Source organism: Podarcis cretensis (genome assembly GCF_951804945.1).
Source record: "Podarcis cretensis genome assembly, chromosome: 13".
Taxonomy (NCBI): domain Eukaryota; kingdom Metazoa; phylum Chordata; class Lepidosauria; order Squamata; family Lacertidae; genus Podarcis; species Podarcis cretensis.
This window is the reverse complement of record NC_137182.1, coordinates 8743512-8804459: the sequence shown is the minus strand read 5'-3', so window position 1 is coordinate 8804459 and position 60948 is coordinate 8743512. Positions and strand designations below refer to the sequence as shown.

The window sequence follows — 60948 nt, the reverse complement described above, 5'->3', positions numbered from 1 at the left end:
GAAAGAAAGAAAAAGGAAAAAGGAAAAAAAAAAGGAAGATCAGCCAAAACACAGGAAAGCTCATCTAGTGCAGTGTTTCCCAACCTTGGGTCTCCAGCTGTTTTTGGACTACAACTCCCATCATACTTAGCGAGCAAGACCAGTGGTCAGGGATGATGGGAAGTGTAGTCCAAAAACAGCTAGAGACCAAAGGTTGGGAAACACTGATCTAGTGTACGTTTCCTTCAAGGTCACAACAGATCATTATTCTTATCAATTCTCTCTATCTGCATTCCAAGGAATCCCTCATCTTGGTATCAGGGAACATTTCCCTATGCGGTATTTTTTAATACACACACACACATATATAGAAATACATATATTTCCATGTATCTAATCTCACCTTTCTCAGGAGGAGGAAGTTAAGGAAACCTCTATTTTTGTACCACTTATTATCTGGCTTGGAGACCTTGAAGATTCAATTCAGGGTTTAATTTGGTTATTAATTATCCCCCCTTTTTATTATTATTGTTATTTTTGGAAAATCAATAAATTGTCATATATTAAATTGTTAATCAATAAATTGTTAGATATTGAAAATTTTGTTAAAAGAAGAAGATTCAACCCCGCCGGCCGCCTCCTCCCCCCCCCCCCATTTCTCTAGGGATGCCCTTTCCCACTCGCCCCCTTGCCCCACGGCGGCCGCAGCACACCCGCAATATCGCCTTCCGCGCGCGACTCTATCACACAGAAAAGGCGCAGTAGATCTCTTCTCGGGACTGGGGGCGGGGCGGGGAGGGAACCGCCTCCGCCCCTCGGTTTCCTTCCCTCGCCGCTGACCCCGCCTCCTCCGATGACGCCACCGACCCGCCCGGCCAATGAGCGGCCTCCTCCTCCCCCGGCGGCGAGTTTTTGAAGGAGAGGAAAAGTCCCGCGCGGCGGAGGCGGCCCCTCCCCTCCCGGCTGCCCGAACGTCGCCGCCATGCACTCCCTGGTAAGACGGGGGGGGGGGGGCGGTGAGGGGGAAGAGAGAGGGGGAGGGGTGGGAAATGGGGGGCAGGGAGGGGGGTAACATGGGCGCGGCGGGGAGGGGGGCATCTGTCTCCCCCCCCTCAAAAAATCAAGGAAATAATTAGAAATCAATACTCTCGTGAGGCGATTTCGCTCGTGACAGCCTTCAGTTTCGCCTCAGTTTCTTTCTTTTTTTTAAAAAAAAATAATATTTATTAAGTTTTAACAAAAAAGAAAGAAAAGGGGTTACAAAACAGTAAAGGAAAACACAGGGAAATCCAAAATCCAACATAAAAAGAAGAAAGAAAAAATAAGAATCCCTCTTTCTGGTATCTTACCACTCATTAAAACTTATTTTCATGACTTCCTCACACCTCCCTTTTTTGTATTCCATTTTTTGTTAAATAATATTTATTAAGTTTTAACAAAAAAAGAAAGAAAAGGGGTTACAAAACAGTAAAGGAAAACACAGGGAAATCCAAAATCCAACATAAAAAGATGAAAGAAAAAATAAGAATCCCTCTTTCTAGTATCTTACCACTCATTAAAACTTATTTTCATGACTTCCTCACACCTCCCTTTTTTGTATTCCATTTTTTTTTTTGAAATAAGATTTATTAAGTTTTAACAAAAAAAGAAAGAAAAGGGGTTACAAAACAGTAAAGGAAAAACACAGGGAAATCCAAAATCCAACATAAAAAGAAGAAAGAAAAAATAAGAATCCCTCTTTCTAGTATCTTACCACTCATTAAAACTTATTTTCATGACCTCCCTTTTTTGTATTCCATTTTTTTTTTGAAATAATATTTATTAAGTTTTAACAAAAAAGAAAGAAAAGGGGTTACAAAACAGTAAAGGAAAACACAGGGAAATCCAAAATCCAACATAAAAAGAAGAAAGAAAAAATAAGAATCCCTCTTTCTAGTATCTTACCACTCATTAAAACTTATTTTCATGACCTCCCTTTTTCGTATTCCATTTTTTAAAAAAATAATATTTATTAAGTTTTAACAAAAAAGAAAGAAAAGGGGTTACAAAACAGTAAAGAAAAACACAGGGAAATCCAAAATCCAACATAAAAAGAAGAAAGAAAAAATAAGAATCCCTCTTTCTAGTATCTTACCACTCATTAAAACTTATTCCTCACACCTCCCTTTTTTGTATTCCATTTTTTTTGAAATAATATTTATTAAGTTTTAACAAAAAAGAAAGAAAAGGGGTTACAAAACAGTAAAGAAAAACACAGGGAAATCCAAAATCCAACATAAAAAGAAGAAAGAAAAAAATAAGAATCCCTCTTTCTAGTATCTTACCACTCATTAAAACTTATTTTCATGACTTCCTCACACCTCCCTTTTTTGTATTCCATTTTTTTTTTGAAATAATATTTATTAAGTTTTAACAAAAAAAAAAAGAAAAGGGGTTACAAAACAGTAAAGGAAAACACAGGGAAATCCAAAATCCAACATAAACAGAAGAAAGCAAAAATAAGAATCCCTCTTTCTTGTATCTTACCACTCATTAAAACTTATTTTCATGACTTCCTCACATCTCCCTTTTTTGTATTCCTTTTTTTTTTTTTGAAATAATATTTATTAAGTTTTAACAAAAAAGAAAGAAAAGGGGTTACAAAACAGTAAAGGAAAACACAGGGAAATCCAAAATCCAACATAAAAAGAAGAAAGAAAAAAATAAGAATCCCTCTTTCTAGTATCTTACCACTCATTAAAACTTATTTTCATGACTTCCTCACACCTCCCTTTTTTGTATTCCTTTTTTTTTTTGAAATAATATTTATTAAGTTTTAACAAAAAAAGAAAGAAAAGGGGTTACAAAACAGTAAAGGAAAACACAGGGAAATCCAAAATCCAACATAAAAAGAAGAAAGAAAAAATAAGAATCCCTCTTTCTAGTATCTTACCACTCATTAAAACTTATTTTCATGACTTCCTCACACCTCCCTTTTTTGTATTCCATTTTTTTTTTTGAAATAATATTTATTAAGTTTTAACAAAAAAAGAAAAGGGGGTTACAAAACAGTAAAGAAACACACAGGAAAATCCAAAATCCAAAATTAAACATAAAAAGAAGAAAGAAAAAGAGTTTCGCCTCAGTTTCGCCCCTCGTTTCTCCCGTCGTTCGACTGGATTCGAACCGTAAAAGTTCGCTTGACGTAACATGGAGCTAACTAACCTATCGCGGTTTCTTTCTTTTTTGGGGCCTGCCAGTGTTTACTAGGATGTCCTGACTTCACTATGGATATCTATCACCCCTACCCCCCTTTTTCTTTTATTATTATTATTATTATTATTATTATTATTATTAAACTGTGGGTCGTCTCGTTCGCATTTTGGGCAGAATGATTCCGGCTCCAACGTTTTCTTTCTGCGACCTGAGCAGATTTAGTTGCAGGAAACTTGGAAGGGAAGCCGCTCTTTGAAAAAGGAACAAACATGGATTTTGGTCGTGTTTACATTTTTAAAAACAGCCACCAATATGGACAGGTGGCATAAAATAGCAAGTGTCCCTGAGATGGTTCATATATATATATATATATATATATGTGTGTGTGTGTGTGTGTGTGTGTGTGTGTGTAATGAACATTTTGTCAATAATTGTATAACAAAAAGGTTTAGTAGTGGTAGTAACATCATAGACATTTAGTATCAGTTTCGTGGTGTCATTATTTAGTAAATTTGTACTAGATCTAGTACTAAATGCAAGGTGCATCTGGAAAAAGCTCTGTGTTCGTTTACTGTCTCATCTGATTTTTCTCCTGAAATATTTACATCGGAGATGTAACAACCCACCTCATCCGCATAGAGGATGATGCCCACTTCCGAGAGTTTGTATTCTTTTGACTACATGGTGTTGCCTCATCCTGAAGTTCCAGTCGCATAATATATAATAAAATGGATAGCAGACATCCAAACCTGGTTCTGCTTGCCAGATTAAATGTCTTAGAAGATTTACCATCAATTGAAAGTATACCAGCTGAGTAAGATTACAGTGGTACCTCGGGTTAAGTACTTAATTCGTTCTGGAGGTCCGTTCTTAACCTGAAGCACCACTTTAGCTAATGGGGCCTCCTGCGGTCGCACCGCCGGAGCACGATTTCTGTTCTCATCCTGAAGCAAAGTTCTTAACCTGAAGCACTATTTCTGGGTTAGCGGAGTCTGTAACCTGAAGCATATGTAACCTGAAGCGTATGTAACCCGAGGTACCACTGTATAATGTATGCTAAAACATCTTTCTGCCGGAGGCAGAGCAGGAAATAAAAAGCTCGTCCCTGAGACAATATATTTAGTACCCTAGGTGAGTCAAGTTATTTTGGCACCTGACGGAGAACATCCTACAAGTGCCTCCCTTCTCCCGTGAAGTGAAAATACAACAATAATTAAAGAAATACAGTAACAACTTGCTGCCTTTTCATGACACTCTAGCTGCCAGAGGCAGCTGCCTAACGGCAAGTCCTATCACTCTTCAAATACAGGACAGCTTTTTCAAACTGTTCATTACTGAATGTATAATTTTACTTCTTCTGTTGAAGCTGGCTCTTCCTTCACTATGATTCTCCAAACTTCTGCTGTTTGTGTGCAGCCTTGAGTTGCCTTGATTATGTTTTGTATAGCTTCGTGGCATATGATTACTGCAATAAATATTGTCATTTTCAAGAAGCATATTCATAAGAATTATTTCTTTTTTGTCATCAGAATCACTTAAAAGATAACTACAGAGCAAGATACTGCAGCAAACAACGGTAATTAACTTTTGTTTATTAAACTTCTATTATTCTGAAGCAATCAAAAATGTGGATAGCTTTCAATATTTAAGTGTGTCTCATATGTCAGTATTTCATATCAGCCAGGATCAAAAGAACTGTGCTACTAATTCCACACACCTAAGAAATTTGATGATTGAGCTTGTGTTTCTTGAACATATCCCTACTCCTAATGAATAGTAAACCACTTTTCAAATAGAGTTCAATCATTGCATATCCCATCATGAAATCAAATCACTGTTGTTTGACTGCTTTGTATAATGCAGCATTATCAATATGCTGAGAAGGCAATATCTGCAGGTTGGAATAATTTTTGAAGTCACTCATATCATTTGTCTTTCCCTCCTGCCAGTGCAAATAAAGTTCCTGATATACAGCAAGGAGAAAATGTATTGAAATATATACAAGACTGCTTTACATGTAAGTTACCTGTTTTGTGAATCGTTTACAATGCAGTATGCAATATGTGAACTGTTCTGAAAAAAATAGTTTGATCATGATTCCACAAATTGTGGATTGGGATTGGTAGTGAACCATTCTTTTCGTGTCAGCTATAAAGTTCAATCCCACTACAATAAAGCTTGCCACAGTTTCTGAACCTATCAGATTCTGTAGTCAGAACCACGGGCCAAATCCACAAATTCTTCACATCTTGTTTGTACCAGAACGTATAAATGCGCTGTGTTTTAAAAGCTGTTTTTAAAGGGCTGTTTTAAAGGGCTACAGTAGTTTAAATTCCTGCCCATGTGCCACAAAAGTGAAAAAGAATTCCACATTTCCAAGAACAATAAGATTTATGGTGCCTTAAAGATTGCAGGATGTAGGCAATCTCATAGGCAACTCACTTGGTTCGTTAAAAAATAAATAAATCTTAAATGCTAAATTAAATACAGGTAGTGAACGTTTTGAGTGGGGTTTGTGTTCCTGATCCCCACATGTGTCAGCAGAGTGCATGTAAGCCCACTACGCCCCTATTACACCCCTTTCTGGCCACTTCCAGCGTTGGCACGATGCACACATCAATTGGATGTGCCTGAAACGGCTGTTGCCTGTATAACCAAAGGCAAAAGAGGATGTGCTTGTAGTGGTGTAGGAAGACATGAATTGGGAGCCTCTCTGAGCTTTCTAGATCAGTTTCTCTCTGATACTTGTTAAGGTTCTACTACTATTGTTCAGATGTCACAGTAAGCTATGTGTGATGGGATGATGAGCTGCTTGTGCATAAAGCTTAGTTCCTCAGAGTTTGCTCAACTTAGCAAGGCTCTGTTTTTAGCAGAGCCCTTAAGCATGGCTCCCTCAGTCGCTGGCAGAATCCGACAGTGGGCGTTTACGGAATCTACTCCAGCATAAAAACTCCTTGACGGAAACGCGTCGTCTAGATTCTCGGCGCGACAGTTTCCGGCGAGGAGTGGGTGTACCTATGGGAGGACCTGAGACTTCTCCGCTGTTATCGCTGGAAGACTCCCTGAGCTATTCCTTCGTCTCTCTCTCTCCCTGATCTCCCACTCTCCCCCTGCTGCTGCCTTCCGCCGCTGCTGAGTCTCTCCTGACTTCTGAGAGCTCCTCCACCGCCTGTCTTTCCGATGGCAGTTCCCTGACACTATGGCTTAGAGAAACATGAATAAGTGTGTTCTCATGGACTCATGCTTCCTTCTCCCTCTTTCAGCATGGCCAGAAAAATAAATTTGGAAGCTCTTGCTTTTAATTACCCATGATTTATCATGTCATCAACTAATTCATGGTCTGTAAAAAGCTGCTCCCTGCTGCTGTGCTAAGAGCCCAGTCCTAGGGAGAATGAGATGTACCCAAACCCATTAAATCGGGGGGCTTGCTGAGCTCTGTGTAGAATTGTCCCACAAGCTTCATGCCACACAGTCGTATTCCTCTTGAGGAATCTTACTCGTTATATTTTCCACTCCTGGCAGGTTGGCAAACACAATTTTGAATCCCTCAAAAATGGCATTTTGACTTAGGATATTTGTGCCCTTTCTAGCTAAAAGAACCAACGAGCGGGTACTACTAGATTTTTCTACTTAACCATTCCCCCCCCCCCAAATCTCTTTAGCTTGTGCAGAGGAAAATACAGTATGCTCCCCAAGCATATCATGTTGCTCATCCCCTTGCTCAGACTTCAGTCAAACTCTATCTCATGGGAGAAAGGTAAGCTGTTTCTCTGTTTAATATGGTTTTTTTGTGAATGTCCATGTATCCATGTATCCATGTATGTTATGTCACTTAACATATCCAGTCACGTTTGGTCAGCTGAAGTTGATTCGATTGAAAAAGTGACACTTCTGTTATGCTGCTGGTTTAAAATTCTCTTTTTCTTTGTTAACCCGTGTTATTCTGACATGGACATGGTGTTATTGGTGGTTTATTTTATAACATTACCCCCTTAAGCCCATATAAGCTAATCTAAGAGCCCATATGAGCTAATCTGAGGGAAAAGTGATCTGCAGACCAGAGCCACGGCTGCCTTGAAAAGAAAATCCTAGCTGCTGTTCTGCTCTGTTGGATTTGTAACATCTTTAATGGTTGCTAATAGACAGAAGCTAAATTCAGACAAAACTGTGGGTGAACCGTTGACCGAGTGTTGGTATCATGATATTGGTTTCACAGTTTTTGACCTGGCAGTATGTTGCGACTTATGATATATGTGTGTGCGCTATGCCTGACACAAAAAAGATAAGAAATGTGGCAATAGATGACTCTTTTAGAGTTCCACAACTCAGAAGGTGCTCTTGCTAGTGATCTCTACTACCTCCGTAACTTACCACGTTGGTTAGACTCATGAAAAATTGGGACAGCTCCATGACTACTGCAGGAGCCATGAGCTCCTTGAGCTGTTCACAACAGTGTAGCCTCAACATGGATGTTCACACTGTGTGTGTTTTCTCCTGTATTAAGATTGATATTGTATAAGATAGCCAGCATAGGCAGCTCAATTCTCAGAAACAACATTTTATTTGTGAAGCTTGTTTTTATTGTGTTTATTAACAGTGTATTTTTCTATTATGTTGCCCTTTTGATTGTCAGGAAGAACAGATAGAGCCAGAACCAAATAAGATTAGCTATGTGCAGAATGTATTTAATACCAACATCTTACCATCAGAAGAAGAAAATGACAGGATTTCAGGTGGGCAGCATGATTTTTCAACTGGTAGTCATTTGGGTGAGGATATTAAAACATCGGTCTTTTGTACGTTAATGCTACCAAAATGTACTGAAGTACAAAAAAATTGAAATTAAACATAGATCATTTCCAGATAATTTGAAAAGTGAACGTAGCAGTTCCGATCTCCACTTTGTTTCCATTCCCCATGTAAGAAGTGAGGGAAGTGGAAGAGAGGTGAGTTTTATTATAAAAAAATGTAGGGGTAGCACATTTCAGTCCAAAATTTCTGGGGGCAAGGAGGTGGGAGGGGAGCTAAAGAACAGAACTAAATGGAAATGGAGCACATAGAAACCACATGAAATTTTGCTTTTCAAAATGGCATGGGGGCGGGAGGTGGAGGACAGATTGAACAGAATAGCCCACTTGAGTACAAATGTTCAGGTCTGAAGTTCCAGTTCACACTAAATACCTTATTCCATATGTGTGTGTAATTTTGGAAATCCTTCAGCCGTTCATTATAGAGCTTACATAGGGGCCATGTGTGAACTGAGTTACTCCATAACTACAAAATAGCCTTTCTTTGGGGTTTCACCTGAAGTCTGAGCATCTATATGAGAAGGTCCAACCTTTCCTGTATAAACCTGGAATCTGTCTGAGGTGATGATCGGGGGGGGGGGGGGGGGCTGCCACATTTGGAGGTTAGGTGGCTCGCTGCAAGAGACAGGTCTTCTCTGCTGCTTCTTTTTCGGTTTCTATTGATGTTGGCCTATCTGTTTCTAGTCTGAGATTTGTTTTGATATTTCATCTTTGCACTATCTTAAAAATGAAAGATAACATGCCCTCAAGCCATGTAGATAGAAAATCTTTATTGAAATATTCCAAACTTAATTGGAAAACAACACAAAATGCAGTGGTACCTTGGTTCTCAAATGGCTTAGTTGTCAAACAAAATAGCTCCCGAACGCCGCAAACCCGGAAGTAAGTGTTCCGGTTTGTGAACGTTTTTCGACGCAGCTTCTGCTTGAGTGCAGGAAGCTCCTGCAGCCAATTGGAAGCCGCGCCTTGGTTTGCAAACGGTTTCAGGAGTTGAATGGGCTCCGGGAAGGGATGAAGTTCAAGAACCAAGCTACCACTGTAGCTACTTTGATTACTTGAGGCATATTTTCCTGAAAAGGAAAAAAAAATGTAACCTGTTCTCAGATGTGGCCAGCTAGGTGCAGCGCCTTTCACCCCAGTGAAACTTCACTTGATCTAAACAGTAACTCCCTAGTTGCTCCCCCATTGCCTATTTGGCTATTCAAAGTTCCCGCCAACTCTGGCATCCTCTTTCTCATAGTGCAGAGACTTTATACCACCCACCACTCAAAAGATGACAGAGCTCATCTGTCAACAGCATCACCTTCTCTCTTCAGGGCATGCAGAAGCCTCAGTGATGTTTTGAAATAAGATGAGCCTGCCCTTCTGAAGCACACCCCCTCAAAAGGTGGTGGAAAGGTGGGAATAATCAGTGGTATACTTTTGGTTAAGTGAGACCATTTTAATCATCATTGCAGCTTTAGCTTTTAAATGTTTCAATATACACTTTTCTCTTGGAGGAGAGCAGGAGAATACAAATCCATTTTAAAAAAAAATGTAGTTACAACGAACATCCTTTAAAAATCAATAATGAAAAATGTCTGGGCAGGCAATGTTTGGCTGATAATAAAAAAAAGGTAAAGGTACCCCTGCCCGTACGGGCCAGTCTTGACAGACTCTAGGGTTGTGCGCTCATCTCACTCTATAGGCCGGGAGCCAGCGCTGCCCGCAGACACTTCCGGGTCACGTGGCCAGCGTGACAAGCTGCATCTGGCGAGCCAGCGCAGCACACGGAACGCCGTTTACCTTCCCGCTGGTAAGCGGTCCCTATTTATCTACTTGCACCCGGGGGTGCTTTCGAACTGCTAGGTTGGCAGGTGCTGGGACCGAACGACGGGAGCGCACCCCGCCGCGGGGATTCGAACCACCGACCATGCGATCAGCAAGTCCTAGGCACTGAGGTTTTACCCACAGCGCCACCCACGTCCCTTGGCTGATAATAGTGTGGAATAAAAATAGTTCTTAGGTCAGAAATAGTAACAGTTATCACTATTCTGTTTATTTGGTTTGTTCCACCGTTAAAACAGATGTGGCAACGTTAAAAGGTGCTGAAACACCAAGCAGTGAGCATGTGGATTCCATAGATGAGGATGTCCCGGTGATGTTCGGAATACCTGCTTTCCTGAATGAGGACAAAGAGAAATCTCATACGGAAATGTAAGCTCTGATGAAAGTGAAATATTGTGCAGCAATATTTATGTTCCCACTTAACATCACACTGATGAGTAAACAAATGGCCAACTTCTATAGTAATTGAAGGCATACATGTTTGGACTGGCTTGGAAGAAGGACTTGGTTTTGTCTGAAATGGTGCACTGGGTTTCAGAGGTTGTTTCAGAGTATTGAGATAAACCTGGAAAACCAAAATATCAGCGTGGCTTAATTCACCCCCCAAATTTGGTTGCATTTTTATTTTTATTTATTGGATTTATATCTTACCTTTCCTCCCAAAGGAGCCCAAGGTGGCATGAAGAGGCACCTGATAAAGATTTACAGAGCAGCACAGATGCTAGAGAATCTGAGGAGCATCATGCAAGGAAAGAAACAAAGGAGCTTTCAGCATGTTTTGCTATCTCTTCCTGTCAAAAGAAAATACCAGAGCCTGTAGCATCATTAGACGCCATGACAAGATCTTCTAAAGAACGGTGAGATAAGTTTTGTACTGGAAGCATAATATCACTGTATTTTAGTTTTGTGTAAGGTGTTTGAGCATTTGTAATTTGAAACATAGGCACCGAATTATGTTGGCATCCGTCTGTCTCTGGAAACAATGGAGTGTGCCTCTGGGGGTGAAGTTAAATCACTGAGTTAACAGGAGTGAAGTGATGTCCCTGGGGCACAAGCCTGGACATTGTGTATGCTGCCCAAACAACAAGACCTGCCCCTCCGGCCTCATTTATTTATTTATTGATGGAATCCCTTATATGGGATTTTGTATATAAATTTTCCCTCGGCTCTTTTTGCTGGCCCATGTAGGACCAGCATGGATAGTTGGCCCCGGTAAATATTTGACGTTTTCTGTCCTTATGGCTTTGATCTATGGGTACCACTAAAGCAAGGCTGCATTTTAAGATGCATTTTAAACTGTATTCTAACTTATATTTTAATCAACTGGGGTTTTTTGTGGTTTTTTTTGTTTGTTTTTTAAATGTTTTTACTGTATTTATATGGCCACCCTGAGCCTGGTCTTGGCCGGGGAGGGCGTGGTATGAATACAGTAAAAAATTATTATTATTATGCCAAGGAGTAAGACATGAAATGGGCTTTCTGGGAAATCTATAAGCTGTAAGTCTTAACCAGTCAGAAAGCAGATGGAAGGAAGGAGGAAGTGGGAGAGAGGGAAAAATGAATGTTTTGAAATCCCGACGCAAGAGTTCTCATGGCCGGCAATTTCCTTCCCTTATTGGGGATATATATATATATATATATATATATATATATGCAGAAACTTTTTAAAACTTGAAGCAGATCAGAAGCCAGGGTACCTGATTTGTGGACCTAAACCTTTTGAAGTTTACTTAGAATAATACAACATGAAATGGTTACTGATTTGGGTGTATTCTCAAAACAGAAGCATCTCTGAGAATAACATTTGGGGTATGTGGGGTTGTTTTGCTTTCTTTCTTGCTGTTGCTGATATGTAAGCAATCAAGCACCTACCTTTCCTTCCCAGAAATACAGCCAGTATAGAGCCAGAAGACGAGTGCGAGTTTGTTATAGAGGAATCATTTGGATTGAGTTCTACATCCTGGATTTCAACATCCCCAAGGAACAAAAAGCAACAGAAAGTCAACTTAATATCTGCATCGTCTGAAGGGAAAAAAAGAGCTAAGCAGCAGAGTGTCAGAAGACAAAATAAAAGGGCATCAGAGAATCTTGTTACACCAGCACCAATAAAGCAAAGCAAACCGAAGTTAATTAACGCTGCTGAAAGAACTGTTAACGGAATGCAGAATGTTTCAAGGACTAATGAAAGAATCACTGTGGAAGGCGACCGCTCGCCGCTAACTGTAAATACCATCCAACAAGTAAGAAAGCAAACACTTTCCAAAGGTGAGACATCTGTCGGTATATGCGATGAGGATTGCCAAGTGTCTGCAAGTGGAAGCCACGCAGGGGACCTTCTTTTCTTACAGGAGCAGGACCACGATTTTTCATTGCAGCCACAGGCCATCGTAAGTACAACCCAGAAGTCATCCCAGTGTAAGCGATCTATGAAGCAGAGCTGCTCAAAAGTTAAGCCTTTGGTGGTATCGCGTGATGAAGGCTGCCAAGATTCCTCAAGTCCTGTAGAGGTGCACTCGGAACGGATTCATTCTTCAGGCCACGATGTTTTGAAAGCCCCATCATCTGCGATAAGTACAGGTGAGCAATTACCTTGCAGTAAAAAACCTATGAAACAAATACATTCAAAAAGGAAGCCATCGGTAGAAATTCACGAAGATTTTAGGCAAGAATGCACACCTGCAGCTGTGTCCCCACAGAGGCGTCAAAAGTCTATAGACGCTGAGGTTCCTGCTCCTGTTCGGGGGCGGAAATTATCAAAGCGCAAGCAGTCCATTACACATACAGACCTAAGGTTGTCACGCAGCAAATCAGCTAAGAGGCGAAAGCCTAAAAGAACGCTGTCTCAAAAAGACTTGGAAACCCCAATGAGTATTGTTAAAAGACCTAGAAGGAAAAATAAGGTGCTGGTTTCGAGTGATAGCTCTGAAAGCGAGCATGGAGGAGAAGAACAGTGTGGTGAAGAGGGTGAAGCCACTGGAGGAAGTAAGAGGGTGCCGGTTTCAGAGCAGATATCAGAAAACGAGAGTTCTGAAGGGGGTGGAAGCCCCTGTGAACCAATAAGCAAACCAAGGAAGACTTTGCCACGGGAATTAAGACCGACTTCCTTAGCAAGTGCTCAAGAAAGTGGAATTGTCTTCTACCAAGAGGATTATTCTGAACAGTATGTGTCAGAAAAAATATTAAATACTTCTATGGAACGAAAAAACAGCAATACACATTCCTTGCAGTAAGTGCTTTAATCCATTTATGTTGCATGTTACTTTGACTCCAGGGGTGTATAAATATTAAATCAATACAATGGGCCCTTCACTTAGGCGTAATTTACTAATCAATCATGACCTTAGGTGCATGGCCCAAAAATGAATAAAATAAGTAAATTGGGGGGGGGGGGGGTGAGGGTGGTGGAACCTGCCACAGAAAGAGCTTTTAAGTCCTTTGCCTCACTTACCCGGGTTCTGGGATGCTCGCAGAGCCTTCGTGCCTCCTTCCTAGAGGCCAGTAAAAAAAGTGTTACCTTTCTTACCTGGCTTTGGGAAGGTGGCGCAAGGGCTCTGGGAGTGAATCTGGTAAGCAAGGTGGAGGGCAAGGCCAGCTTCAGACAAGTGAGGGTGGTCACGTAGGGTTTTTTTTGGAGGGGGGACGGTCCTGGCTTTATTCAGTTTTGCCTTTGCTCATAGAACCCACTATATGTTCTTGCTGCAGTTGATGGCGTGTAGTACATGGGTTGTGTTTCTTCCTTTGCTCCTAACCTAGAATTTTATAACCATATCCAAATCAGAGTTTCAGTCCTGTAGTTCATCCTTGATGCCTTAGGCCATGTTTAAGGTTATGGAAAGCAATAGAATTGAACCTAGGGGAAAGTTAAATACAAGTCCACTCTAATACTCTTGATAAGTTAACCATTTCTCGTTGCCTGTCACCTTTTTTTCTATGAAACGCTTCTTTTTTCTACATACAATTTCTTTTAGTATGGTACTTTTAATTTGCATGGATAAATTGTTTTGATTTTTTTGCTCTCTAAGGTTTTTATCATTGTTCTTTTATTTTAAGTGGCCCTGTTTCTAAAATTAAAACTTCTTCAAAACATCATATTGCTGTTAACAGGGAGGATTCAGCATCAGGTATGGCTTATTAATTGGTCTGGTATGCTCTTTGAGTTCCTTTTACTGTATATCTATGTATGTAATTGTAAAGAGACACATACATGTATGTATTCTGTGCCAGTAAATGGCGCTTGCGTCCTTCAAGCAATAACTGCTTGTTCCTTGATGAAGCAGTCACAGGCCTAATCCTGAAGAGGCAATTGAACTACCACAGCCCTAACATTGTGTTTCATGTTTGGCTTCGCTTGCTTTGTGCTGGCCTTCACTGTGAGGTAAATGTTAGCCTCTCCTCTGAGCATTCAGTACAAAGTTTTCCAACTTCCAGTGTTTTCTTGCAGTCAGTGTGACTTGGGCTAAATGTATGCCAAGTCCCAGCTTTTGGGGAGGTTGTGGAAGAACTTTTAATCATGACACCCTCTTTAAAACCGTCTATTTTCCGATAATCTGGACCTCTTGGACTAAACATGTGCCAAATATCAAGGCTATAACACACTGAAAAGTACTCACATAGTTTTGGTGCCCCTTTGAATGAGTCGGTCATTGAAACCCAGGGCATCATGTAGAGCAAGTGGGGCTGATCAGGTCCTCTTCAAATGTTATACAAAAATTCCTGTCATTACTGTCTGGGACCAATGGGAGCCGTAACTCAAGGACATATGGAGAGCACCACACTGACTACCCGCATGTAGAAAAATATGTAAATCAGTGGTTAGCATTGATTTGTCAATCAGTGGTTAGCCAACATGTGGTTAGCACACTGGTTAAAGATGGACCAGAAGATCAGGTAGATCCACAATTGGTTGGAAAATGAGTCAAACTGCGCTCACCAATGGTTCCTACAGGGCTCTGTTCTGAGCCTGCTACTCTTTAATATTTTCATCAGTAATAAAAGGGTAGAAATTCTACTCCAGTGGATGGCTCAAAGCTGGGAGGTAAAACTGACTGATTTTACTGTGTTCTGTTGTGGGTTTGATTATGATTTTATTGTTCTATGGTTCTTTCAGTTAATTTGTGTTACCCCTCTGCTGATTGGAGGGAGGGGTGGGATATTAAAAATACTTACTCATTTGTATTTTACTATTTAGATGAATCTGAAGACTTGGAAGAGGAGGAAGGTGTAACTTATTTAAATGCACTGAAGCGCAAAATGAGTAAGATTTCTTTCTTTTAAATGAAGACTGCATCAAATGAACTCTGATCTCTCTGTCTGCAAGATGGCATGTTAAGAAGGCATATTGCCAGTCTTAGAACTGGGGAGATATATATATAGAGAGAGAGAGAGAGAGAGCATGCATGCATTTATTCTGAATTGGTGCCAGTGATGGCTGCTGTGGCAGTTCACTTAGTCAAACAGCATGAGGACACTGTCCTAGTGTCCTGTGTCTCACACAGAGGGCTGGGACCCACCAGTGGGCCTTAGACTGCCTTCAGGTTGCCTCATGCCGCCTCACTTTCCTTGGTTGGGCCAACGCCAGTACCAGCATCTCACTGCATGCTGACTAAAGGTCGTCAGGAGACAGAAATGGTGAGAGGTGTCAGTTCTCTGCAGGCAAAGGGCCAGAGAAGATGTTTCCACCTGCCACCTACTTCTAGATGGCTCTGCTCTTTTAAAGTTAGGCCCACCTAATCACCGTTAAGGAACACATGAGAGGACAGTGCAAATACTGATTGAACTCTGTAAAAATTGGTTAATACAATATGGGGTGGGAGGAACTCTCCCCACAATTGTGTAGTGGCTGTAGTTTTCGACCTTTGAGTGTGCAGATATCATTTAAACTGCTGGTTCATAAAGTCTGCTAGCTGACCTTGACTCTCACAGCCTCTCTAGCCTATTGCAAAGTTTAAAGTGGGACTGGAGGCAGATATACTGATCCAAATTCCATGGGTGGGGGGGGGAGGGAGGAAGAAAAACAAATAATAATTTTCTAACACTGCATTAAACTGCATCTATTATTTTAAGCTGCAGGATTATAAAGTGTGTGGCAGGTCCAAACATTATTTTCATCCTTGTATGTGTGTTTTTGTTCCGCTTCTGGTTTTTACCCAACCTAAATCTGCTTCTCATTACCTGTCTTGTTCATTAGTATTGCCTTCCAACACGCCCAATATTCGCCGGACCAAAAGAATGCGTCTTAAACCATTGGAGTACTGGCGAGGAGAACGTGTGAAATACAAGATGAGACCTTCAGGTGTGAGGTTCTATACAAAGCTCATATATGTTAACTGGTTGTGGCAAATGCAATGCAGCCCTATGTGGTTGTTGGGGAATGCTTTAAAAGTAAAAGTCAGCTCAGTGTAAAAAATAAATATATATTTTGTCATGCATGGCATTGTAATTTTTTTTTATCTCATTTCTATAGCTCTATATATTAGTGGTTTCCCTTGTGTCAGGAAGGGTGGTGGAGAATGTTTTAGCTCTGCCCCCTCTGTTACCTCACCATGCCCATTCTTGTTGCCATGCACATATTGGAAGGCAGACTTATCTGCAGCAGGGAGCCTGCAGGGCTCATGTAGTTTCTCTGTGTTATTTAGGACCCTGGTGATAGAGGCTTTTTAAATGGTGTGGTAGCCTGCAGGTGGCACTGTGATCTAAACCACTGAGCCTTTTGGACTTGCAGATCAGAAGGTCGGCAGTTCGAATCCACGCAACGGGATTCCAGCTCCTGCCAACCTAGCAATTTGAAAGCATACCAGTGCGAGTAGATAAATAGGTACCGCTGTGGTGGGAAGGTAAACTCTGTGTCCGTGTGCTGTAGCACTCGTCACGGTGTCCCGTTGCATCAGAAGCGGTTTAGTCATGCTTGCCACATGACCCCCTCAGCCTGAAAGCGAGATGAGCGCTGCACCCCATAGTCAAATCTGACTGGGCTTAACTGCCCAGAGGTCCTTTGCCTTTTAGCCTGCAGGACCACATCAGGCTCCCCGCTGCAGATACTTGCCTTCCAACATTTGGAAGGTGGCAGGGGCACCACTTTTTTTATTTCCCCTTTATTGAGTGTTCCTCTCATGTTGCTTGCAATTGAAAACCATGTGGACTTTGAGTGCTTTGTAGCATTCTTCAGCATGTATACCAGTGCTCTTTAAATACCATATTTTTCGCTCTATAAGACGCACTTCCCCCTCCTAAAAAGTAAGGGGAAACGTGTGTGTGCGTCTTATGAAACGAATGCAGGCTCCATGGCTTCAGCGAAAGCTTCGCGTTGCTTTCACTGAAGCTAGGAGAGCAAGAGGGGTCGGCTTCAGGGATGGCTGCCCGAAGCCTCTGGAGCACAGTGGGAGCTCCCGCACTGACCCCTCTTGCTCTCCTGGCTTCGCTTTGCTGGAGAGGCGCTGCACAGCTTTCCCTCTCTGTGCAGTGCCCCTTTAGCGAAGCAGGAGGAGAAATGGAAGGGGCTCCATTTCTCCTGCCGCTTCGCTGAAGGGGCGCTGCGCAGAGAGAGGGAATATTTTTTTTCTTGTTCGTCCCCTCTAAAACTAGGTGCGTCTTATGGTCGGGTGCGTCCTATAGAGCGAAAAATATGGTATGTTGAACTCTGGCCACTTTTGCACTTGCTCTATTGCCCTGACCCTCCCAATATATTGGGAGATATCTCTTGAGCAGGCATATACACAAAATGCCGCTACAGCTTTCATTTCTGCACAAGAATAAAGTCTCAAGCTGTTTCTTCTCAGCTTGGTAAAGAGAGAGTTAACAGCAGGCATGCAGCTCTCACTCTTTAGATAAGCCAGAATTTATGAACATATTTTTAACCCACAAGCATAATTTCAAGATCTCATTTTATTCCAAAGAAAGTATATAGCTTAATTAGCAATTTAGGTTTTGGTAACATGTCTGTGTAGTTCCTACAAAGAGTACTAGTTTATGTTTGATCTTATTTCTATTATCAGTTGTCAATATTATTTTTACTTTGATGATAGTGTTTTTAATCAAAATTATTGTGAATGTAATCAAAAATGAATGCAGTAGCTAATAAAGCTAACATAAAAGAGTGGCGGTAATGATTAAAAAATCTGTGCGCCTCCTGCTTCAAGAAGAAAATTCTTATTTGTAGAAGGGAGCTAGAATGGGAAACTAACACATTAAAGTAAAATGGAGTCTGACCACAGGAGTGTCAAATGTGGAATTCTCAGACAGCGCTGAGTTTGCCACAAGTAGGAGTCATTTGAAATCCAGAAAACCACCCCATAAACTTCTTCTCTTGCCCAATATCAGTTTGAGAGGTATGATCAAGGAATTGTGAAATAGAATCCTAGGAAGAGGCACTTAGTACTGAACTGTGTTTCTTGTAAGACATCCTTACATCTTGTAAGTTGGTCCCTTACCTTTCCCGCCCCGACCTGGCCACAGTGATCCATGCGACGGTCATCTCCAGGCTTGACTACTGTAATTTGCTCTACACGGAGCTGCCCTTGAAGCTGTTTCAGAAACTCCAGCGGGTGCAGAATGCTGCAGCGAGGCTCCTCACGGGGTCTCTGCCATGGGAGCATATTCACCCAGTGCTTTTCAAGCTGCACTGGCTCCCGGTGGAGTACAGGGTCAGATTTAAGGTGCTGGTTTTGACCTTTAAATCCCTTCACGGCCCAGGACCCTCGTACCTACAAGACCCCCTCTCCCGGTATACCCCATGGAGAGCCTCAAGGTCCGTAAATAGCAACACCCTAGTGGTCCTGGGCCCTAAGGAAGTTAGATTAGCCTCAACCAGAGCCGGGGCCTTTTCAACACTGGCTCCGGTCTGGTGGAACATTCTGTCTCATGAGACCAGGGCCCTGCGGGATCTGATTTCTTTCCGCAGGGCCTGTAAGACAGAGTTGTTCTGCCTGGCCTTTGGCTTGGAGCCTATTTGATTCCCTCCCTCTCTTTTTTCTTTTCCTTCTCCTGCAATGAGGCTACATTTTAATATTTTAATGATTCAGTATTTTAATGCTGTATTTTAATTTTGTTTTTAAGTTGTAATCATTCAACTTGTTTTTATTATTGCTTGTAAGCCGCTCTGAGCCCGGCTTTGGCTGGGGAGGGCGGGGTATAAATAAAAATTATTATTATTATCCTAATGGGAGACCGCTTTCTTCATTGGACTTGATAAGAATTAATCTGCTAGTGGTTCACCAGTTATTCCATCATCCCATGATTCACACAAAAATAACCTAAGCTGGTTATGAGAAATGATTCCTAAAATTAATTGTTATTTCAGGTGGCTTTGTAGTCGATGGGGTAATATCACCTGAACAGAGAGAACCCAGGAAACGAAAACCTAAAAGGACAATACCTCTTCTGGAGTTTGGTATGATAATCACTTACATATGTATATGGGGGGCACTGGGAAAAAAACCCCAAGTATTCTTCATTAGATAGCAAAGGTTCAAATGCTACTTTTAGTATTAACATCTTACTGTATAGTATACTGTGTGCTCAAATGACCTTGTTGGTCCTGACCTTGCAACACACTTTCCTTTTTCTAAAGAAAACTTCCAAAGGATAAATACTGCACATCACATGCTAACTGGTGTTCTTAATTAGAATATGGATGTAATTTTTACTTTGGCAGATAAAGATAGCTGTGAAACCTCTTCTCTACTAATAGTAAAGATTAATCAAAGGAGTCACTCTCTAGGCCCTGAGCTTTCTTGAGTTGACCAGAGCAAAGGCCTTAACAGTATTATGAACTTACTTGAGTCAACCTGCAGTAAATTCACAGCCCTTCACTGTCTAAGATCTGCTTTCAGTGACCCACAAATAAGTTTGCCAGTTCCAAGCATATTTCTTAATCATAGGATCTGCCTCAGTCCAAAATATGAAGTTGGTGGGGGCACATCTCTTAACTTTTTGCTGGGCTTTGGCAGAGGTAAACAGCCTCACTGCTTTCAAGTAGTTTCTAAGCTCTGCACAAGTACTCCTGATCAGAAAAGGAGCAGTGACTTAGACAAACTGCAGTTAGAGGAGGATTTCATGAGACTTGCAAAGAACACTTACAACCTGCGTGGACTTAATCCTGAAGACTATTTATTCCAAAAGCTCACATCTAGAAGTGTAGTCAGGTTGACTGAATTATCCAGCCCTGCCTCTTGGGTAACCACTATATGACCTGGGATCCAATTCTGTTTGTACTTCTGTTTTGCAGACGTACCCGACGACTCAACTGTTTCCTTAAAAAGTCTTTCTCAGCCAGCTGTTGTGTTTGATAAAGATACCAATAAAGAGGTTCTTCTAGGTGAGTAATATGACACAGGTTTAAAGGTATGAATAGCAAGTATATTGAAAACTTGCTCTGTGGCCGTTTCAAGAACCATGATCTGCATATACTCCCCCCCCCTCCCCATGCAGAGCTGCTTGTATCATTCCTTTGCTTTTCATATTTCACTTTTTGAATACAGTATACTTACCTTAAATATTACAACTCTCTGATTTTGCCAGAGCACAATTCAAAGTGCTGGTGTTGACCTTTAAAGCCCTAAATGGCCTCGGCCCAGTATACCTGAAGGAGCGTCTCCACCCCCATCGTTCTGCCCGGACGCTGAGGTCCAGCGCCGAGGGCCTTCTGGCGGTTCCCTCATTGCGAGAAGCAAAGCTACAGGGAACCAGGCAGAGGGCCTTCTCGGTAGTGGCACCCGCCCTGTGGAACGCCCTCCCATCAGATGTCAAAGCGATAAATAACTACCTGACATTCAGAAGACATTTTAAGGCAGCCCTGTTCAGGGAAGTTTTTAATCTGTGATATTTTACTGTATTTTTGGTTTCTATGGAAGCCGCCCAGAGTGGCTGGGGAAGCCCAGCCAGATGGGCGGGGTACAAATAAATTATTATTATTATTATTATTATTATTATTATTATTATTATTAACTGCAATGCAAACTTTTAGTGCGCCGCAGAATTTTGCATGATTACCTTTTGATGAAGTAAGCAGGTTTTTGCATACGACTAAGATAGCACATATTATATTGCAGTGTACATTATCTGACCTTGTCATCTCCTATGAATATTAAGTCATGTATTTATGTTCCGGTTTTGTTACAGACTGTGTGAGCAGGAGTAATTCACATTTGCTTTTCATCAATGATGAGACGGTGTCCATATACAAACAGCTGAATACCCCTTTCTTTTCTGCCGGCAAACTGATACTAAAGCCATTAAAAGAAAAGGGATTTCAGTATTCCCACACAGATACACTGGTGAGTATACCAGAAATTGTATATGTTTCTGCATCATGGAATTGTTAAGTTCTCACGTTTTTCCTATGTATGCTATCATATTGGTATTTTACCAGTTTTGTTAATATTCCCTCTTGTGAGATGGAGCAACTGTTTTTTCTCAGTTGTCAATCTACATCAAGCATGTCCAAAGTCTTTCGGGGGCCTAATTCGGCCTGCTGGTCGGTTCAGTCTGGCTCCTGTGGCTGTTTATTTCCTGGAGCAATTTTTTTTTTAAAAAAACCTCAACAACTTCAGTCCTAAAAAAAGGTTAACAACTTTGGTTGGCCCTCACGGCCCTTCACTTTATCAAATCTGGCCCTCTTTGGAAAAAAGTTTGGACACCACTGATCTACATGACATGTGCATTTCTGTGGTCAAGTATCTCAAGGCTCTGCAGGGCAAAGAATGTGCTGCGACACTTGTATGTATTATGAAATCTTAAATGATTAAACAATCCTATAAGCCCCAAAACACCTGCTTACTGAGGAGGCTGCCCATTATATTTTTGCTGATCCTACTGCAAACACAACAGAATTAACATACCTTGGAGGAGGCTGCTTGCCGCATCTCTGCATGAGTCATTGCTTTGGGCTTCCAGTCAGGAGGCATGTTTGATCTAAACAGCGAGTTTCATGGAAAAAAGAATTGGGCTTTTAATGAAATCGGGAAATAATGTGCCTCAGAAGTTTGAGATACCCTGACAAAGGGTATCGATTTCCTGTGTTGATCCACCATCCATTCAGCTGAATGCAGAACGGTGGAATCTTTTTCTTTTAATTTTTATCTAGTCCGAGTGCCCATCACTTTTAAACAGAAAACAGATTGTCACTGGAATTTACAGGCTAGTCACAGTCAACGTTTTACAGTTGAAATCTGAAATGCATTTGCAAAAATTCTATGGCTGACATCTAGTGACGTCTGACTGCTTGTGCAGCAGAAATCCACCTGTGCATTGGGATTTCTGGTTTCTCTTTTTTTGCCCTTCCTGCCCCCCATGTGCCCCACAAATCTCCAGAGGATCCCTCAATCCTCTGAAACAGGTATTTGGTTGTGCAGGGCTCTGGGGGCGGGAAGCAGAAAAATTACAAGTCCCATTTTTGAATGGGTTCTTGCTCATGCTACATTGAATCTTGCACTATGCCTTACATATGATACAAGATGGAAAATATATTTTTTAATTTGTGAAAACTAGAACTCTGCATTTTAGTTTGTTGTTGTTGTATCACATGTAACAGTTACACAATTACAGGGGGGAAAAAAACAACTGCAAACAATCAGAGTCACTTCAGAGTACACCAACAGAACTTTGTCAGTGTATATGTGCCAAAACCATCACAATCTTAAGAAACACAAAAATAATACATTTTAGTTCTAAGATTGCTAGTTCAAGATGTTCTGTTAAGAAGTACGTAAGAACACTGCTAAGTCAGATGGCTTCCTGTGGTAGACCCCCACTTTTTTTTTATGCAACAAGGAAAATTATTGGAGCAGTTTCCGGATGGGTTTGTGGCAGAGATAACTCTGCCCCCTCACCTCTTTCATTAACAAGGCAAAAATGACTGTACATGTTAATGAATCCATCACACTCTTTGCAATGCATGGTGTATTTACTCTTTGCTTTCCCATCGCCATAAGCTTCTGCTGCTGAGTTAATAATTCATTACTTTATGGATTTCCCCTTTGAAGCAAGGGCAGCTTGCTTTTTCGTTAAAAGAAAACGTATTTTCTCTCATAATGCAATGCCAGCAGGTAAAGCTGTACAGAGATTGGATTACCTCCCCAGTGTATTGATTCTGTGCCGAGTAGTGGCAGTGGAAAGGTCTGTCGTAGGAAATTGCTCAGGATATTGGTTCCCTTCAACCACCCACCCCTTCAGTAGCGCCCAGGCATTCACAGCACCAAAAGTATCCAAAACCATTGTTTGGGTGGATAAACTGTTGTGCTTTTAAAAGCTGGATCTACTTGCTTTTAACAGCCTGATGATACTTTATTTATACAAGTTTTAAGATGAAAAGTGAAGTAACGTTTATGGCTTTCCTTTCTGAAGGTTTTTCACATTTCTTGTGGAAAGCTCCTTTTGATGCTGTATGACCAGTATTACCGTCTGACTGCCGGAGACTATTTTTTTATCCCGCCGGGTAAGTGTACCGATCATCTGCCAAATAATGAGCGTTTTCGAGAGGGGGAAGGGCTAAGGTGAAGATGAATGCAGAAGGGGGAGAATAAGTGTCTGGAAGGAGATGATCCTGTTTTCTTGAGCAATGTTGGGGCATACGTTGTGTCTGGCTCAGTGGCAGAGGAACCCTCTCCGGCACCCGGGGCAGGACGCCAAGGGGCGGGGCGAACCGCCCGGTGGCACATATGCAACGTCTTTATGGAGTGCGCATGTGCAGCATTCTGTATAGAGTGTGCATGTACAGCAGCCCGTACGGTCACCATGTGAGTGGCAGCCCATATGGATGTTGCACAAGCAGCGCCCATACTGACTGCGTGCCCCCTCAGCCGCCCTACAGCTGGAGGGAGGTAGGGGCCATCTTGTCACACCTCCCCCCCCCCCCGAGTGGCACCTGGGGCGGCCCTCCCCCCACTTCGTATGCCCCTGGTCTGACTGCATGACTAAGGGGCACTTGACGTGTTCCTCTGAAGAAACAAGAGAGGAATCGAGAGTAGTTCGGCATTTCTTCCTGCTATTCCTTCTGGGCCTTCTGCAAAGCATAGAGCAACATTGGGTGTCCCTGCACTGGAAGAATGCACCTTTCCTTTACCTCTTTGCACAACACCTGGAAGGAGACCAGAGGAAGAATCAGCCGTGTTTCGTCTCCTGCCACTTTTGAGAAGCCTCCCCATCATTCCCATTTTGCTGCCTCTCTGCCTTTTGGAGGAGAAGTAAGGCAGTCAGCTGTGAAGCATCTAACCAGATGAGAAGACCTTGCCGCTCATATCCCAAGCTGTTGTTTAAACTGGGTTGATGTAGCCCTTTTGGGAGGCTGTGAGAGCAGCAGGTGTGGGGTTAGCTATTTTTACAATTAATGCTGACACTTTTGCAATTGATTATTTGAATTCAGTATAAAATGTTCTGCACTTGGATACAATGGAGGAAGTGGTACTTAGGAAACATAGTTTTGTATTTTTATGTTGGGAACCACCTTGTGATCTTTGGATGAAGGGTAGTATAGGTAAAGGGACCCCTGACCATTAGGTCCAGTCGTGGCCGACTCTGGGATTGCGGCACTTATCTCGCTTTATTGGCCAAGGGAGCCGGCGTACAGCTTCCAGGTCATGTGGCCAGCATGATTAAGCCGCTTCTGGCGAACCAGAGCAGTGTACGGAAACACCGTTTACCTTCCCGCCAGAGCAGTACCTATTTATCTACTTGCACTTTGACGTGCTTTCGAACTGCTAGGTTGGCAGGAGCCAGGACCGAGCAACGGGAGCTCACCCCGTCATGGGGATTCAATCTGCCAACCTTCTGATCGGCAAGCCCTAGGCTCTGTGGTTTAACCCACAGCACCGCCCGCATCCCTGAAGGGCAGTATGCAGATTTAATAAATAATAATAGTAATAATAAATTGAGTAAAATGACTTATATCCAAAGAACTGTGTGTGGAGCTCTAGTCACATAATAGGTCCCCTTCCCACTCACTCCATTCCCACTGTAGCCCCTAATGTGCCAATCAGAATGAAATGTAATTTGGTAAGGCACAGGGAAGTGTTTGGCAAAAATGGGGGTGCAGGTGGGGGGGATCAAGAGCCCTTGTATTTGTACTAGATCTTTTTTAATTTGACCCAAAGACTTCTCCAGTGTTCTTTAAGCTTTGGACAGCACACTGTTAAAGTGGTGATATTTAGGAAGCAGGTCCATTACAATGCATGCCCCACCAATATCCAACTATAAGTGAAATGAAAACCATCTGATTTTTGCATTTATAAAATGGTAGACTTGTCCTATAATGGAATCACTCTGTTTAATTGTAGGGAACGTGTACAACCTACGTAATCTCTTGAATAAAGAATGTGTTGTCCTCTTCACTCAAATGAAAGGAAGCAGGTAAGAAAAATGTAGAGTTTCCTTGGGTTCTTTAATCTTTTCACACCCACTCTGAGTCTCCACTGAGGATAAAATGAGGCATGCCCTCCCTTACTATTTTGCTTCTTTAAAGAAAACCCTGGCACTGGGAGACTTATGAAAAGTTAAACGGATAAAAGGTTTTATTTTAAGAACAAAATTGGTAAAACAAAAGAAGTGTCAGGAGATAGAATTATTTCAAGAAACAGTAAACACACTTACGCGTATATATGGCATTCAGTGGATGTTGCAGGCTTCTAAACAAGAGGGTAAACATGTAGCTTATATTTCCTTCAGTTCTTTGAAGTAAACATTGAGGTATTAAAGCTTAAGCCAGAGCTTTCAAAACTGTCGCGACACGTTACTGTGTTGGCTGCAGTGTGTAGGTGTGTCACATGAATGCTCCCTGTGCTCCTCCCGGGGCTGGAAAAGAGTTAGTTTAACCTCCAATTTGCTAGTAAAACTGAATTACCGTGTCGCGAAATGATGCATGTCCAAAAATTTTGTCACCAACTTGAAAAGTTTGGGAAGCTCTGACTTAAGTCTTAATACTTGGGTTCTGAGGCAAGGCTGTTCCTTTTGTCAGTTTCCCAACCTATAAATCTCACTGCCGAGACCAGGGGATCACCACACCCCTCTTAAATTATTTTGGGTTTATATCTGAAGTTTATATCTGAAGTTCTGTTCCCTGTTTACCGAACTGAGACCCAAGTAGAGTCTTCCCTCACAGCTCCACTTCTCCTGTCTCAAATTCAGCTACCTATTTCTCACTTGTCTGCATACTCTCAAAATAATAATAATAATAATAATAATAATAATAATAATAATAATAATACATAATTTTATTTATACCCCGTCCAGAGCCGGGCTCAGGGCGGCTAACACCAATAAAATAAAATCACAATAAAAACATTATAGGGGGAAAAGAGAGGGATAAAAAAAACCACAATTTAAAATACAGGTTAAAATGCAATTTAAAACGCAGCCTCATTTTAAAATAGCTGATAAATCAAGACCATAAGGGGAGGGAAACATAAGGGTCAGACCGAGTCCAAACCAAAGGCCAGGCGGAACAGCTTTGTCTTGCAGACCCTGCGGAAAGATGTCAAAAGACACTAATCTCTTTCTCTGGCTGTAGACCTTTCCCCTGGGGTGGATGTTACACACACAGCTCAGGGGCTAAACTTTTGTCCAGCTGAATGCCAGGAGCCCAGTTCTCAACTGCTTTTCTTTCTCTCTCACTGAGTGCTGTCTTTCACCGCCTTCTGGCTAGCTGTCCCCGCAGTTAGCGAGGTTGCAGTTCAGCACTCTGTCAGCTACACCGCTCTGGCAGAAATCCACTGCGCTGCACCACCAGACTCAGGTCTGCCCGTGCTTTCCGTCACAGACACATATGTCACCTTGAGGTCCTTGGAGGAAATTTGAGAAATACAGTGGTGCCTCGCAAGACGAAATTAATCCATTCCACGAGTCTCTTCATCTAGCGGTTTTTTCGTCTTGCGAAGCAAGCCCATTGACGGCTTAGCGCTATTAGCGGCTTTTAGCGGCTTAGCGGATAAGCAGATAAGCGGCTTAGCGGCTTAGAAAAAGGGGGGAAAAGGAAAAAAAACCCGCAGGAACTCGCAAGACATTTTCGTCTAGCGAAGCAAGCCCATAGGAAATTCATTTTGTGAAGCACCTCCAAAATGGAAAACCCTTTCGTCTAGCGGGTTTTCCGTCTTCCGTGGCATTCGTCTTGCGGGGCACCACTGTAAATCAGTATTGCTAGAAACTCTTCAAAGATGCACCAGCAGGTGGAGCCAATAAGCCGAAAAACTTAAAGCTCCTTCCATTTAGTGGCAGGATCAGATTAACAAAAGCTGCTTGTAGGGCCTTTAGACTCATCCTGCTTGCGTGAATATTAATTGGGGCTGGGTTAATGAGTGGAATGACTGGATGGTGGTAAACTATTCATTTATTTTATTTTTCTGTGCTCTTTCCATGCTTTGACAGGTGCAAAGAGTGGCTTACGGTTAAGCCTTCTAGATAAGCAATCCTGATACAGCAGGATTGCAATTTACACAGGTTTTACTTGCTCAATCATAGCATTATGAGGATGGCCCCCTAATAAACAAACAAACAGACAGACAGACAGACAGACAGACAGACAGAAAGGAAGTCCTTGCCTACCCTTGGGGAAGCCCCCCAAACTCTTGTGCAACTGTCCCAGAGCTTGCCAAGCAAGGCAAAGGACTTTAAAGCTCTTTCTGTGAAGGGTTTTCCCACTGGAGAAAGTGCTTTAAAGCACTCTGCCTTGTTTCCTGGGCTCTGGGAGGGTTGCAAGAGATCTCGGACAGCCCCGATCTTGCAAGAGCTCAAGACAGGGGTGGCTCCAGGGGCTGTTCTGACTTTGCATGATTTTCCCTTGATGTGCCATTACTGGGAATTTAGCCCTCGCAAAAGTTGCAACCGCACTGAATCCTGTTCATCAGTTGGCACCAAGCAGACTGGAATAGCTGAGGTTCACTGAACTAAAAAGGAAGAGGGAAACACTTGTTGCTGTTTTTTTTTGCTGAGAGTTATATTTAAATACAACATGCATGAAAACAGTGGGGAAGACCATTAGAAATTTGTCAGAAGTCTTTTTTTATTTAAGTGTTTATTTAAGTATTAATTAGGAAGATTAAGTTTTTTTTATGCACATAAATCAGCTTTTTCTTCTTTTATTTTTTCTTAATTTTTTTAAATTTAATTTTCTTTTTGTAGTATTGTATATGTGTGTAATTTAAATTAATAAAGATTATTTTAAAAAGAAAAAAGAAAACCGTGGGGAAGAGAGTGTTGGCAAACTGGCATGGGCAAATAAGAGAGGGTTTAGAGTTTTTTAAAAACAGCGGCAACAACAATTCCTTCTGTCTTTTATATTTTCCTTTAGCAATGAGCAGAGAGGAGGGAAAGGGCCAGCGAAGCTGATAATATAGCTTTTTTTCCAGATGTTTTGTGACCTATATGGTCTTACTGGAAAGCAGCTTGTAAATTGCAATTAAAATAATAATAATTAATAATAATAAACTACATGTGAACGCACTGAGAAAATGAAAGAGAATGTCTCCATTTTTTTAATACAAGCAAGTGAAACAGTAGTGAATTACTAGTTTGTGCATCTTCCCTGGTTTAAAATTAAGAGAATTTCTTACCATCTGTTGCATGTCAACAAAACATTTCCACCCAAATAGTAATCATTGCGTGGCTATATTGACTACAGATGTTCTTTTAGTTAGTAACTTAACATAATGTTATAAATCGCCCTGTAGCCAAGTGATTTTGGGGGGTTGTGGCATAGTTGGAAAATAAAGCTCTGTAGAAGATTTGTAATTTTGTTTCATTTCAGGTCCGAAAATTCATGAAGCCTACCCTTGTATCAACATTTCTTGGAGCAACTTAAAGATCGTCTCATGTGGGGAAGGTGGAACCGTCCTAGCTTGCAGCATTCCAGGCTTGCAGGACAACAAAATTAAAGATATTTTTGTAGCTTGAGTTGTATGTTTTTCTAATTATTTTTATTGCACAAGTTCCCTTCTGATCTTGTCATTTCTTTGGCTGAACTGATAGCTTGACAGGCTCCTTCGGTGGCTTAACTAAACGTTGCTGCAACTTAAGATGCCATCCTGCACTGAGCAAGTGGCACAGAGCCATGTTGTTATTTGGTGTGCTAAATAGCCTTTGCTGCTGCCTTGCTGGTGGGATGCTGCGGGCAGTACTAGGCACAGAGACAGAGCTACTCTAAAGACTGCAAAACTTCCGTAAAAGGGGCCGTTTGTGCCCAGAGTGGAGGTGGAAAGGACTGGCAATGGGTCTGTATAGCAATATAGGTGTTGGGTCCCGTGTCCTCTCCTTACCCTGCTCCATTCAGCACCAATCGATGCGCCTCCTTTTCTTTTGTACAGTTTATATCTTTGTTACATAAATCGCGCGCATTAATAAAACTAATCACCCAGGTGTCGTTTGATATTTCGAAACTTAACGTTCTTGAGAAGCATAAAATGCCTTTGTCTCCCCTGTTGTTGGTATTATTTAAGTCTAATAATAATAATAATAATAATAATAATAATAATACTACAGTGGTACCTCGGGTTAATTACTTAATTCGTTCCGGAGGTCCGTTCTGAACCTGAAACTGTTCTTAACCTGAAGCACCACTTTAGCTAATGGGGCCTCCTGCTGCCGCCACGCCACCGGAACACAATTTCTGTTCTCATCCTGAAGCAAATTTCTTAACCTGAAGCACTATTTCTGGGTTAGCGGAGTCTGTAACCTGAAGCGTATGTAACCTGAGGTACCACTGTAATTATTATTATTATTATTATTATTATTATTATTAATACCAAACCCATCTAGCTGGGTTTCCCCAGCCACTCTGGGCGGCTTCCAACACAATATTAAAATACAGTAATGCATCAAACATTAAAAGCTTCCCTAAACAGGGCTGCCTTCAGATGTCGTCTAAAAGTCTGGTAGTTGTTGTTCTCTTTGACATCTGGTGGGAGGGCATTCCACAGGGCGGGTGCCACCACCAAGAAGGCCCTCTGCCTAGTTCCCTGTAACTTCGCTTCTCAACATGAGGGAACTGCCAGAAGGCCCTCGGCACTGGACCTCAGAGTCCGGGCTGAACGACGGGGGTGGAGACGTTCCTTCAGGTATACTGGGCCGAGGCCGTTTAGGGCTTTAAAGGTCAGCACCAACACTTTGAATTGTGCTCGGAAACGTCTGGCTATCACATCTGGCTTGGGCTATGCTATTCCACCAACTATATAATGCTTTGTCTAGGGTTCCTAACGTTAAATTCTACTGTCCCAAGTTTCCTGTTAACTTGCTTGTAGGGATAAGTCAAATTTTTAAAAAACTGGATAGAAAATAAGGATTTTGAGAAGTTGAGTCTGACATTTGGCCTAATTCCAAAAGCCAAGTGACTCTCGTTATTATTCCAACTCATCAGAAACCTGTTCTCTGCACCTTATATCTAGCACAGTCCACATTGAAAGCTTCCAGCTTTGAATTGGATTAACTGGCCATACCTGGACTTTCTTTTTCACAGTGTGAACGTCTTTCTGACTTGCAGATGAGAAGATGAGAAGGCAGACCACCTGTGCCCCGCCCTCTTTTCACTGGAAGTCCCACCCCTTTCCTCAAAAGTCCTGTCTTTCAATGCAAATTCTATATTAATATTTTTGAAAATGTTTGTTTTAGCATATCATGCAGCCTACATATGTCACTGCTCTCGGCCTGAAGGAGTAGTTTTTTTTGTCCCTCCAGAATATGGTGTGGATGGTGATTCCCCTACGCCCAGAGCACAAATGTGGGTGCTGAATATTGTTTCAGGGTGGAGCCTCCATGCGTGTTTTTTTGTTGTTTTGTTTTGAGCATCCCTGATTCAATGGAATAGTTTATTAAATGCTAGACATGTTATGTTTATTTTTTAAAAACATCATGGGAAGTCCTTGTGTCTGGTCCTCCCACAGCTGCTGCTGTAGATGTGCTCCCTTCAATGTCCAGGTTGGTGTTATTTCGACATGGCCCATCCTTTGCCACACCAATAAGGAATATTGGGCACGAAGTAAGCCCCACGCCGTCCAGAAAAGCTCTGTTGTAGGGAAGGTTTTTTTTTTTTTTTAAAAAAAATATTTATTCAAAGTTTAAAAGTTACAAAATGAAAAAGAAAGAAAAGAGGAAAAATACACAATACATAAAAAATACACCAACAACACAAAAGAAAAATACCCTCACTTAGAAAAAAAAGACCAGATTAAACCTTTGCATAACTTTCTTCCTTTGCTTATTTCCTTGACTTCCTCACACCTCCTATTTTTGTATTCTAGTTCAAATCGTTATTTCTGCAAATCCTTCCAACCTTATTTTCATTATTTAATTTATTTTTAAAAACCACTTTTACTTTATCTAATCTTTACTCTCATCCAAACCTATATATCAGTACTTATTCTTGAGACGTTTCTCTAAGGTCGAAAAAAAAAATTCCCTTCCACGAATTTCCCAACTCTTTAACAACAAAAAACAAAACAAAAACAAGTTTATATTATATACCCTTTGAGATCCCAATTTCCATTCCACCTATCCCCCCTTTCCGGTTTCAGTCCCCAACATAAGTCCATCAATCTCAAGAAGCCATCAGCCCGGAGATCTTACATCAGAGGCTCTTAAATCTCTCTCATGTACCCTCTGCCAGTCTTTTTGATAGTCCTTAGTATTCAAAGCCAAATCTCGGGGAAGCTCCAACCCAACAGCATCCACCTTCCTTCCAGCCCATCCTCCGTACTTAAAAGTAAGGCCTATGGGGTATTCCAAATCTTGTTTCATTCTCCTTTCAAATCCAAATGTCCCCAAAGCTCCAACTTTGACCTGAATCAAATTTGTAATCCTAGGGTCGTCTGATCTCCACATAAGAAGATCTCCATCTTTCACTTTCCAATTCAGGCCAAACTTCCATCTTCATTTCCTCTTGTTGCCATCATAAAGGTAAAGGTAAAGGTACCCCTGCCCGTACGGGCCAGTCTTGACAGACCCTGGGGTTGTGCGCCCATCTCACTTAAGAGGCCAGGGGCCAACGCTGTCCGGAGACACTTCCGGGTCACGTGGCCAGCGTGACATCGCTGCTCTGGCGAGCCAGAGCCGCACACGGAAACACCGTTTACCTTCCCGCTGGTAAGCGGTCCCTATTTATCTACTTGCACCCGGAGGTGCTTTCGAACTGCTAGGTTGGCAGGCGCTGGGACCGAGCAGCGGGAGCGCACCCCGCCGCAGGGATTCGAACCGCCGACCTTTCGATCGGCAAGTCCTAGGCGCTGAGGCTTTAACCCACAGCGCCACCTGCGTCCCCTTGTTGCCATCATATCAGGCCTCAAATTGCAGCTCTCCTTTCGCATCTGCAGGGTTACGGCTCCCTCTTCCTTCTCTTCAGAGACAACATAATTCTTCTCAAATTTCCCTGTTTGCTCAGTTGAATAAAATTCCTGTGCCAAGTTCTTATCAAATCCAATGATGGTTTTCACTCTTGTGTCCAGAGTTGTAACATTTGTAGTCAAAAACATCAATTTGACCTTGCAGCTTTCCCAAGAGAAAAAATGCCCTATTCAGTTCCTCTCCGACAGCCATTCTCTGCAATTTCCCAAAGCTCCCTCTAGGGGAATTTAAGTTTCTTTTAACTCCATTCAGCACAGATCCAAAAGTCCAGTTAAATTGTAACAGTACTTTCTTCTTTTCAAAAGCAAACTTGTAGCAAATATAGACAGCAGAAACAAAGTCCTCTTTTTATGTCTTGACAGCTAGCTTGACAGCTGTCAAATTGTTCTATAGTTCGTCAGCGGGCTCTCACAGACCACTCCCGGGTCCGGGGTGGTGGTGGCACATCAATTCCCAAATTTAATTCTTTCCTGCAGACTCCCCTGCTTCCAAATAAAATCTCTTATAGTGTCAATCCGTAGAATTAAAATCCTTTAAGAAAAAAGAAAGAAAAGACTCTCCACGACCTTAGTTGACAGGTTCTTTGCTTTAAATTGTTTACAGAAAGGGGAGGCGGACTTCCTGTTTGGACCTTCCCCGATCGTTCCGAATTTGAGAATATTTTTTTAAAAGTCCAGTTTCCATACTACTCACGGGTTGTTGTTTGAAATCCGAATGTCCACATAAAGAAGTCAGCACTCTCCGGCAATGGCTGTGCGGCTTCACTCCGCAAAAATAGCAGTCGATTTGAAACACCGCGCCACTCACACCGCGTCAATTCGGAGCCCCCGAAAAGGGGTTTGCGTGCGGAAAGGGGGGGCGCTCCTGGTGTGAGCCGAATCCCACGTTCCCAGGCTTCCCCCGCCTGGGATTTTTAGAGGGTCTCCGCCTTCGCTGCGGCGGCACGACCCGATTTTAACGGAGCGGGTTCCTCTGAATCAGAGGAATTCTGCCATTGCCGATGGCGCTAACCCGGAAGTCCTGTAGGGAAGGTATTTTGCCTCTTATAAATTTATATCCCACTCTTCAAGAATGTTTTACAAGGGTGCTTAACAGAACATTATGAAAAACCGAAATACAGATAAAAGCAAACTCGCAAAACAAACGTTGGAGTTCAAATTCAAACAAGAATTTGGGCCAAAACAAACAAGATGAATTTTAACAAGGAGAAATGTAAAGTATTGCACTTGGGCAAAAAAAATGAGAGGCACAAATACAAGATGGGTGACACCTGGCTTGAGAGCAGTACATGTCAAAAGGATCTAGGAGTCTTGGTTGACCACAAACTTGACATGAGCCAACAGTGTGACGCGGCAGCTAAAAAAGCCAATGCAATTCTGGGCTGCAGCAATAGGAGTATAGCATCTAGATCAAGGGAAGTAATAGTGCCACTGTATTCTGCTCTGGTCAGACCTCACCTGGAGTACTGTGTCCAGTTCTGGGGACCACAGTTCAAGAAGGACACTGACAAACTAGAACGTGTCCAGAGGAGGGCAACCAAAATGGTCAAAGGCCTGGAAACGATGCCTTATGAGGAACGGCTAAGGGAGCTGGGCATGTTTAGCCTGGAGAAGAGGAGGTTAAGGGGTGATATGATAGCCATGTTCAAATATATAAAAGGATGTCACATAGAGGAGGGAGAAAGGTTGTTTTCTGCTGCTCCAGAGAAGCGGACACGGAGCAATGGATCCAAACTACAAGAAAGAAGATTCCACCTAAACATTAGGAAGAACTTCCTGACAGTAAGAACTGTTCGACAGTGGAATTTGCTGCCAAGGAGTGTGGTGGAGTCTCCTTCTTTGGAGGTCTTGAAGCAGAGGCTTGACAACCATATGTCAGGAGTGCTCTGATGGTGTTTCCTGCTTGGCAGGGGGTTGGACTCGATGGCCCTTGTGGTCTCTTCCAACTCTATGATTCTATGAAATTCACACTGGGCTGTGAATCCTAGCACAGACCTGGAAATAGCTGCCTAGCTACCAGGCTGGTGTGAGGGACAGGACATTTTTGGGTAACTGGCTACAACATGTGTAATCTTTTGCACAGAACAAAAAAGCCTTCAACAAGAGCACTAACAATACCAGCCAGAAGTGCCTTCAGGAATCTTTCTAGTCCAAGAGCTAGACCAGTTTTTATTTACCCTTGAATGCCAAAAGAGCCCTGGTGAGTTTTTTGAAAGCGTACTACCTATATAGCGGTACCTCAGGTTAAGTACTTAATTCGTTCCGGAGGGCGTTCTTAACCTGAAACTTCTTAACCTGAAGCACCACTTTAGCTACTGGGGCCTCCTGCTGATGCCGTGCCGCTGAAGCATGATTTCTGTTCCCATCCTGAAGCAAAGTTCTTAACCCGAGGTAATACTTCTGGGTTAGCGGAGTCTGTAACCTGAAGTGTCTGTAACCTGAAGCATATGTAACCTGAGGTACCACTGTACAAGCAAAATATGTCAGTCTTCGTAAATATGAGTGGTGGGTGTATGAAATATGACATCATCAATTTGGCCGCCATGTCATTTTCACTTTGAGTCATTGAAACAGCTGTAACTTATCAATGGTCTGTCGTAGAGGCTTTATTTTTTAAAAAAAATAAAATAAAATCCAAGTTAATTTAGTAATAAAATTAAATTTCCCTTCCCCCTGTCCCAGTACCTCAGAGGCGAGAGGCCGTCGTCTGGGCTCCAGTCCCTCCCGGAATGCGGCGGTTCCACGGCTGAACTTCTCCCTCGCTGCAAAACAAACGGAGACATCATCAGGCGCCTGGCTCCCAGCCACGCTAGCCCCAGTCTGGGGCAGGAGGGTGGGGGACCTGGGAAGGGGCATTTCCACTTACCTGATCTTAAAAGCTCTCCCCACTTTGCCTACATATCTCTGTGTTGGCTCCATCCTGGCCAGCCAAGCGCAGCATGCCTACAAATTCTGGGTCTCCCCATGGCACCGCTGGGCTGCTGCTGCTGCTTGGCCAGAACCTGTCCCAAACCATGGCCCTGCGAAGGAAGGACATAATATTCTTCCGGCATAGGAATCCACTCTGGGGGACAGGTCCATCCCCAATAATGTTCTTCTGGGGCACATCACCCTCAATATTTTCTCCTTCCCAGTTCCCTCCCATCCTCACACTGCTGCCTCCCCCACAGCCCAATCCCTCCTTGTGAGGAATGGATTCCCCATGGAATTAACATGCCATCGTTACCAGTAACACGCTTTGGAAAACAGGACAGTGGATGGGAAAGGCCTCCTTAGAGGACGGTACAGTAAACTGGGTACAGATAGTACAGGATAGTCAGAATTGGCCCTTGGATAAAAGCTGTGGGGCCTGATTAAACCTGTGGGGCCTGATTCTGCCAAGTGAAAGGAAAGTGGAAGGCCGCTTCTGTGGGGAAAGGGATGGGCAGGGAGACGAAGAGCCCCACCCTCCTCTTCTTCTTCTGCAAGGGGAATAACTAACAATAAAGGAGCAAAACACAGTGAATTTTTACCAGCTCCACAGTTGTTGTTTGAGTTTATTTATTGAATTATTTAAGCATGCAACATAGGGCATGGATGTAAGGGTTGATGGGTCCAAGTAGGCATGATGGAAGCAACAGTATTTGTTCTTTAAGTGTGTCTGCCACATTTATATGTGAGGAAGCCAGAATATAGCAGCAATCCAACAGAATAGGAAAGCTAGCCACTGCTGTCTGCATTGCTGACACACATCTAAAGAAGCAGGTAAGTTTTGGCACTTAGTCAGTGGTTTTTATTCACACAGTGTCCCCAGTTGCGCCTCAGCTGTGTCATATCTACAGGAAACTGCCAAGAATAGACCCACATCCCATGTCATTCTGGCCTCTTTCGGGAGAAAGGGTGCAATATAAATTCAACAAATAAAATAATTATAAGTGAGTGTCCGGCTTGGGAACGTTCTTTGGAAGCCCAACATCTGACCTGGCTTCCTTCTGAGAGCAGGCAGCTCCTGCAGCCAATCGGAAGCCGTTGCTTGCCCCCCCCCCTTCTAGAACCCACCACTCTCAACCAACTCTCAACCGCCTCCCCACCAACATTCAGACTCGCTTTAATAGCCTGACTCTGCTCCACTGCTGTGTACTGCACTCTTTCTACAACTATGGCTGAATTTCGCAAAGGTGAGAACCTGGAACCCCACAGGATTATAGAATTGTAGAATTGGGAGAGACCCCGAGGGTCATCTAGACCAACTCCCTGCAATGCAGGTATCTCAGCTAAAGCATTCATGGCAGATGGCCATCCAACCTCCAAGGAAGGAGAGTCTACTGCCCACTGAGGGATTTCTTCCCACTGTCAAACAGCTCTTGCTGTCAGAAAGCTTTTCCTGAATTTGATTCAGAATCGCCTTTCTTGTAGCTTGAAGCCACAGCTTCAGGTCCTGAGAGCTTCTGGAGCAGGAGAAAACAGGCTTTCTCCCTTCTCCCTGTGATGGTCCTTGAGATATTGAGAGGGCTGCATGGTGTGGCTCTCATATCCATGCTCTGAGAGACAGAGAGCAAAATATCTCTCTCCCCTTTCTCCAGCCCAGGCAGAATTGCAAGGGTTCTGTGTATCTGGCTGGTAAGAAGATGGTCGGAGTTTGGAGCCCAGCCAGGGCTGGCTATGGGCAGGATCCTGGCATTGTTGGGGGTTGGAGTAGATGCATCCCTTCCAACTTAAGCAGCTAAAGGAAGGGTTGGGGGAGCAAGATGCAGAACCAGGGGAGGCATAACCACACACCCCAACAGCACCCTCTGGCCTAACCCACGGTGGCCTCATCCCAGCACACTTTGACCCCCCCCCCCCCAAATTTGTTTTTCTTAATTCATCTGCCTGACAACCTGGCCCCTGTTTGCTAGCTGATGTCACAAAGTGCTGCTTTGCAAGCAAGCCTTATAGTGCCCTGCAAGAGGGATGCCTGTCAGATAACGGTGAGAGACTTGAGAGAGTTTATCATCACTCTGACAATCAAATGAATCCTGAAGGTAGATGGCCCGGAGGAGATGAATGGCATTATTATTATTATTATTATTATTATTATTATTATTAGCGTCACCCATCACTGATGCATGTGGCTTGGCTCCTTGGCTTGCCTTGTCCACTTGGCAGGTCCTCAGCTGTGGTCCCCAGATGATATTTTTTGTTGTGAATTACTGCTTGGTAACTTCCGCTGTTTTTATTTTCCTTTCTGTCTCACAGCTTCTCAGAAAGGAAGGTCACAGCAGCTGCTGTGGCGCCGTGGGGAACCACTAGAAGTCGTGGTATGTTAATTCCATGGGGAATCCATTTCCCACATATTTATTTATTTATATTTCTATACCGCTTTATATTTTAAATAAAAATTTCAAAGCGGTTTACAGCATAATAAATCAATAAAACAATAACTGGGTGATGTTCCTCTGGCCTCAGGAGGCGCCTCTTCAGTGGGGCTGGCAGGTGGGGCTGGGCCTCGCCCCCCAGGCCAGGTGGAAAGGGCCTTGCAGGGAGCGGCCTTTGCCCTCCCACCTGCCCCCTATGTCCCTCCGCTGGCTGGCCGCCCCCTGATGTGGCTGGGGGGAGAGACAATATGGAGGGCGATCTGCCCCAGAAGAAAATCTTTGGGGAGGGCCCCTGGGACCCCTGTCCCCTAGAGTGGATGCCTATGGCAGGAGAGTAAAATGTCCTTCTTCCTTCGCAGGGCCGTGGTTTGGAAGCGCCGGTTAGGGCTCCAGCCAAGCAGCAGCCCAGCGGTGCCACGTCCAAAACCAACATCTGCAGGTATGCTGTGCCCTTCTGTGGCAGGGGTGGGGCAGTCTGAGGATGGCATGGCTGTTGCGCTCACACTGGGCTATTGCCTCATAAGAAAAGGTTTTTAATAGAGGGTGAACTGAATGGGTGGAGGGTTGGAGGAGAGGCAGAAAGAAGAGCTCATTTGTCCGTGGCTAGGGGGCGTGATCTGGATGGTTCTCCAGGGGCGCAAGATCACCCAGCTACGGCTCTGCCTACAGGGTGCCCTTGACATCTGAGAGCCCAAAGTTGGCCCTTGGTTGGGCACAGTTCCAGATTAAAACCTGTGGAGGCCCCTAGGCAGTCAAAATATCCCTGGGCTCCTTGCAAATCATATCCTGATACGTTTTTGATTTTAGCAACCTACAATAATTAATAGGCAAAACAAACAGTACTTATTCTGATCCATTGTTTCCTGGCCCATAAGCTGGTGCCTGCTCCGTCCATTGGGTATTCTGGCTCTGGTGGAGATCAAGCCCAGAATTCTCCCTGTCCCCCCCCCCCCAATCATACTAACTGAGCTTGTTTCTTCCTTAGGCGAGAGGCCGGCCAGAGCAAAGGGGGAAAGGCTCCCAGCTCAGGTAAGTGGAAATGCCAATAGAGTGCCCCATATTTTAGGAATGTTTCCTTCCCTTGTCCCCCACCCTCATGCCCCAGACTGGGGCTAGCATGGCAGGGAGCCAGGCGCCTGCTCATGTTTCTTTTTTCTTTGCAGTGTGGGAGCCTTTCCCCAACACGTATTTTGTTCTGGCCAAATCCCTGGAGAGACGTGGCGAACATCAGGTACGAGGGCAGAGGGAATGAAGGGATCTTTGTGAAACATGTTTGGGGAGTCCCACTGTGGCTTCCATTCTCATGTGATGTCCTTCTTCCTCTGCAGGGCCACGCCTCCAGGGATGAGGCTCCAGATCCGGCTCCCGGGATGAAGAACCGAACAACATCCCGGCGGTTCCCGGCTGTCGTCCCTCGCGGCGCGTCCCCACTGCCCCTCCTCCGTACGGGCATGGCTCCATCCCGGCCCGGTTTGGCACAGAAGCAGCAGCCAAAGTTTCCTCCCATTAAAACAGCTTCTCAGGTGAGGGAGGAGACTTTGGCTGTTGCTTCTGTGCTAGGCCGGTCGGACGCCCGTACGGTGGAGAAGTGGGGAGCCCTTCTAAGATCAGGTAAGTGGAAATGCCCCTTCCCAGGTCCCCCACCCTCCTGCCCCAGACTGGGACTAGGGTGGCTGGGAGACAGGAGCCTGATGATGTCTTCGTTTGTTTTGCAGCGAGGGAGAAGTTCAGCCGTGGAACCGCCGCATTCTGGGAGGGACTGGAGCCCAGACGACGGCCTCTCGCCCCTGAGGTAATGGGACAGTGGGGAGGAGGGGGGCCTTAGGAAACACACAAGGAGGGCCTGCAGGATCAGGGCAAGGGCCCGTCTGGTCCAGCCTCCTCTTCTTCCAGGGGCCACCCAGATGCCACTGCGAAAGCAGCCAACAGGATTTGAGCCCAAGAAGCAGTGCTTCAAAGCTCCCTTCTTTCTTGCAGGATCTTGATCGTGCACCGCTGTGGCTGCTGCCCAAGCCTCCCCCCAAAAGACCAGGTAAGAGGAAGGGAACCTTTGCAGGGGGCGGGGAGAAGGCTGGGGGTCTTCCTACAGGGGTTGCTTCACTACAGCTCCCATTGTCTTTGACCACTGTCCTTCTCCCCCCTTTTTTATAAAAAAAACACAGCTTGAGGACTGAATTCCAGAGTGGATGGATCTCAGCTGAAGGACTGTATTCCGGTTTCTGATTTGTCAGCTGCTGAAGCATTTGAAAGCTGTGATGTGATAAATAGAGGCTTTACAAATGTGAAGCGTGAACTTTTCCCTGTTCATCCTTTGGACACACTGGATAATTTTGTTGTTGTTGTTGCTAAATCAAGATAAGATGAATTTTTCTACTCTGAGAAATATTCCGGGGCTGCATGCACTGCTGAAGCTGCAGATGGAATTCCAAGCAGCGAAGCAGGTCCAGCATCTTCCTTTCCTTCCTAGTTCTAACTTGTCCCTGGATATCTGGAAAGGCAACTGTGACTGCATCGGTTTTGAGGATATTCTGAACAACCCGGCACAGAGTGAAGGAATGGGAGATCCTCATCTTTTGGTTGAACACAAACTTGGTTTCTTATAATGCGCACATCCTCCATCCTTCTGTTCATGAAAATGTTTCTTACCTGTGTCCCTGTGGGTTCAAGTAAACCATATAAGCAGTAGCTGTACAGCACTTGTTTTGATACACACAATGTCTCACCTACCTTGATGAAAACAAGGCACATTAAATGCTTCAATATATTACTTTTGTTCTGTGTTTACTGTCATTACAAATGTCTTGCAACTGGGTATTTTTTTAAAAAAAATGGGAAATATTTCTATTCAGGGCAGTTACTGTTTCACGTCTGCAACTGTGGAACTGTAGACATTAAGAAGTCTATAGAAAAGGGGCATTTTAGATTGAATGTTCTTGTTCTTTGCCATATATAACCCAGGTATTTGCTGTTTAATCTTTCTTTCCTTGTGCTGGATGACATGCCATCTTTTAAAAACAATGAGTAAAATTTTCTGTAAATGCAACAAAACAAAAACCGAGCTCCCCACCGGGGCAACCCAAGCTCTGAAGAGTTTAGGCTGTCTCAATTTGGGAAACGGGCCGTGGCAGCAGGGGGAGAGATCAGCTCATCAGCACACAGCCTCTAAGACTGTCCCCGGAGTGAGAAAGCTTCCCAAATTTAATCCCAATAAGGAGAGCGAATTCAAAGAATTCGTGGAACAACTTTTGAAAAGTGGCAGTGAAAGAAGGGAGTCCGCTCTCGAGCTGGTCAGAACCGCGTGGGGAAAATTGGACTGGAAAGAACTGGGTACAACTAAACCTTTAGTCTCCGAGTATATGGGCATAGAAGGGATCCAAGAATAGTAGAGCTGGAAGAGACCCCAAGGATCATCCAGTCCAACTCCCTGCAATGGAGGGGGTTGGACTAGATGACCCCCAGTGTACCCTCCAACTGTACAGTTCTTTGATTTTCATACAAATGCTGTGAATGGCCTGCATCTGAGGGGTTGCGATGACCCACTAAGTTGCATCCTGCAGGGACAAATGCCTCACCCTGAAGAGAGACTGCTTCCCATCACTCATTTAGAACTCTAAGAGTTGGACAACCAGGAGCAGGAAGAAAGTAATGAAAAATTTGTCCCAGGATCTGTTTCCTTCTTTCTGGTCTGCATGGGCCCCAAGGCACACTAGCCATCAGCAACAGGAGGGCATCTTCCGCACATATATTTTCCAAATACATTCTAGGTGGTTGGTTCTGCCCCACTGAAGCCAGCTTATACCTTTCCCTATTATTGTGACTCGCAATTGCTACCTTCAGGCTGCTTCTGTGGGGAAAGGGATGGGCAGGGAGACAAAGAGCCCTACCCTCCTCTTCTTCTGTAATGGGAATAACTAACAAAAAGGGAACAAAACACACAGTGAAATTTTCACAGCCTCACAGTTGTGTTAAACACCAAGAACTCTCCCAATTAAGAATAAGCAAAACCAGGGGCATCTTGCCCATAGAGGCAAGTGGTGTGGGGCGCCCGGGCACCAAGTTCTGGAGGGCACCAGGGAAGAGGCAGGGGCTGGACGCGGCGCCTCCCACCATCAGCTGCCCTCGCCCGCTTTGCTAAAGCAGCGCTGTAAATGTCGGCAACTCTGGGAAACGGGGAGGGGGGCGCCGGAGGGATCTTTGCACCATGGCGCCATATATACTTAAGACCCAAGAGCAGAACCAAGCTCACCATGTTGCTCTTCTGATGTCAACGTATGGGGTTGATGATTCATAAAGTCTTACGCATTTGGGATTAATCATACGAAATCTTTTTGCCGATTCCCGATGCACAGAATTTGGTTGTGGGCCTTGGGCTGCTCATCCAAGCTGTCAACTGCCTGGCAATGGTTCTGTCATGTGACAAAGGTATTTGAGAGCAGAAGCAGTAAAGGAGTCTAGAAATGTTGTGAAGTGCTGAAAAGCTGAAGAATCATTCAGCACAGTGGCGTAGCGTGGGGGGGTGCAGGGGGGGCCGGCCGCACCGGGCGCAACATCTGGGGGGGCGCGCTCGCCGCCTCCGAAGTGCCTCGGGCGCAGGCTGTAGCAGAGCTGTGCGCGCGTCCGGGCTGAAGGTGTCCGGCAGGCAGCGGCTCTCAGCGCTCGCCGCGGTCCCCGTGCGCCAGGGCCGCGGAGGGCGCGCCAGGCAGCCCCTCCTCACAGCCCCGCCGCCGCCGCTGCTGTTGCAGCTGCTGGGCCATGTTGCATTTTCCTCGCCTCTCTGCCCTCCTCCTCCGGGCAAGTGCCGTCGTTTGGGCAGCAGCGCCAGCGGCAACTCACCTCAGATCACCTGACACGGACCCACCGCCGCCGCCGTGGCTACCTTACCGCAAATACCCCAACCCAGGCAGCAGCAAGAAGAAGCTGGCAGCGGCGGCAGGTTAGGGGTTAGGGGCGCAAATTACTTGCCTTGCCCCGGGTGCTGACAACCCACGCTACGCTGCTGATTCAGCACGCTGATCACTGTGACTCATCTTGAGGATGAGTCCTTCTCTGTATAAGTACAGTATCTGCTTGCAGGCAGACTCAGAGTGTGTGATGGAGCCTGAGCTCTGGAAAGCCTGTGCTCAATGGAGACAAATGCCTCTGTGTGACTCAGTAACTGTGTATGCTCTGAAGCTAGTTTAATCCTCTGTTCACTATACTGTTATTTGCAAACAGGTTTATTTTTAACCCAGTAAAGTTTTGATTCTTTTACTGAAGAAGACTCTGCGTTATTAATTTACGCTGCATGTCAGGTTCTCCAAAAGGTGGCAGGTAGCAGTTGCTCCCAGCCTGGCCTAGATAGACCAAGGATGGATCCACCCAGGGGCCTTTTTAGGCCATAGCTCAGCACCTGTGGAAGGCCACAGGGTCAGTCCTCAGCATCTCCAGGTGAGGCTTGGGAAACTCTGATCCCCAGGTGAGCTGCTGCCAGCCAGGCCAGAGGAAGGCAGTCTGGAGCTCCCGGGACCCGGGACCTGGCTCCTGAGGCAGCTGTCTATGCAGCCCAGTGGGTGAGGTCTTCTGCCAGGCAAAGGGCCAGCCGCTTTCCTGCATATTCACCTCTGGCGACAGAACCCTCCATGGCCGAGCTTCAATCTGTCTCTCTGTGTGCCTTTGTTGGATTAGCACAGCGGGAGTGACAATACTTCTTGCATCCTTAGACTCATAGAATCACAGAGCAGGACGGGACCTTGAGGGTCATCTAGTCCAACCCCCTGCAGGAAGATGCAGCTGTCCCAGATGGGAATTGAACCTGCACGCTGGGCCTTCTCATCCCCACACCTGAAGCCAAGCAGGGAGTTGAATCAAGGCCCTTCTGGGTGCCCGGATTATGCTCTGCCACTGAGCTATAGCCCCTCCCAAACAGACACACAGGAAGGGGATTTATCTACCTCAGAGCGGCTGGGGCAACCCAGGAAGATTGGCGGGGTACAAATAACTACTACTACTACTACTACAGTGGTACCTTGGGTTAAGGACTTAATTCGTTCTGGAGGTCCATTCTTAACCTGAAACTGTTCTTAACCAGAGGTACCACTTTAGCTAATGGGGCCTCCCACTGCTGCCACACAGCCACTGTGCAATTTCTGTTCTCATCCTGAAGCAAAATTCTTAACCCGAGGTACTATTTCTGGGTTAGCGGAGTCTGTAACCTGAAGCGCCTGTTCTAAAAAGCAGGTGTCTTCCCTCCCCAATGATCCTGGGAACTGTAGTTTGTTAGGGGCTCTGGAAACAGCTCCCATTAGCAGAGATCCGTGGAGTCCTAGGAACTCAGCCATGAGGAGGAACCAGGAAGGTAGGAGGAGCTCAGATGCCAGGTTCTTGATTTGGGGAGGGACCCCGTGCCTTGGAAATGGAAAACCGTTGGGTGTTGAGGGTCCCAGGATTGTGCCTTGCCTTCAAGGGGACGCCTGGGAGATGGGGTTTGGTCCTGCTCAAGCTCTAACAGAAGACCCAACAGGTTATCCCACATATTGGAGGACAGGAAGGGATTCCCCTCAGATCAGATTGGCTCAGGCATATTTGAGAGGAACTAGCAACAGCTAGATTGGGGACTGGGAGCAGCTGGCAGGACCACAGAACACCAGTCCTAAAGGATCTACGATGGCTCCCAGTACATTTGTGAGCACAATTCACAGTGTGGGTCTTGTCTACCTGAAGAAGTGTTTCCACCTGGTTCTTTAAAAACAGAGTTTTAAAATGACAGCAAACTTAAAAGGATAGGTATCAGGTTGCAAAACCTTCTTTTGAGCAAGTCCAGCCATGAAGCTAGCTGCCTTCCCTCCCTTTGCCCCACTTAAGAAAGAATCAGGCATCAACATGGGAACTTTAAAAATAAGCTTTATTTACTTTATAATCATGCATCGGTTCACATCAATAGTGGCATTAAAAACTGTGCAGGCAAAATAGTGTTATACATTTGCTGGAGACCCCCCCCCCCAAACCCCAGAAATACGCAAAAGGTAGAATTTTGATAAATTGGGATATCAATGAAAGTACTGGCTGCACAACTGTGCCAGACAAGGAATTCCTGGGCTGACTTTTGCAAACCAGGATGGGGGGTCTAGCAAAGAGCAAATCTGTTGACACACCTGAGATTGCTGGGCACATGACCCAAGGGGAAGTGGGGATGAGCCCTAAAGGTATGGTGGGTACACAGCCTATGGTTTCAAGGGAAAGGTCTCTAGTGGGCTTTGGCTCACATACTGTATCCCGCTTCCTCCACAGGGCCAGGCCTCCAGGGATGAGGCTCCAGCTCCAGCTCCCGGGATGAAGGGCAAGAGAACATCCCAGCGGTTCCTGGCTGCCAACCCTCGGACCTCTTCTCCACTGCCCCTTCTCCGTGGGGCATGGCTCCTTCCCGGCCCTGTTTGGCGCAGAAGCAGCAGCCAAAGTTTCCTCCCATTAAAACAGCTTCTCGGGTTATTTCTGAGAGGGAGGGGACTTTGGCTGCTGCTTCTGTGCTAGGCCGGTCGGATGCCCATGCGGTGGAGAAGTGGGGAGCCCTGATAAGATCAGGTAGGAGGAAATGCCCCTTCCCAGGTCCCCCCCCTCCTGCCCCAGACTGGGCTAGTGTGGCTGGGAGCTAGGAGCCTGTTGATGTCTCCGTTTTCTTTGCAGGGAGGGAGCCTTTCCCCAACATATACTTTGTTCTGGTCAAATCCCTGGAGAGATGTGACAACCCGCAGGTACTGGGGCAGAGGGAACAAAGGGGTCCTTCCATCGTTTTTTGGCCCATCACAGCCCATTCTCATGTGATGTCCTGCTTCCTCCACGGGGCCACACCTCCAGGGATGAGGCTCCAGCGCCTGCTCCCGGGATGAAGAACGAGAGACCATCGTGGCGGTTCCCGGCCCCTGACCCTCGCCTGCCTCCCCCTCCGTCCGTTCTCCTTGCCTGCATGGCTCCTTCCCTTCTCTACTTGGCGCAGATGCACCAGCCAAGATTTCCACCCATCGAAAGCACCTCCAGAGTTATTCTGGAGCTGGAGGAGACTTTGGTTTCTGCTTCTGTGCCAGGCCGGCCGGGACGGAGCCCAGACGCCCGTACGGAGTAGTTCAGGTTGGGGCAGCTGATAAGATCAGGTAGGAGGAAATGCCCCCCTCCCAGGTCCCCCATCCTCCTGCCCCAGACTGGGGGTAGCGTGGCTGGGAGCCAGGCACCTGGTGATGTCTCTGTTTGTTTTGCAGCGAGGAGAAGGTTCAGGCTGGGAGTCACTGCATCCTGGGAGGGACTGGAGCCCAGAAAAAGGCCTCTCACCCCAGAGGTACTGGGACAGGGGGAAGGATAAAGACCCCCGTAGGGAGGCAAAGTGTGGAAAGGCTCAGAGTTCAGGTAGGGGGAAATGCCAATTGAGTGCTGGTGGGGGGGAGGAGCAGGCCTGTCTCTCCCCAGCCCCTCACCCCCCTCCTTCCAAGCCAGGGGTGTGGACATTATGTGCCCAGGCAGGAGCAGCGATGGTTGGCAAGCAGTGGTGACGTGGGCATGGGCAGCCTGGCAGGGGTGCTTGTTCTGTCCCCCTCCTCCCCTGGGTCAGCTGGCCAGACACCCTCGCCAGCGCTCAGCCTCTCCCTACAGAAGTTTGGGGGCTGCTCCCCCCGGGGGCCCTATGTCTCCACCGCAGGAGGGCCCTGCCTCCACTGGCTTGCCTGCCCATGGGCTGCTGCCAGGCTGCTCTGTGCCAAACAGGAGAAGGAGGGATGTGGAAGAGTGAGGAAGGGAGGGAGCTGGGAAGGCGAACATCAGGTACGAGGGCAGAGGGAATGAAGGGATCCTTGTGAAACATCTTTTGGGAGTCCTAGAAACACTCTCCCACCTGTGGCTTCCATTTTCATGTGATGTCCCTCTTCCTCCACAGGGCCATGCCTCCAGGGAAGAGGCTCCAGATCCGGTTCCCAGGATGAAGAACCAGACATCCCGACAGTTCCCGGCTGACGTCCCTCACGGCGCGTCCCCACTGCCCCTTCTCCGTATGGGCATGGCTCCATCCCGGCCCGGTTTGGCACAGAAGCAGCAGCCAAAGTTTCCTCCCATTAAAACAGCTTCTCGGGTGATTTTTGAGAGGGAGGAGACTTTGGCTGTTGCTTCTGTGCTAGGCCGGTTGGACGCCCGTACGGTGGAGAAGTGGGGAGCCCTGATAAGATCAGGTAAGTGGAAATGCCCCTTCCCAGGTCCCCCACCCTCCTGCCCCAGACGGAGGATAGCGTGGCTGGGAGCCAGGCGCCTGCTGATGTCTCTGTTTGTTTTGCAGTGAGGAGAAGGTTCAGCCTGGGAGCTGCTGCATCCAGGGAGGGACTGGAGCCCAGAAAAAGGCCAGGGCAGGAAGGAGGCTGCTGTGGCACAAAGAATGAACCAAACATTGGAAATTGTGGTATGTTAATTCCATGCGGAATCCATTTCCCACATGTGCAGGAAGGTTGTGGCCCCGACCTGCATGAACCAGGGCTGGGTTGTTGTGTTGCAGGCCGGTCTTGCACCACCCCCTCGCCCCCCTCCTTCCAAGCCAGGGGTCAGGCGCCCAGGCAGGAGCAGCGATCATTGGCAGCCAGTGGTGACGTGTATTTTCCTTTCTGTCTCCCAGGTCCTAAGAGGCTACTGTACCGCAGGGCCCAAATGGACAAAGGAGTGACGGCCATGGAAGATGTGGTATGTTAATTCCATGGAGAAACCATTCCCCACATGTATCAAATAGGGCTGGGGTGGGTGAAAGTGTTTCTGAGTTGACATTCTGTCAGTAGTTTTTGGCCCCTCACAGCCCATTCTCATAGGATGTCCCTCTTCCTCCACAGGGCCATGCCTCCAGGGATGAGGCTCCAGCTCCGGCTCCCAGGATGAAGAACCGGGCAACATCCCGGCGGTTCCCGACTGACGTCCCTCGCAATGTTTCCCCACTGCCCCTTCTCCATACGGGCGTGGCTCCTTCCCAGCCCGGTTTGGCTCCCTGGCTTGCCTTGTCCACAGATGTTGATAGCTTGGCAGGTCCCCAGATGATATTTTCTGTTGTGAATTACTGGTTGGTAACTTCCTCTGTTTTTATTTTCCTTTGTGTCTCACAGGTTCTCAGGCAGGAAGGCAGAAGCAGAAAGAAATATCACTGGAAATCATGGTATGTTCATTCCATGGGGAATACATTTCCCGGTTATTCCTTCCTTCAGACAAAAGAAGAAGTGGCTCTCCTTGCCTTCTTAGCCCATCTTATTCTCTAATTTCTGTATCCCATGCAAATGTCTTTCTTGAGATTCTAGCCAACCTCAACGGGTGGTCTCAGTTACCATAAAGAACCTTAGAATAAGAGAGATACATGTTATTACCTATATATTTATCTGGAACGCCTCTAACCAATCATACTAACTGAGCTTGTTTCTTCCTTAGGCGAGAGGCCGGCCAAAATAAAGGGGGAAAGGCTCCCAGCTCAGGTAAGTGGAAATGCCAACAGAGTGCCCCATATTTTAGGAATGCTTCCTTCCCTTGTCCCCCACCCTCATGCCCCAGACTGGGGCTAGCATGGCAGGGTGCCAGGCGCCTGCTCATGTTTCTGTTTTCTCTGCAGTGTGGGAGCCTTTCCCCAACACGTATTTTGTTCTGGCCAAATCCCTGGAGAGACGTGGCGAACATCAGGTACGAGGGCAGAGGGAATGAAAGGATCTTTGTGGAACATGTTTTGGGAGTCCTAGAAACACTCTCCCACCTGTGGCTTCCATTCTCATGTGATGTCCTTCTTCCTCCACAGGGCCACGCCTCCAGGGACGAGGCTCCAGCTCTGGCTCCCGGAATGAAGAACCGAACAACATCCCGGCGGTTCCCGGCTGTCGTCCCTCGCGGCGCGTCCCCACTGCCCCTCCTCTGTACGGGCATGGCTCCATCCCGGCCCGGTTTGGCACAGAAGCAGCAGCCAAAGTTTCCTCCCATTAAAACAGCTTCTCAGGTGAGGGAGGAGACTTTGGCTGTTGCTTCTGTGCTAGGCCGGTCGGACGCCCGTACGGTGGAGAAGTGGGGAGCCCTTCTAAGATCAGGTAAGTGGAAATGCCCCTTCCCAGGTCCCCCACCCTCCTGCCCCAGACTGGGGCTAGCGTGGCTGGGAGCCAGGAGCCTGATGATGTCTCCGTTTGTTTTGCAGCGAGGGAGAAGTTCAGCTGTGGAACCGCCGCATTCCAGGAGGGACTGGAGCCCAGACAACGGCCTCTCGCCCCTGAGGTCATGGGACAGTGGGGAGGAGGGGGGCCCTAGGAAACACACAAGGAGGGCCTGCAGGATCAGGCCAAGGGCCTGCCTGGTCCAGCCTCCTCTTCTCCCAGGGGCCACCCAGTGGGAAAGTCACAAACAGTGGCAGTGGTAGGGGCTTTGGCACCTGGATAGAGGGGGGCATGGCACATGACTTTTCCTGCATCCAAGCTGCCTTTTGTTGGGGTGCAGAGGGCAAGACGCTCTGCTCAGGTCTCCTCCACCTTTTTGTGGGGGGTCTTTATGCTTGGAAACCCAAAACTCAGCAGGGGGCGTCTGAGCCTGTGCAAAGGGCTCCTTCACCCACGAGCAACCTAAAGGACTGTCTTTCTGCATAGAACCCTGCCTAAGTGTGCTTCTCCTGACTGGTGCACTGGCTAGGCATGATTTTATTGCTTTATCTGATCTATGCTTTGCCGCTTGCAATTTGCGGGTTTGGGGGTCGCGGTCGGGGAAGAGGGTGCCAAATGTCACCCCCATTCAGGATGGCACCCTGGGAGGCCTGCCCACCTGCCCCCCTTCGGTACCCCGCTGGCTACAAACAGGATTCGAGCCCAAGAGCCCCCTGCCCACCTGGGACTTCCTGCAACGGCTTTTTGAAGCACCGTCCCTGGCGTTTGGTCTGTGACAGACCATTCACATGTTCAGGGATTCTTCCCTCAAAGCAGCACATGGCATCCAAGTTTCCCCTGCCTCAAAGGTTCCTTCTTTCTTGCAGGATCTCGCTTGTGCACCGCTGTGGCTGCTGCTGAAGGCCCCCCACAAATAAAACAGGGCCACGCCTCCAGGGATGAGGCTCCAGCTCCGGCTCCCGGGATAAAGAACCACACAACATCCCAGTGGTTCCCGGCTGCCAACCCTCGCAACACTTCCCCACTGCCCCTTCTCCGTACAGGCATGGCTCCTTCCTGGCCTGGTTTGGCGCAGAAGCAGCAGCCAAAGTTTCCTCCGATTAAAACAGTTTCTTGAGTTATTTCTGAGAGAGAGGAGACTTTGGCTGCTGCTTCTGTGCTAGGCCAGCCGGGATGGACTCCAGACACCCGTATGGAGGCCAAGTGGGGGGAGCTTATAAGATCAGGTAGGAGGAAATGCTCCTCCAAAGGCTATCCTGAAGTATTTCCATCACGACTAGTAGCCTTTGACCACCCTCTCCTCCATTCAGTTCACCTCATCCTGTTTTAAAGCCATGCAGCCAGAGATGCTCTTTTGGTGCCTCTCATGGCCTGTGACAGCCCATTCACATGTCCAGCGATTCTACCTTCTTTCTCCCAGGATCCTCTGTCTGCACCGCTGTGGCTGCTGCCAAAGCCTCCCATAAAAATTACAGGAAAGATTTGCATGGGGCTGGGAGAACACCCTCCAAGTTGAGTGTCCAGAGAATGGGAGAAGAACCTTCCTGCATGAGAGCAGAAAGGAGTTGACGTTCTGTCAGTAGTTTTTGGCCATTCACAGCCCATTCTCATAGGATGCCCCCCTTCCTCCACAGGGCCACGCCTCCAGGGATGAGGCTCCAACTCCGGCTCCCGGGATGAAGAACCGAACAACATCCTGACGGTTCCCGGCTGACGTCCCTCGTGATGTTTCCCCACTGCCCCTTCTCCATCTGGGCGTGGCTCCTTCCCGGCCTGGTTTGGCTCCCTGGCTTGCCTTGTCCACAGATGTTGATAGCTTGGCAGGTCCTCAGCTGTGGACCCCAGATGATATTTTCTGTTGTGAATTACTGGTTGGTAACTTCCTCTGTTTTTATTTTCCTTTGTGTCTCACAGGTTCTCAGGCAGGAAGGGCACAGCCATGGTGCCATAAGAAACAAATATCCCTGGAAATTGTGGTATGTTAATTCCTTGGGGAATCCATTTCCCACATATTTTATTTATTTATTTTAATTTCTATACCGCTTTATATTTGTAATAAAAATCTCAAAGCGGTTTACAGCATAATAAATCAATAAAACTGTCATGGCCTGTGACAGCCCATTCACACGTCCAGCGATTCTTCCCTCAAAGCAGCCCTTAGCGTTGACTTCTCTCCTGCTTCAAAGATACCTTCTTTCTTCCAAGATCCTCTGTCTGCACCACTGTGGCTGCTGCCAAAGCCTCCCATAAAAATAACAGGAAAGATTTGCATGGGCCTGGGAGAACACCCTCCAAGTTGAGTGTCCAGAGAACGGGAGAAGAACCTTCCTGCATGAGAGCAGAAAGGAGATGCTCTTGTCTTGAAGTGGGTGGGCCAAGCTTTCTTGGGGAGCAATGTCAGGGCAGGGGAATTGGGCATCCATTCCCCACCTCTGCCAGGAGGATACCAAGTCCTTCTTCCTCCACAGAGCCATGCTTCCAAAGAATGGTCTCCATCTCCAGCACACAAGCCCCCCAATTTCTATCACCTTCTTCTTTGGCAATCCCACATAGCTAAGTAAGATTGCCTTCCATGAACACAATCTTAAAAGTGAGTCCATAATGGACTGTGGAGGCCAATTCTGGGTCCACACGTCCTTGCACAGTTTCCTGGCGGTTTCCTGGCGTGAGTCATTCACGGTGAGGATTTGCCGAACATGCCTTCCTCTTAGCTTGTTTCTCTCTTTCGTCCTGAGTTCGCGCGTCTTCAAAGTCCATGACACCTTCGGTAAAGGCTGTTCTCCAACTGGAGCGCTTGCAAGCCAGCTTTTCCCAATTGTTTCTACTACATTTCTTTTAGATTTGCCTTGAGAAGTCTTTAAACCTCTTTCACTGACCACCAGCATTACATTTTTAAGTTGCTTGGGAAGACGTTAATCAGGTATAGCCCAGGTCTGTAAAGCTGCTTTCCAGGTACCGTATTTTTTGCACCATAACACTCACTTTTTTCCTCCTAGAAAGTAAGGGGAAATGTCTGTGCGTGTTATGGAGGGAATGCCTACGGGTGGCATGCCTACGGATTTTCCTCCTCTAAAAACTACGTGCGTGTTATGGTCGGGTGCGTGTTATAGAGCGAAAAATACGGTAATTAGAGGGTGTGGTGTGGGGCATCTGGGCATTAGGAATACAAGCCAAGCCTTAGCTCCATGACCCCCCTAAATGGGGGAAATTCAGTTCCTGGGCAGCTGGCAAAGCCCCTCTTCTCTTCTCATGGAACGGCCACATGCCCCGGGCGATGGCCACTGGACTATTGATCCTAAGCTGAATAGCTGACCTGCCTAGCTTCAGGTCCCCCACCAAGTGCCCCCTTCTAGAACCCACCGCTCTCAACCGACTCTCAACTGCCTCCCCCTCCAACATTCAAACTGGCTTTTCAAGGCTCCTCCAATCTTCTCTCTCCCCCAGAATTCCACTCTCTCTCTTCCCCCCTCCCTCCCTGCTTGACATTCCCTTGGGAATTCTAATATCATCACTTCAGTTATCCTATTACACATTTTTAAAAAAATATAGATTTAGGGAGGATACCCCTAAATCCTGGAAATTAATAAATGGTAGAATTTGGGATTGTTTGGGTTTTGAAGGGAGAAATACAAGTTGCAAGGGCCATTAAGAAACAATTCAAGGCCCCCGAGGGACTAACTGGAAATGCAAAAGAAGTCCTTCTCCCTTGCCCTGCGATGTGAACAGAGACGGGGGATCTGGAAGGGGGCTGGGATAAGTGGGTATGAGGTGGCAGGAAAAGAGAGGCTTTGAGCAAGGGGTGAGGGAAGGAGGAGGAGGAGGGGAGTCTAGAATCCAACTTTTGAAGGCTGGCTGCCCTGCTGTGAAGGACAGGTCCCCCTGGAAATGACTGTAATCTTTCTTAAAGCCACAACAGTCTCCGCCATGTCTCAGTTCTCCAAAGGGGAGAGCCTGGAACCCCTCGGGCTGTTGCCCCCACTGCCCACTAGGCAGAGAGGGGGGGAGACACCCAACGTTTGGAGCAATATTTTACACGTCATGCTCTGTCAGGTCATCCTATTAGAAGCACTTAATCTTCCCTCTGCTGCTTCCTAGGAAATCGGGGGAAGTGAGCTGCCTGTTCTAAAAAGCAGGTGTCTTTCCCCAAATGATTCCGGGAATTGTAGTTTGTCAGGTGTTCTGGGAATTGTAGTTCTGTGAGAGGAAAGCTACAATGACCAGGATCATTTGGGGGACGTCATGTGCTTTAAATGCTCATTGGATGCACTTTGAATTATAGGATCACGGAATTGCAGAGTTAGGAGGGACCCCGAGGGTCATCTAGACCAACCCCCTGAAATGCAGGAATCTCGGCTAAAGCATCCATGGCAGATGGCCTTCCAACCTCTGCTCAAAAACCTCCAAGTACTGGAATTTCCTTTCTTGTAACTTGAATCCATGGCTTCAGGTCCTGAGGGCCTCTGGAGCAGCAGAAAACAAGCTTCCTCCCTGTGACGGCCTTTGAGATATTGAGAGGGCTGCATGGCGTGACTCTCATATCCATGTCCTGAGGGACAGAGAGCAAAAAGTTTCTCTGTCCCCTTTCTCCAGCCCAGGCAGAATTGCAAGGGGTCAGGGCATCTGGCTGGTAAGGAGATGGTCGGAGTTTGGAGCCCAGCCAGGGCTGGCTGTGGGCAGGATCCTGGCATTGTCTGGGGTTGGACTAGATGACCTTTGGCATCCCTCCCAACTCAACCAAACTATGATTCATAGAATCATAGAGTTGGAAGAGACCACAAGGGCCATCGAGTCCAACCCCCTGCCAAGCAGGAAACACCATCAGAGCACTCCTGACATATGGCTGTCAAGCCTCTGCTTAAAGACCTCCAAAGAAGGAGACTCCACTACATTCCTCGGCAGCAAATTCCACTGTCGAACAGCTCTTACTGTCAGGAAGTTCTTCCTAATGTTTAGGTGGAATCTTCTTTCTTGTAGTTTGGATCCATTGCTCCGTGTCCGCTTGTCTGGAGCAGCAGAAAACAACCTTTCTCCCTCCTCTATCTGACATCCTTTTATATATTTGAACATGGCTATCATATCACCCCTTAACCTCCTCTTCTCCAGCCTAAACATGCCCAGCTCCCTCAGCCGTTCCCCATAAGGCATCGTTTCCAGGCCTTTGACCATTTTGGTTGCCCTCCTCTGGACACGTTCCAGTTTGTCAGTGTCCTTCTTGAACTGTGGTGCCCAGAACTGGACACAGTACTCCAGGTGAGGTCTGACCAGAGCAGAATACAGTGGCACTATTACTTCCCTTGATCTAGATGCTATACTCCTATTGATGCAGCCCAGAATTGCATTGGCTTTTTTAGCTGCCGCATCACACTGTTGGCTCATGTCAAGTTTGTGGTCAACCAAGACTCCTAGATCCTTTTCACATGTACTGCTCTATGATTCCATCAAGCAGCTAAAGGAAGGGGCGGGGGAGCAAGATGCAGAACCAGGGGAGGCACAACCACACACCCCAACTGCACCCTCTGGCCTGACCCACGGTGGCCTCATCCCAGAAGCAACTCTGAAGGTAGGAGGAACTCTGAAGCCCAGAGGAGATGAGTGGCATGTTGTTGTTTTTGTTTTGTCATTTAGTCGTGTCCGACTCTTCATGACCCCACGGACCGGAGCATACCAGGCAACCTGTCTTCCACTGCCTCCCGCAGTTTGGACAAATTATTATTATTATTATTATTATTATTATTATTATTATCATCCATTACTGGTGCATGTGACTTGGCTCCCTGGCTTAACTTGTCCACAGATGTTGACAGCTTGGCAGGTCCTCAGCTGTGGTCCCCAGATTATATTTTCTGTTGTGAATATCTGGTTGGCTACAGGGTTGAAAAATATGTGAGGATACCCAGAGCTTACAGGGTTAACAGCTCAAGGGAAATGACGTCCTGTCACTAGAAGAATAGAAGAAGAAGCTGTACGAGAGTTTTACTGCATGGCCGAGATTCCTTCCACGCAGGCACACCGCTGCTCAAGATGTTCTGCTGTAGCTGGGAGAAGCAGATTGGTGCAGTGGAAGCGGATTGGACGCCACAGCACTGCCGCAGTTCGCAGCCTTGACGGACACTCACTGGAACGCAATATGGCCTTTCCATGCCTCTATTCTCCTAACTCTAAGGCTCTGTACATATCACACCTTGAAGTCACAGGGTAATTCCATTAAATGTCAACCTACAGACTCATTGCTCCTAAACATGTTGCAGATCATTGTAAGATAGATAGATAGATAGATAGATAAATTTATTGTCATTGTCTGTATATACACAGTATACACAACAACGAAAATCAAACACCCAAGACCGGATTCACATACACATTTGCACGTATCTCCAACACTCTCATCCTATTCAGACATAATCTATTAAAACATACATAATCCAGAATATAACACAACCTATTAGAAGCATAGCATAACCTAAAACCTATCTCATTCCTTACTACTCACTGCTTGCTATTTCTTACAACTGGCCCTGAGATCATTGTTTAGTGCAATCAGAGCTCTTGGATAGAAACTATTCAGAAGGCGTGTGGTTCGTGTTTTCATTGTCCTATATCTTCTGCCCGAAGGCAACAATTCAAAGAGGTTGTGAGCAGGATGGGTGGGATCTCTCAGGATATTGTGTGACTTCTTCAAGCTGCGAGACGTGAAGATCTCATCCAGGGTTGGTAGTTGGAGCCCAATAACATTCTGGGCAATTTTAATTATTCTCTGTAAGGCTTTTTTTTCCATTCCAGAGCTGCTCCCATACCACGATAATATACTATAGGTTAAGACACTCTCAATGGTACTATGATAATAGGACAGAAGTAGGTGCTGAGATAGATTCAATCCTCTGAGCATTCTCAGGAAATACAATTTCCCAAAGTTTTAGGATCTTGTCACTGTGTTGGATGGGTTTTAACAGGAAGGAGAGAATATTAGCCCCTCCCTTAAAATTCCCCAGGCACTCACACCCGTTCCATTTTACCGTATGTCTGTTTCAGCAGCGATATTGTGAAAGCCAGTTTTTGTAAGATTGGGGATTTAAGCCACACTTTAACTTTTCACGGTCAGAATTTTTTTTTTGGGGGGGGGGGGCGAAGTGAGGCTTATATTCAGGCCAATACGGTATGTGCCACTCAAACTCAATAGGCGTGTCATTAAGCCACAGCAACTTAAGACCAGAGTCCAAGTCATTTGAAGGACAGGCAATGGGCTGCCATCATAAGGGGGGAAATCAGAAATATACTAGTTGAGTATAAGTGGAAATGAAATGCTTGTGTTCCTACAGGGAGGCAATTTGCCCCACATCAGAGAACACCTGAGTGCACTCAGCTCACTCTGTGCCACGCCCAGTGGCATCGCAACGGGGGGTGGGGTGGGGTGGTGTGGTGTGCCCTGGGTGCCATGTTGGGGGGGGGGGTGACAATAAGGCACACTGCAGGGGTTCGCGGCGGCGTGAGCCACCATTGTGCTGGTGCAGCCTCATGTGGAGGATTCCCTGCGAGCAGAGGATACCGGCGCCAGCGGCAAACCATTATGTACAGCGCATGTGCAGCGTCGCACGCATGCACTGTATGTAACGCCGCTGCACATGCACGGTACATAGCGGTTTGCCACCGGCACCCTATGGATGGCGGTGGGATCCCTCTGTCGCTGCTACAGCCACATGTAGATTATCCTCCGTTCACGGCTGGGATCCTGGCACCGTCCATATGGCGCTGGAGCCGCGCCACCGGCAAACTGCTATGTACAGCGTTGCTACGTATGGCACATGCATCGTACGTAGCGACACCCCACCCCGGGTGTCACGATGCCTTCGTTCGCCCCTGGCCACTCCCCTTCCCTCCCTGTTCATTCTGAATTTCTCTGCAGCTTCTCTCTCTCAGTGCCCCCCCCCCCCCGTTCTGCCCCAGGGATCCATCTCAGCTAGAAAGGGGGCAGGTAATGAGTCTGTTTCTCTGGTCTCTGACAGATTCCCCCATTAAGAACATTCTGCAGAAATTCTGAACTATTTTCTCTTCCCTAGCTCAATTAAGATGCCATCAAGTGGCGATTAACATTATTTTGCCTGACAAATGCTAGCATTTGCAGCAATACATTACCAAGCCATGTTCAGACATTCCTTTTGCTAGGGAAATTGCTTGTTAATAGTCCTTGATGGTCACTGGATGCCTTCCCGCCCCCCAATTGTTGTTGTTGTGGTTTAGTCGTTTAGTCGTGTCCGACTCTTCATGACCCCATGGACCAGAGAACGCCAGGCACTCCTGTCCTCCACTGCCCCCCGCAGCTTGGTCAGACTCATGCTGGTAACCTCGAAAACACTATCCAACCATCTCGTCCTCTGTCGCCCCCTTCTCCTTGTGCCCTCCATCTTTCCCAACATCAGGGTCTTCTCCAGGGAGTCTTCTCTTCTCATGAGGTGGCCAAAGTACTGGAGCCTCAGCTTCACAATCTGTCCTTCCAGTGAGCACTCAGGGCTGATTTCCTTCAGAATGGAGAGGTTTGATCTTCTTGCAGTCCATGGGACTCTCAAGAGTCTCCTCCAGCACCATAATTCAAAAGCATCAATTCTTCGGCGATCAGCCTTCTTTATGGTCCAGCTCTCACTTCCATACATCACTACTGGGAAAACCATAGCTTTAACTATACGGACCTTTGTTGGCAAGGTGATGTCTCTACTTCTCAAGATGCTGTCTAGGCCTGTCATTGCCCTTCTCCCAAGAAGCAGGCGTCTTTTAATTTCGTGGCTGCTGTCACCATCTGCAGTGATCATGGAGCCCAAGAAAGTAAAATCTCTCACTGCCTCCATTTCTTCCCCTTCTATTTGCCAGGAGGTGATGGGACCAGTAGCCATGATCTTCGTTTTTTTGATGTTGAGCTTCAGACCATATTTTGCACTCTCCTCTTTCACCCTCAATAAAAGGTTCTTTAATTCCTTCTCACTTTCTGCCATCAAGGTTGTGTCATCTGCATATCTGAAGTTGTTGATATTTCTTCCGGCAATCTTAATTCCGGCTAGGGATTCATCCAGCCCAGCCTTTCGCATGATGAATTCTGCATATAAGTTAAATAAGCAGGGAGACAAAATGCAGCCTTGTCGTACTCCTTTCCCAATTTTGAACCAGTCAGTTGTTCCATATCCAGTTCTAACTGTAGCTTCTTGTCCCACATAGAGATTTCTCAGGAGACAGATGAGGTGATCAGGCACTCCCATTTCCTTAAGAACTTGCCATAGTTTGCCATGGTCGACACAGTCAAAGGCTTTTGCATAGTCAATGAAGGCTTTTGCATAGTCAATGACTATCCATCCAATAGGATGAGCTAATTTTTTAAGAACTGGTTTCTTGACACAGAGATTTCTCTTGCATGTTTGAGTGAAGAGAGCAGATAAGTAAGAGATAGCAAGGTCTGTATAGTTCAAGCTATGGTTTTCCCAGTAGTGATGTATGGAAGTGAGAGCTGGACCATAAAGAAAGCTGGTTGCCAAAGAATTGACGCTTTTGAATTATGGTCCTGGAAGAGACTCTTGAGAGTCCCATGGACTGCAAGAAGATCAAACCTATCCATTCTGAAGGAAATCAGCCCTGAGTGCTTTAACTATATACAGTGGTGCCTCGCAAGACGAAATTAATCCGTTCCGCGAGTCTCTTCGTCTTGCGGTTTTTTCATCTTGCCAAGCAAGCCCATTAGCGGCTTAGCGGATTAGCGCTATTAGCGGCTTAGGGGCTTAGCGGCTTAGCGGATAAGCGGCTTAGTGGCTTAGAAAAAGGGGGGGGGGAAACCCCGCAGGAACTCGCAAGACATTTTTGTCTTGCGAAGCAAGCCCATAGGAAATTCGTTTTGCGAAGCACCTCCAAAACTGAAAACCCTTTCGTCTAGCGGGTTTTCCGTCTTGCGAGGCATTCGTCTTGCGGGGCACCACTGTATAGCTTTAACTATACAGACCTTGCTCTAGGTACAGATGCCCGACTGGCCTCCGTTAGGAGTCACAGAATTATAAAGAGTTGGAAGGGACCTTCAGGGTCATCTAGTCCAACCCCCCTGCAATGCAGGAAGATGTAGCTGTCTCATATGGGGATCGAACCTGCAACCTTGGCATTATCAGCCCTGAGTGCTCACTGGAAGGACAGATCCCGAAGCTGAGGCTCCAATACTTTGGCCACCTCATGAGAAGAGAAGACTCCCTGGAAAAAACCCTGATGTTGGGAAAGATGGAGGGCACAAGGAGAAGGGGACGACAGAGGACGAGATGGTTGGACACTGTTCTCAAAGCTACCAGCATGAGTTTGACCAAACTGCGGGAGGCAGTGGAAGACAGGAGTGCCTGGTCCAGGGGGTCACGAAGAGCCGGACACGACTAAATGACTAAACAACAACAACAACAACTGTAAAGTGTGCACACCTAAACTTTTGACTTAAACTCACCTTCAAAGTTTTGTAAAATCTCCTATTACCCAGCATTCACAAATGAAGCACAGTTAAAATTGTGGTTGCACACACAGCGGTTGTTGCAGATTCCTGTTTTGGAGGGCAAACATTTCCAGAAATTATTATTCATATATGACAGGAATTAACACTTTTGGGTGGTGTAGCTTAGGGGACAATCTCCTTGCTGAAACGCAAGAGGCTCCATTGGCGTTCTGTCAGCTCTTAAAGATGGGCACTTGTTCAGACATAGAATCATAGAATTGTACAGTTCGAAGGGACGCTGAGGGACACCTAGTCCAACCCCCTGAGATGCAGGAATCTCAACTAAAGCAGCCATGGCAGATGGCCATCAGATTATTCCCCTGATCCCCTGACTTTGTTTTAATGTTTCTTTTAACTCTTTGAATTGTTGGGATGTTTTAATAGACTTGATTTATTGCTCATTTAAATTGTGGGTGTGTGTTTCACTTAAATTGGTTTTGTGTATGTGTGTGTTGTATTATATGCACATTTTGTAACTGGTTTTACACTTGTAAACTGCTTATAAAGCCACCTTGGCAATTAAACGGTATATGAATTAATAAATAATAGTCTTTAAGATGCCACAAGACTCTTGGCCTTGTTGAAATATAGACTGTCACAGCTAACTTTCAGGAAAGATTATCTGGAATTTACCTTGCAAAGTGCAAGTAGATAAATAGGTACCGCTCCAGCGGGAAGGTAAACGGTGTTTCCGTGCGCTGCTCTGGTTCGCCAGAAGCGGCTTAGTCATGCTGGCCACATGACCCGGAAGCTGTCTGCAGACAAACGCCGGCTCCCTCGGCCCATAGAGCGAGATGAGCGCCGCAACCCCAGAGTCGGTCACGACTGGACCTAGTGGTCAGGGGTACCTTTGCCTTTTTATTTGAAATGCAATTCAACTTTTGGAAACATATCATCAGACAACCGCTAGAGGTCAGTACAATGTCAGAGAACAAGTTTCCCACTCGCTCACCGAATGTAGTATCCTTTTCCTTTTTCCCTTTCCCCCCTACATATTTTAATTCAGGTGTTCAATTTCCACCTCAGCATGGGGAGGGGGGGAGTTCTTTCTCATAGAAGTGGTGCTCACAATCCAGTGAAGTGGAATTAAATTGCCTATTCTCCCTTTTCAGTTTCTGTAGAATGAATATATATATATATATATATATATATATATATATATATATATATATATATATTCATCTCATTCAGAATCAGCTGAAGTAAAATGAAGTGTCCTCCCTCATTTTCACAACCTGCTGCAATGGATTGTGGGCCACAAATAAGTCTGCATATTCTATGCATATTAAAGACAGGGTTGTTTTTTTTTTAAGTTAGCAGAAAGGAGTGAGGATACACTATACATGTTTAAGAGACCAGGCTGCTTCTAGTCTTGCGTGCAGCTGTTCATTCCTTCAGATACAGTGGCCTTATTTTCGCAAACAAACATTTGAAGAGGCTGCCAGATCTTGATTGATTTCATTTGCTTTTATTGATTCTACATTTATTGATCTTTGTCTTTAATTTCGGCTCCACCACCCTAATCCACTCACGTCTCATGCTCTCTTAAACAAACCCGCTCAGTCTCCTTTGCTGCCCTTTATGCCTGGAATGGCCAACTGTTATGTACTGAGTTGAATAGGATCCAAAATGCACAGTCTAATTGGTCCTAGAACAATAGGATCCAGAATGCAGCAGTCTGATTGGTCCTAGAACAATAGGATCCAGAATGCAGCAGTCTGATTGGTCCTAGAACAATAGGATCCAGAATGCAGCAGTCTTCTTCTTGCAGTCCATGGGACTCTCAAGTGTCTCCTCCAGCACCATAATTCAAAAGCATCAATTCTTCGGCGATCAGCTTTCTTTATCGTCCAGCTTTCACTTCCATACATCACTACTGGGAAA

The 60948-nt window shown here is 45.7% G+C and overlaps 2 protein-coding genes across 13 annotated transcripts in view; both read left to right on the top strand.

Moving 5' to 3' along the window:
* Positions 1-896: 896 nt before the first annotated feature.
* On the top strand, positions 897-28682 carry CENPC (centromere protein C; the record flags this gene model as incomplete). 2 transcript variants are annotated; one of them, XM_079949417.1, is made up of 17 exons in its annotated part: positions 897-973; positions 4704-4750; positions 5124-5191; positions 6837-6931; positions 7808-7907; positions 10049-10178; positions 10475-10666; positions 11695-13035; positions 13860-13930; positions 14998-15063; positions 15997-16101; positions 19105-19194; positions 20032-20121; positions 20925-21079; positions 23148-23238; positions 25076-25148; positions 28537-28682. In XM_079949417.1, exons 1-17 carry the CDS (start codon positions 962-964, stop codon positions 28550-28552), a joined length of 2742 nt encoding a protein of 913 aa, XP_079805543.1. In that variant the 5' UTR covers positions 897-961. The 2 variants fall into 2 exon arrangements, with proteins under 2 accessions (XP_079805543.1, XP_079805544.1); XM_079949418.1 differs by lacking the exon at positions 28537-28682 and having other exon boundaries at positions 25076-25152.
* An 8459-nt stretch (positions 28683-37141) lies between these two features.
* LOC307200846 (uncharacterized protein) overlaps positions 37142-60948 on the top strand; it is a 238548-nt gene continuing 214741 nt past the window's right edge. The window contains exons 1-8 of one of the 11 annotated variants that reach the window (XM_079949859.1): positions 37143-37398; positions 37815-37894; positions 38441-38484; positions 38619-38686; positions 38784-39066; positions 39171-39247; positions 39433-39487; positions 39618-39942. In XM_079949859.1, the coding sequence (XP_079805985.1) occupies positions 37207-37398; positions 37815-37894; positions 38441-38484; positions 38619-38686; positions 38784-39066; positions 39171-39247; positions 39433-39487; positions 39618-39622 (804 nt within the window). In that variant the 5' untranslated portion in view covers positions 37143-37206 and the 3' untranslated portion in view covers positions 39623-39942. The other 10 variants (XM_079949860.1, XM_079949857.1, XR_013832447.1 and 7 more) reach the window with 10 other exon arrangements.